This window comes from Nicotiana attenuata, chromosome 10 (genome assembly GCF_001879085.1).
Source record: "Nicotiana attenuata strain UT chromosome 10, NIATTr2, whole genome shotgun sequence".
NCBI lineage: Eukaryota > Viridiplantae > Streptophyta > Magnoliopsida > Solanales > Solanaceae > Nicotiana > Nicotiana attenuata.
The window spans coordinates 31,654,412-31,726,500 of NC_031998.1; the positions used below are offsets into that span (position 1 = coordinate 31,654,412).

Below are 72,089 nucleotides of genomic sequence, written 5' to 3' on the forward strand. Positions count from 1 at the left end.
CGCTATCTCCATCATCTTCAGCGGCTGGATGATTTACCTCAGTACAGCTGGGGTGCTGCTGTTCTCGCATACCTGTATAGGAGCATGTGCCGGGCGAGCATGGGCCCAGCAGTGGACATATGTGGTTTTCTGCCCCTCCTACAGGTGACAACATTTTCGAATACTCTGTTCATTACTCTGAATTCTATATGGTCGAAATGACTCATAAATTTTACATCAACCTTTTATCTTAGGTTTGGGCCTGGCAGCGGATCATGCCGTTGCAGCCACCTCTACCACCACTTGCGCCCGGTGAGGCTTATCCATTTCTCCCTCTAGCTTCTAGGTGGATTCTCCGGCGTGGGAATTACCGAGGGAGCGATGCTCATCATAATCTCCCCCTTGTCAGGGATGTGTTAGATATGCTGGTGGACGGACATGTAAATATGTACCTACACTTGCGAATTAGTAATTGAGTTGTGTTGCGCATACTCACTTTTATGTTATTATTTGGTAGTTCATCTGGACGCCATACAGCGACGAGTTGCTAGCTCAACTGCCCGATATTTGCTCAGTCGACAGACTGCTTGGAGCACCTCGGTCCCGATGATCTTCTTCGATATGGTTGAGTATCATGCCACAGAGCGTGTGCTTCGCCAGTTTCACCGTCCCCAGCCTATACCGGGGGATCCTGGATGGGAGGCTACACACTATCAGCGGGACGACCGTGCCAGGGTGGACGTTATATATATGGGATGGCTAGAGCAGCAGGTCCATACTTGGGAGGAGCGAGGTCACCGTATTCCGCCACCACCTACATTTACCCAGGAGGCCACTATTCATCTGTATACGTCATGGTACCGCCATCACACCCGACTGATGATCGGGAACCCCATTCATGTGCTTAGCGATCGCCACAGACCATACGCCGGGAGGCACGAGGCACTGGTATGTTGTTGTGGCTTATTAATATTTTATAATTGTGATATAGCGTTATTTAATTAATATTTTAAATGTTTCACAGGCTATTGGGCATCATCACCTCTGCCAGATGGGACAGGAGATGCAGCAGCATGCCGACAATCCTGCACTCGTTGACTATGGCCGGCGGGTGAAATAGGTGGCTCGTCGGACCCTGCTTCAGGCGAGAGATACCGCGAGGTTGGACCCGAGGCTCAGTATGCGGCGCCAGAGGACTACCATCGGGGTAGGGGTGTCCCACGAGGCAGGGGTAGGGCACGAGGGAGGGGTGCCCCACGGGGTCGTGGGGGTCGTGGGGGACGGCGAGGAGGTGGTCCCCAGCAAGGGGCTATGAGGCACTTGTTGGCCCACCTGTGGATGGACATGATGGGGATTTTGGAGATGAGGCTCTTGGAGATGATCAGCCGGGTTATGGACCTCAGGTAGATGAGCCGTCTAGCAGTACGCCGTCGTACAACCTTCAGCTATCTCTTCCAGCATCGTAGGTCACCCCGTCAGGAGCATTGTCGATCACGGCTACATTCGACGGGGATGTAGACCAGTACTTTTCATGCCCATCTACCGCAGCTGAGGATCGGCCCACCCGGGACGTGGATGGCGGGCGCAGGTTGAGTTATGCCTCATCCCCAGCGGTTGATGCGGATCTACCACAGGCGCAGGTATGTTTGTATTACTTTAAAATTTCAATTTGTTTTCTTTTCCTTAATGAGCTGACATTAATTAATTTTTAACTTTCTTATGAAGGTTTCGTCCCAGCCCATCTTCGAGGCCACTACATGCTTTGATGAGGACACCACGGATGCATATACTCAGGCGGCGGACGAGACCACGGTGAGAAAATGTTTTTGACTCAACACGTACAATACAAATATACTTTTTCACATGGTAAGATTACTACTTATTTTGTAGGTTGCTGACGGCCCGACGGCCTATTCTTCCGATCCTGCCAGCTGTGGTGTCGATGCTGCTGCACATCCTCACATAAAGAGGCGGCTTGATGATGATGATCCAGATAGTGTACCCGGGCGACAGGGGATGCGACTTAGGCTGGCAGCTGCACTGAAGCACACAGGTTGCGGGACTCACTGATTTAATTGTGTTTTTACTTTGTGTAAATAGTGCATTATGTAAATAATGGTAACAATTATCTTTTAACAACAATTTTATTTTAATTGCGTTTGAACAACAATTTAACTTAAACAGTACAACACAAACACAAAACTTGCAAACCTAACACAAAAACAAATAGTAGAACTAAAAGGAAACATAAAGAAAGCAGTTTTGTTGACATGGATTTCATCTTTTTCAGAACGACAAGACAACTCCAAAAAACGTAGTACTATACTGCGAATTAATTATTACATTTTTCTGCAAGAAATCAACTTTTTTCACATGGGTTTCATCTTTTTCAGAATGAGAAGACAACTCCATAAAACGTAGTACTATACTGCGAATTAATTATTACATTTTTAACGACAAGACAACTCCATAAAATGCAGTACTATACTGCGAATTAATTATTAAAGTTTTCTGCAAGAGAGCAGCTTTTTTCACATGGTTTTTATCTTTTTCAAAACGACAAGACAACTCTATAAAACGCAGTACTATACTGCGAATTAATTATTAAAGTTTTGTGCAAGAGAGCAGCTTTTTTCACGTGGTTTTCATCTTTTTCAGAACGACAAGACAACTCCATAAAACGCAGTACTATACTGCGAATTAATTATTAAATTTTTCTGCAAGACAACAGCTTTTTTCACATGGTTTTCATCTTTTTCAGAACGACAAGACAACTTCACAAAACGCAGTACTATACTGCGAATTAATTATTTTGTCTCGCCTATAAATAACGGGCTCATTGTAGTTATTTTGGTTGCTCAAAATTTACTAAAAGCAGATATTTCATTAAAAGTAAGGTTTTTTTACTAAAAGTAAATATTTCATTATATGGCTCAATCTCTTCATCCACCACAGTGCTACTGTGGAAAATTATGCATGATGCAAAGTTGTTGGGACGGTGGTGAAGCTGGACGCCGCTACTGGCACTGTATGAACCAGTTTTACAAGGTTCCCGGCGAACCTATTTGTGAGTTTGAGGAATGGGTTGATGAACCATGTTATCAGGAATACTACAAAGAAAAACTGCAGTTTCTTCATAATATGTGTTTACGCCAACAGGAAACACAAAGCGAAAGCAATAGAATTATTGCAGAAATGAGGGCGAAACTGAAGGAGGTGGGAGAAGAAAAATGGAAAGCACAATGGAATTGTGAAGCACAAAATGAACGTAAAAAAAAATATAAACGGGAACTTGCGGAGGTGAAGGCGAAACTGAAAGAGGTAGAAGAAGAAAAAGAACAACTGGAAGAACGATTTAAGTGGTTGGAGCGGAGAGTAAATGGCAACCGGGACTAAACATTGGCATGTATGTGTTTAGTGTATTTTCATATTTCATGTATTTTTATTATGTTGGCCTGCTACGTTTGTGTTTGTGCTGTAGTAATGTTTTCCTTGTTTGTTGTACTAAATTTTATTTTAATTGAAGTGTAAGTTAAGTTTAAGTGCTTGTGTTGTTATATGAAACTATCAAACCACGCTTTACATATTACATTTTCCAGCAATTAAACAGCTTTTTCTTCACTCATTCCAGATTGTCGAACATAATTTTATTTGATATATATTGCAACATACACAAGTACAAACACGTATTACAAAAAACAATACCAAAATAAAAGACTAGGGGTATCCTTGATAGTTCGGTATATTCGACGAACTTGCACCAGGAGCCGGATTACCACCGCCACGCACACCACCTGAAGAACATTTACGACGGTCGTGTCTTGTTTGCAAGCATATGCCACATTTACGCGCGTAAACGGTGTCACCAACATCCATTTGGTTCCGTATACGCGTTCTCTTTTGCACTTGCAGCTTGCACAAATAGTCCTTGCTACATACCATCTTAAAAGGTTCCGGCGGCCAATAATGCTCAGCACCTAATGGATGCAACTTCCCACTATACGTGTCTACGTATGCAGCAATACTGTATTGCCTATCAATATAGTTTGTTGCCCCATATCCAACTTGTTGAATGCACTTCAATGCATGTGCGCACGGCATGTGGTAGATGGTCTATTTCCCATATGAACATAACCTTCTATTTTCATTCACCGTCTGTAGATTATTCCCATGGTGTCCGCGGATAGCGGTCTTAACTTCAAAAATACCCCGTTCATGATCGTAATGAAGAAATGAATGCCACTATGCTCGCCTCCTGGACCTTTCAAATCTTCTCATGGGTATTGGCATAAATTCAACACCCGTGTCCATCAATGCCGATGCAGCTGCATGCCTTTCAACAAACCTCTCCGCACTCTGTTTGAATGTCATGCGGACCATGGCAGTGACAGGCAGTCCAGGGGCAGACTTCAACAAGCCGTTGAATGACTCCGACACGTTTGTAGTGAGGGGTCCCCATCGTCTGCTGCCATCAGCATGCAATGTCCACATGTGAAGCTCATGTCGCATCAACCAAGTATAGGCTTGTGGATCTATCTGCCGGATCGCTTCCATGCGCCTCGTGAATTTGCACTGCTGGTGCTCAGTTGCAGCCATCCACATTAAGTTATGCAAGGCCTTGTCAGGAAATTTTTTTCTGGAAATTGGCCTTCAGGTGCCTCACACAGTAACGATGGTATGCATATGGTTCATGCCATTTAGGCAAGTGACGTACAGAACTTAAAATACCACCATGCCGATCAGATATTAGACAAATACCTGAATGCTGTTTGACAACGTGCTGCTTCAAGTGGTTCAAAAAATGCGTCCACGTCTCTTCGCTTTCGTTGGCACAAATGGCAAAAGCTAGTGAAAATATTTGTCCGTTGGCATTTACTGCAACTGCAATCAAAAGCTTAATATCATACTTTCCATAGACATAAGTACTGTCTATGGAAATTACAGGACGACAATGCATAAAACCATCAATTGTTGGTTTAAATGACCAGAACACATAGTTGTAAATATATTCCGGTCTGTCCGGACTCCGCTCACGCCTCCATTCAACAACAGTCCCGGGGTTAAAGTGTTGCAGTGCGGCCATGTACCTGGGCAGATTTGAAAAAGACTTATCCCAGTCGCCATAAATAAGTTCAAAGGCACGTTTGCGACCGAGATATGCCTTTCTTTTGGTTATAGTACAACCATACTCCTGGTGGACGACTGTAATACACTCTTTAATCTTGAACCTAATGGACACTTCCAAATATGGAATCAAGACAAGAGAAATCAAGTCCACATCCAAGTTGAAGTGATTCTCATTGTATGTGTCCATTTCACATCTGTGCTCGCTAATAAATTTACCCACTTTCCACAAACCTGATTTCTTCTTGGTGGCACGCAACATCCAGTGACAACCCATAAACCACCTACGGCATAAGCCTTGTATTTCTCCGTAGTTGACTCACTTACCGTCATCTCACGACACTCTCTTATACTATAGATTTTTACAGCCCTAATTAGGCGAGCTTTATCGGGGAAATACATGCCCTTTGTCAGAACAGCTGGTCTAGACTCATCCCACATCGCTGACCGAAATTCATCATCATCCCTTGTGAGGGCATCCACGTTCGGCATGCTTGGCAAATTATCAAGGTAGGGAATATTCCGCTCATGAAATGGCACGTGGGACTCGTACACTCTTGGTCTAGCGGGAGGTGGAGGAACATGCTCCCTCGTCAGCTCAGGTTCAACATTCACTTCCTCCTCCTCATCATCACCCTCATCATCACCCTCATCATGGAAGGGTGTGTCATCCCCAGACTCATCCGCATTGTTGTCATAATCACTATCATCTTCCTGACTCTGCGCATCTGCCAAATCACGAGTAAATACGTCGTCTATGGGCAACTGTGTGAGGTCAGGAGCTTCAAGAAGATTGTTTTCACTGCACAAAAAGAACAAAAAGATAAGTTACCCAAAACTCCGGAAAAATACTTTAGATATAGCTATATCACTTTACTTACAAATCGTACTGTCTTGACGTTTCATGATGGATATTTTCTTGTTGGTGATGACTCCCGGATGGACCACCGTGGTCCAATACTCCAGAACTACGCATATTCCAACTAGGGGCGGGGTCATAACTTGTAAAACTCATATCCGGACGGTACCCCATGTGAAAAATATGAGTGCTAATACAAATCCAATTAAAACATAAAATAAACATCGCTAAAGCGTAGTAAAATTGAAGTTTACCAGTCGTCTTGTTGATTATATAAAGTCGAAAAATTATTTTGTGGCTGCTCATTCGCCGGTGGTGACAAGTTTAAATCAAGGCAAGCTCTTTCATCAGCAATCTGTCCGGCAAAAACTGCTCCAGAATAACCACCCGATGACTGGGGGTTATCCCTGCTATGCACGCCCTTATTACTGGGAACGTCTTCCACCTTGACGTACATTTTCAATAATTTTATTACAATAAATTCCCTGTATTCATCCGGAATCCGCAAAAAATCTCTAAGAGTTTCATCATCCTCGATGCTAAATTCAGAATAATAAGCAAACCCCTGCGGAGTCACTGAATACGAAAATCTATCGGTTACTTTAAGGTTAACCGAACGCCTCCTCTCACTCATTTTTTACGTAACAGCGATACCAATGTATCGTACTCCATAGTAAGCGGCAATTTAACATGACACTATGGAGGTGAGCTATACCTCACAGAGTTATTCTCCAGCACAACCTCACCCCCCCCCCCAATATAGTGAAACCCTTATTTTTGGCACTTCAGACATTGTAAAAAAATGATTGATAAGAAGAAGAGAGAAGTATGAACGTAAGTTTGAAGTTAAGTATTGAATGAATTTTCATAAAATTGAAACGCCTATAAATAAGGCAAGTCCGAGCTTGGGGTGTAGAATTTTTTTAAGGAATTCGCAGTACAATACTACGTTTTATGTATTTGAATTATTGTTATGTCAGTTAAATTATTGGTGGGGCCAAAAATCAGAGTAAAAGGCAGCAAAATAATACGTTTCAGTCTACTTCGCAGTATAATACTGCGTTTTACCGGAGTCCTTCAGAACTGGGCCCAATTAATATGTAATTCGCAGTATAGTACTGCGAATTGCTTAAAGAAAATTAATTTTTTAATAAAACGCAAATTCGCAGTATAGTACTGCGAAATGCCTATTTGTGTATCCTTTTTTTTTTAGCATTAAAAAGGTGCTTTTTATCCAAAAAATCATCAAAAAAGTTTCGGACTCCTAATTTTAATGTCCTTACTCGTCAGGAGGTACTATTTCCTTGAAATGAGATTTGTAAAATAAGACAGAGTAACCGCTATAAGAAAAAAGTGACATGATGATGTAAAACTTCATGACGTGTATATAACTTTAATATCAACTACCTAACTATATTGGGTGAAGATCATGCTAGTGCTGGTGTTACTGATGCCTTTGAGACAATTGTTTCCTTAGGATCAATAGATTGTTTTTGCTCTCTAAACTTCTTATAAATATCACCTTTGTAGAATTCCCTTGTTCTAATTGTGGAGTCCATTACTCAGACACACCAATAAAATTTCATAGGTAAGGGGTCTGGGGAAGGTAGTGTATAAGCAAACCTTATCCCTACTTCGATGGAGTAGAGAGGTTGTTTTCTGATAGACCTGTTTATCTCGAAAATACGAGTAACAATTAAACTTGATTTATGATTTTAAAGATATGTGATTTACTAATTAATAACCAAGAAATCTAACATATAAATGAAAGAAATAAGTAAAATCAAATCAGCGTGCAAGCCAGTCTCTACCTCGAGCTAAAATGGCTTCGAGGTAGGTCAAGAACAATAAAGTAAAAACAATAAAGTTAAAGGACAATTCTGGTGAGCAATGAGCAAGAAAGTAAGAGAGTATATTCTTTTGCCAATGATTGATGATGGTTACAAATGATTGGGGTTCCCTTTACATAATAGGGGAACCCTAAATAAGGTACACTTCTATTTACAGTAAAGAATCTTATTGGGACAGATGTCTAACCGCTTAGTACTAACTCGTACAAATCTATCCCGGAATTTATGCCATGATCTTGTGGATGTGCAAAAATCTTGCTCATTCTGTTACAAATCCATAACGACATTATCTCGGGATTAGTCACATTGGGCTCCGACGTTCCTTGAACACTTAGATCTTCGAGCCTCGTGTTCTGCCCTCGGGCTCGAACTCAGTTCATAGTGAGCCTATTCCTCGACTTGAGCCTTCTATTCCTCGATGTGAGCCTTCGAGCCTAAAAAATCGGGGGCACATGATTTCACCGTATACAGATAGTCTCCGCGTTTCTTAGAGTAAAACGATAAGAAACGATTTGAACCTCGATCTTTCGGAGTCCCTGATGATGATGTCATTCCTATGACGTAGGCACTTGAAGTGACTGAAACAACCCTTCGGTTCACTTTCCCAAAATATTAAATGCTTCTCCAGTGGTGGTCGGCCACTAGCGCCGTTGAACCCCGCCGCTCGCCTATAAATATAAGGTTTAAATTCAGAGAAAGCTTTACTTCAATCTTTAAACCATCTCTAAGCATTTTCTATATCTCCTTCTTTCCATCTTTTTTCTCTCATTTTCTGCTACTCCCGTTCTTTTTAGTGTCAGAAAATACCAAACTCCATCTATTTCTACTTCCTCTAACTCGAATCAATGGTGAAAACCTCAAAGACAGTTCCCCAAAAGGAGAAAGCTTCCTCCTCCTCCTCCCAGCCGGCTGCCAAACTTGTGGCGCCGGCCCTTCACGAGATTATTCCCGGCCCCTACGTTATAAAGAAGACTTCAGCATTGAAATTCCCCCGGCAATCCCAGCCCGATGCGAACATGTATCTCGATATATTAGTTCGATAACGAAGAAGCATCTCAAGGCCATGAAGAAAGATTGTGGAAGGGGAGACGAGGTCGTGGTACAAATCCCCGACCCCGAGGAGAGCATCACTACTCATGTGGAGGGGTTCTTAAGTGTTTACACTTACCCCTTCGCACTGGGTCCCCTTCATCCAGTAATGATTGACTTTTACAAAACATATCCATCCCTTTTTATGGCGTATCGTGCTTATGGTGCGCTACTTCTCTAGCAAAGCCGAGGGAGTAGAATTTACCCTCAATCACCTCATTCGGCTAAATCGGCCTCAACTCTTTTGAGGGTTGATCAAGCTTCAACGTCGATCAAGCAAAGCCTTCTTTCCCAGTAATGATGAGGATAAGGACCGAGGCTGGTTGAGCCGGTTTGTCCGAGTGAGGACCTCAGACGTCATTCCTAAGGGAAAAATGTCGTTCCCGGAAAAGTTGAATCCCAATCGTAAGTGAAGTCCCTTTCCCAATATCTTCTTATACTTCATTCATGCTTTTTGTAACGCCTTTACCTTTTTTGCAGTTGTTGCTTGGATGCCCCATGCGATCCTTGACCTCGAGGACTGGGTCCGAAATCTGACCGCGACCTCCTCGTATGACGGGCGCAAATAGCGTGACTTATCGAAGAGCAAATGGGAGGCCAAACACCATGGTAAGTTCTTCTCCCAGATTTTTTGATGCTTTCCTTTTATTGGAGATGTTATCTCACTCATGCCTATTTATGTAGGTATTGGAGATGTCTCCGAAATGAGGCCGGTCCCGCCCGGGAAAGAGACCGAGTCCTCGGTTCCCAAATCAGGGAAAGATAACAAGAGGAAAAGGCCCCAGGATAAGGGGGGCCCTACTCGAAGGCCAAGGAGGAAACTTATTCACGTGGACGTAGATTTGGCCCACCAGTTTCTGGATGGTGAAGAAAATGAGGGTGAAGAATCGGCGCTGGTGGCCCGAACTAGGAAACCGGTAAAGGCCACCAAGCCCTCCAAATCGGAGACCTCGCCTCGTGGTGAGGAAACTCCGAAGAAAGACTCGGGCAAAGCCCCCGAGTCCCCTAAGATCGAGATTATTCCCCCGCCTTCAACAAGTACACCGGAGGGGGCAAGTGCCGAGAATCCCGAGGCTAATCAGAGCGCCCCGAGTGAGGAGCTTGGGTCCATGATGATAGTCACTCCCCTCTTCTACCATCTTATTCCGAGGAGGAAATAAAGGACGCTCAAGCTCTGCAAACGCCTGACCCGAGCAAGGTCCTCGAAGAAGATCCTTTTCAGAATTGTTTTACTGGGGTCGATGATGCCGTCGACCTCAATGACGCATCTATCCTCTTTGAAGAGGCTCATCGTCTCTTCCCTCGGGTAAGCACTAACTTTTATTGTTGCAAAACTTTTTGTTTTCTCTCCTTCTGCGTTAATTGATATCTCCTTTTTTCTGTGTAGGCCATTACTAAGTTTAGAGCCGAGTTGAGCTAATGTGAGGCCAATCTCAAGAGATCCTCGGATGAAGGGAAGGCCTTGAGGCTCATTTGCAATAAAAAGGAGGAGGAGCTCAAGGACTTACGAGCAGATTTGAACAAAGCTCATCAAAATGAGGCTGAGATGGACAAGCAGGTAACCCTCATTTTGCAAGAGTATGGCCTAATTGACCCATCTGTGGAAGCTAACACTTCAGTGTCTCAGCTGCAGCAAAAATTGGACATGATAGGGCAGCTTCGAAGGGAGGTCGATCAAGTTAAGGCCGATTGCAACCAGTGGAAGGAAAACATGGATTGGCTTGCTAGTGAGAAAGAGCCTAAAAATCTGGCCTTGGCTGAGGCCCAGCTCCAGGGATTCAAAGTAAAAGATCCGGCCCAGGCCAAGAAGATCGATGAGCTCGAGGCTAAACTTACCGCAGCCGGAGCTGAGGTTGCCGAAGCCAGGGCCGAGGTCGAGAGGACGAAGGCCACGGCTGACAAGACCATTGCTGTGTATTTAAAGGATGCCGAGGCTTCTCAAAATGAACTAAGGGAAGACTCCAACCGGGAGAAACGGGTCACCGATTTGGCCAAGTGTCAATCCCGGAGGGAGACCCTTGAAGAGATCCACGCTCGAGGTTTCGACCTCACTGATGAGATAGCCCAAGCAAAAGCACTCGAGGCAGATGCCAAGTTCCTCATCTCCTTCGACAACGATGACGATGATGAAGGCAGCTAGAGCGGGTCCGATGATGAAGCTGGGCCCGAAAGGTAAGCTGCTCCCGAAGGAGAGACCAGCCCTGGGCATAGATAGGATTTTTCTTTCTTACTGTATCATTTTTTTTGTAAGACCTTTTATCAGTCCCTTGTATATATCCTTTTCTACATATATAAAAGAAGAATTTCGATATTTCTTGCCTTGTACATTTCTTGCAATGACTTTATCCTTTTTAGCTGTTTGTTAGAGATTTTATCTCAGATGTTTTCTTCGAAACTGCCATAGTCGAGCTCGAATAAGTTCGAGATTTTGGGTGTAGACCTTTACAGGCTCATACCGGGTAATGGTAGTCCCCGAGCCACGGTCGAACCATGACTTGTTTAGGTTTGGGGTAATCGAACCCTTGGGTTCGAATTGAGTGAGAGCGAGGTCTCGAACTCTAATTGTATTGACCTTTTAGGCTTACCAAATCGGCACTTAGGCTCTTTTATATCGGCCCTTAGGCTCTTTAAGTTGGGCCAATTCGGCCTCTATGGGGGCTATAATTTTTCCCTCTTTTCGGCTAAGAGACTTGGTGAAAATTTCTTTATGCCTTAGCATGTGTTTTTGTTCCCGTTGGGTTTTTCGAGGGTTCAATCAATCAGGACCCCATTTGTAATCCGTTTGTGTTACGATAATTTAATACCTCTTGAGGCTTTTTCGAAGGCTGATATTATAAAAGCCTTTAAACTATTCGAGGGGCTGATTTTATCGAAGCCCTTCTTTGTTTGCTTTGCTGAGGGTAGCCTTATTTAAACGGTTTTTCAAAGTATTAGAAGGCCTTTAACTTATGGCGGAAGTCGGATGTCTCTGAGCCGTATTATTTCGGCCGTAGCCTTTTTATATGACTGTAGTCTTTAATATGGCCGTAGCCTTCGGTATGTCTCTTGGACTTGTTTCCCGATAACCTTTCGAACTTGTTCGAAAGGTTTAGTCCCCGAGTATGATGGCCTTGGCCTCTAAGTCTAGGGGATGCCTCTTTGAGGTCTTATGGATTTGAGTTTAGATGACTCGAATATGTTGATTGTCGATGACAGTCCCCGAGTATTCGAGATGTATTTGTGTTTTGGCCCTTGAGCCGTTTCTCACAGAATTAAAAATATGTAGCTCGTATGATAGTAGACTTCTTTGAGACACAAAGTGTTTTGATATAGAGAGAATGCTTCTTTGAATAATTTGATACAAGCGTACATGTTTTGCCATCGGGGCTCGACTATTCTATATGGACACGATTCATCCGACCGTTTGGCCCATTACAAAGTTTTCTATCGAGGCCCTCTTTGGCATGAAGTATTTTCCTCGAAAATATAACCTCTGAGGGTGATGCCCCCCAGTATTCGAGGTTGATTGAGAAGAAGCCTTGGATACTGTTGAATTCTCCTTAGGAAGCACATAGTTGTTGCCTCGTTAAAAACCTCGCCAGGAAAACCCATTTGAACAAAATCCGATCTAAGGGAAAAATAGTGCACCGCGTGCTTTAAAACTTAAGGTCTTCATGTAGAAAGGTACCATCGACATCTTTGATCGAACACCTGCAATGAGTTAGTCTTAAACTCAAATGGAAAAGGGAGAAGGTCATACCTTAGAAGTAATATCGTTTGAGTAGTGATACATTCCAATTGTTTGACAATTATTCGCCCCCATCGTGCCAAGTTTGTAAGATCCTTTACCGACAACTCCGATAACTTGGTATGGTCCTTCCTAATTCGGGCCTAGTTTCCCTTCATTCAGGTCTTGAGTATTGAGGGTGACTTTCCGTAGAACTAAGTCCCCAATTTCGAATTGTCGAAGGTTAGTCCTTCTATTATAATATCTCTCGATTCTTTATTTTTGCGCCGCCATCCGAACAAGTGCAGTTTCTCGTTTTTCATCTAGTAGTTCGAGGCTGGTATTCATAGCCTCGTGATTTGACTCCTCCGATGTATGTCAAAATCTGGCGTTGGGTTCCCCGACCTCGACCGAAATCAAGGCCTCGAAGCCGTATACTAACGAGAACGGGGTCGCCCCCGTGCTAGACTTCGATGTTGTTCGATACGCCCAAAGAACCTCGGGTAGAACTTCTCTCCATTTTCCTTTTGCATCGTCCAACCTCTTCTTTAAGTTTTGAATGATAGTTTTGTTTGTTGACTCGGCTTGTCCGTTCCCGCTCGGGTGGTACGGTGTTGATAAGATTCTCTGTATTTTGTGTGCTTCGAGGAACTCTATTACCTTGTTGCCGACGAATTGCTTCCCGTTGTCACATACGATTTTGGCAGGTATCCTGAATCGACACACAATGTGATCCCAGATAAAGTTTCTTTGACCTTCTCGAAGGCCTGTGCTTCCACCCATTTAGAAAAGTAATCAGTCATAAATAAAATGAATTTAGCTTTACCTGGGGCCGTTGGTAGAGGGCAACGATGTCCATTCCCCATTTCATGAAAGGCCACAGGGACAGGACTGAGTGGAGCTGCTCTCCGGGTTGGTGAATCATCGGTGCAAACCGTTAGCACTTATCACACTTTTTAACAAACTCCTTAGTGTCTTTTTCCATGCTATCCCAGTAATACCCTGCTCTAATAATTTTGTGAATCAAAGACTCGGCGCTAGAGTGATTCCCACAAGTACCTTCGTGGATTTCTCGTAGAACATAATTGGTGTCCCCCGGCCCTAAACAACCCGCCAATGGTCTATCGAACGTCCTCCTGTACAACGTTCCATCTTCCAATGTGAACCTAGCAGCCTTGATTTGTAGAGCCCTCGACTCTTTATGATCCGGAGGGAGCTTTCCATTTTTCAAATATTCGATATACTTATTCCTCCAATCCCAAGTTAAACCGGCAGAATTTATCTCGGCATGGCCCTCTTCGACCACAAATCTCGATAATTGGACGACATTCCCCGGGACGATATCATCTTCTTCAACAGAGGACCCCAAGTTAGCAAGTGCACCCGCCTTACTGTTTTGCTCTCGGGGAGCATGATCTAGAGTCTACTCCTTGAAGTGGTGCAAAGTTACCTGCAGCTTGTCCAAATATCTTTGTATCCTATCCTCTCGAACTTCGAAGCTTTTGTTTACTTGGTTTACGACCAACAGGGAATCCCACTTGGCTTCAATGACTTCTGCCCCCAGGTTTTTAGCTAGCTCGAGACCTGCAATCATGGCCTCAAACTCGACCTCATTATTAGTCAACCTAGAAGTTTTGATAGATTGTCTAATAGTACTACCTGTTGTTGGCTTCAAAACAATGCCGAGCCCGGACCCTTTCACATTCGAGGCACCGTCCTTAAAAAGGGTCACATACCCCCGATGATGTACCTGATTTTAGCAGAAGTTCTTTCTCTATTTCGGGATACGAGGGTCGGCGTAAAATCGGCCGCAAAGTCAGCTAAGATTTGAGACTTGACGGCCGTTCGGGGTTGATATTCGATATCATACCCGCCAAGTTCGACTGCCCATTTGGCCAATCGGCCTGACAGCTCGGGCTTATGTAAACTGTTTCGGAGAGGATAAGTGGTTAACACACATATCGGGTGACACTGGAAATATGGCTTTAGCTTTCTAGATGCGCTTATTAATGCAAGTGCTTATTTTTCTAAGTGAGGGTATCTAGTTTCAGCATCTCCTAGAGTTCGACTTACATAATAAACAGGGAATTGGTACCTTGCTCTTCTCGAACTAGTACCCCACTTACCGCTATCTCGGACACTGCCAAATATAATTAAAGTTTTTCATCTACCTTCAGAGTGTGAAGGAGAGGCAGGCTCGATAAATATCGCTTCAATTCCTCTAATGCTTGTTGGCATTCCGCTGTCCAAGCAAAATCTTTTTTTCTTTTTGAGCAAGGAAAAGAACCTGTAGCTTCGACCTGATGACCTCGAAATGAATCGACCCAAGGCGACTATTCGTCCTGTTAGCCTTTGCACAGCTTTCACACTATCTACAATAGTGATATCTTCGATGGCCTTGATCTTGTCGGGGTTGATTTCAATCCCCCGATTTGATACCATGAATCCGAGGAACTTGCCCGACCCGACCCCGAAGGCACATTTTTCTGGGTAAGCTTCATGTTGTACTTCCTCAAGATTTTGAATGTTTCCTGCAAATGAGTTAAATGGTCCTCTGCGCGCAGGGACTTAACCAACATATCGTCAATATAAACTTTCATTGATTTACCTATCCGTTCCTCGAACATTTTGTTAACTAGGCGTTGGGGCGTGGCTCCAACATTTTTTAGCCTGAAGGAAATTACATTGTAACAGTATGTTCCAAACTTAGTGATAAACGAGGTCTTCTCCTGGTCCTCCGGGTTCATCTGAATTTAATTGTACCCAGAGTAGGTATCGAGAAAGGTAAGGATCTCGTGGCCGGTTGTGGCATCGATCATGCGATCAATGTTAGGCAGTGGAAAGGAGTCTTTGGGGCATGCCTTGTTCAAATCCTTATAATCTGCGCACATTCCAAGTTTGTTCCCTTTTTAGGGACTACAACTACGTTGGCTAACCATTCGGGGTATTTTACCTCCTGAATAGACCCTATTTTAAGAAGTTTAGTTACCTCATCCTTTATGAACGTATGCTTCACCTCGGACTGGGCCTCCTTTTTTGCTTTACCGGTTTGAACCTGGGGTCGAGGCTTAGCTGGTGTGTTGTTATTTATGGTGGGATCCCTGTCATGTCTAAATGGGACCAAGCAAAACAATCCATATTATCGATAAGAAAATGAATGAGTTTTTTCCTGAGTTTGGGGGTTAACCCCATTCCTAGGTATACCTTTTTCTCGGGCATGTACTTGATCAGTATGACCTGTTCCAGTTCCTCGACCATTGACTTGGTTGCATCCGAATCTTCGGGAACAACAAAAGTTCGAGGAGTAAGAAAATCCTCTTCTTCTTCTTCTTCGATTACCTGTTCCTCCGATTCAGCCGAGGCTGGGGACGGTGATTGCTATTTGAAGTCTGCTTATCTTTGGTGCTTGATTTTTCCGAGGTCGAAGGCACTGGTATCGGTGTCACCTCATCGACTACAAACATTTCCTTTGCAGCGTGTTGTTCTTCGTAAACTGTTTTCACACCATCATTCTTTGGGAATTTCATCATCTGATGAAGGGTTGAAGGTACTGCCCTCATGTTGTGGATCCATGGCCTCCTGAGAAGTGCATTATATCTCATGTCACCTTCGTTGACATGGAATTTTGTATCTTGGATGGTCCCGACCACGTTCACTGGTAGGATTATCTCCCCCTTTGTTGTTTCCTTGCCATCTTGAAGCTATTTAGGACTCGAGATGCAGGTACAATTTAGTCCTGTAGGCCGAGCTGCTCTACGACCCTTGATCTGATTACGCTTGCTGAGCTACCTGGATCCACTAGAACACGTTTAACTTGAATTTTATTTAACAAAATAGAAATTACCAGGGCGTCATTGTGCGGCTGAAATATGCCTTCCGCTTCTCGTCATTGAATGATAGGCGCCCTCGAGCACATAGCTCCGAGTCCGTTTTTCTCTGGTGATCGACAACTTGGTGTGTTTGAATATAGGTCCTAGTAGAACATCGACACCGCCAGCGATCATATGAATTACATGTTGCGGTTCTTCCTGCTCTTTTTTTCTGTTTGCATCTCTTTCCCTGAAGTGGTTCTTAGCTCGATCACTGAGAAACTCTCGTAGATGACCCTCGTTGAACAATCGAGCTACTTCCTCCCTCAGCTGCCTGCAATCTTCGGTCCTATGGTCATGTGTGCCATGATATTTACACATCAAGTTTGGATTCCTTTGAGAAGGATCGATTTGTATAGGCCTGGGCCACCTGGTGTCTTTGATTCTTCCAATAGCTGACATGATCCCCATTGCATCTACACTGAAATTATATTCTGAAAACCGAGGTGCTTCCGTGGGGTCGGTATGTTTAACCATGTTTACTTATAATTCCCCGAGGATTTGTCCTCGATTATTTCTCCGATCGTTCCGAGGAGGATTGCACCCCGAACCGCTGTTTCTTCATTCCGAGACATATGGCTGATACCGTTCCCTATTTGATGAGGTAATATGTTCATTAGGATCAATTTTCCCATTGTATTTAGGTATATCGAGCATACAGAACTTTTTAGGAATGGGCTTCGGATCCACACTCGGAGGGAATGTCTTCTGTATGAATTTCTTGGCATCCAAACCTTTCAAGACCGGGGGTGCCCCCGGTATTTGATCGACACGAGAGTTACAAGTCTCCACTTTTTGTCATTATCCTTAATCTTTTTCTACCCGGACTCGATTCTCTTGGTGAGTTCCTCGAGCATCCTCATAATTGTGGGATCAGTCCCCAAGCCATTACCATTTGATCTTTCTGGCACTGGCTCAGTACGTCGAGTGTTTTCTGGTTTGACTATACTTGGAGTTTTGTGCTGACTTTGAAGCTGAGCGATAGCAACCTGTTGTGCTTGTAACATCTCTAATATTACTTGGAGGCTGGCTCCCCCATCTCCTATACCCTGTGTTCCTTGGCCACCAGACCGGGCTTCCCTACGTACACTTTCCCCAGGGTCTGCGCCTAAATCCGCATTCAAAGCAATGTGTGAACTGACATCAACTAGTTCCACATTTGGCACTTCCCCGGGGTTAATCGGTGGCACACCACTCCTACATTGTTGTTTTCCCAATGGAATCCAAGACCATCGTCGCTGTGTACGGGTGCGTTTTGCGAGTTTGACATGTTTTAACCTGAGAACAAAAATTCTTGACAAGAAAAAGTGAGAAAATAACGTGCATTATCAGAATCAGTACTGAAACAACCACTATTATCTTTAGCCCCACAGTGGGTGCCAAACTATTTACCTAAAAAATACGAGTAACAATTAAACTTGATTTATGATTTTAAAGATATGTGATTTACTAATTAATAACCAAGAAATCTAACGTATAAATGGAAGAAATAAGTAAAATCAAACCAGTGCGCAAGCCAGTCTCGACCTCGAGCTAAGATGGCCTCGAGGTAGGTCAAGAACAATAAAGTAAGAACAATAAAGGCAAAGGACAATTTTGGTGAGCAATGAGCAAGAAAGTAAGAGTGTATATTCTTTTGCCAATGGTTGATAATTGTTACAAATGATTGGGGTCCTCTTTATATAATAGGGGAACCCTAAATAAGGTACACTTCTATTTACAGTAAAGAATCTTATTGGGACATCTGTCTACCCGCCTAGTACGGATTAGTACTAACTCGTACAAATCTATCCCGGAATTTATGCCATGATCTTGGGGACGTGGCAGGAATCTTGCTCACTCTGTTATAAACCCATAACGGAATTGTCTCGGGGTTGGTTACATTGGGCTCCGACGTTCCTTGAACACGTAGATCTTCGAGCCTCGTGTTCTGCCCTCGGGGAACTCGGTTCATAGTGAGCCTATTCCTCGACATGAGCCTTCTGTTCCTCGATGTGAGCCTTCGAGCCCAAAAAATTGGTGGGGCACATGATTTTACCGTATACAAGACCCTCGGCTCAAGAACATGAAAAGGAAGAAAAAGACAATATATTAGTACCATTAATAGAAACCATAAAAATGATAACAACATTATAAGAACCAGAAAATAGTTGAAACGCAATAACAATAACTAGTAAATAAGGCTCGATGCTAAGGAAAAAGGGAGAATAGTGTGAACACAATATTAACCACTATCAGTCTAAGACAAACCCTAACATCTGGGACGAAGTAGAAAAATGCTCAACTACCTGCTAACCTATAACCCTAATGCTCGATCTCCACACCTTTCTATCAAGGGCCATGTATTCAAAAATCTGAAGCCACATCATGTCCTGCTGATCATCTGAGTCCGTTACTCAGATGATTACTCAATTAACCAAAATTATGAACTAAAGTCACTTTTCTTTTCTTAGCAGCTTTTTCAACCTACCCGAGGTAAGGAAGTAAAGCAACCAACCTAATAAGACTCATTCTAATACTTGAGTTCAATCTCATTTTTAACAGGAAGGCCACACGACTATTCCTATTGCAAACAAATGGTCACTCAATCAGAATTATCAAATTTTCTGATGGAAAAATGTGTTGTGGCAATCCATATGAATTTTTCATATTTTTGGACAAAATAAAATAATAAACACCCAAACAAAACATAGAAATCCCACTCATACACCTAACCTAACCCGCTAAAAATAAAATTCCAGGGTAAAGCTAGGTACAATAGACCTTTGTGGTCCGTCTCTTCATCGGACCTCGCGCATAACAGGAGCTTAGTGCACCGGGCTGCCCACCCGCTAAATAAAATCGAACGCTAAAACGCATCCCTATTGCAAATGCATCTTTCTTCTTCATATAAAAAATTGAGTCATTTAACGTGACTACCTGATGTTCCTAAAATTGAACTGAAAAATTGAAATTCAGGACATGTTAGACTAATTCCTAAATAACATCTCTTTAACATGGCTACGTGGTGTCATTTCTACGGCGTTCATTTACAAATTTTGCTCCTTAAAAAATCATTGTAAAAGTTATGTATCTTATAGACTTTCTAAGTACACAAATTCCTAAAACTGTTGTATACCTTCTGAGTATACAAAATTCTAAAACTGTTGTATACCAGTAAGGTATACAAAAAAATGACTTATATATCTTGAAGCTGTACAAAGTTATTGTATTTTGTAATAATTTTTTCCTAAATAGTATGAAGCTGTTATGAAATACTTGATTATGATGAATGTCCATAACTCCTAAGGGAGTAACACCCACTACTCTTCTCCATTAACCTCCCACTACTTCTTACCAATATGGATGTAACTCCCATACCTCCATGATCTTCCCCCATGTTCTCAATAGTTAATACCATGTTTATGCATCCCTTTGTATTACCTATATCATCCTATAAATAGAGGGTTTGGGCATCACATTGTACATACTTGAATACATGGAAGAAATAAGAATCTCTCCTCTCTTTTTCTCTATATCTCTTATCTATTTTCTTGTTTTATATATATTATTACTTTGAGCTAAGTTTCGTAATACGTTATCAGCACGAATCGCTCATTCTTGGTAAAGAACAAATTGTATGTGCTTCTTTACTTCCACGCCTTGGCTTACTCATACCTTTTAGGCCATTAGGTAACTCTTTGTTAAACTTTCTTCACATATAAGGTAAGAGTCTTTATGCGTTTTTACTAATCCACAAATATCTAATTTTATATTCTGCTAAAAAGACATGAATTCGGTGGGGTGATTTATCACTTCCAAGCTAGAGATCATTCTTTAATATCTAGTTTACTATATCACAATTTATTATCAAAGTCCGACTGATCAAATAGGACTACTATGCTTAACATAATAACAGAATGCTAAAATTAATATATACGTAGACTATATGATGTATTCTACAGCAACTTGGTCGGTGTTTTATCATCATTAATGTATAGTCTGTACATGCATGTTTGTATATGTTAATTTGTTACATTAACATAGCACATCATGCTGCTTATATTGTGTGTATATTTATTTAAATTGTTTAATGTAGTGTGCATTATTTTCAATCATTGTATACAATTGTTTTACTATTATTATTATTTTATCAACAAATTTTACGTCATTTGTTGCATATCCACTATTTATTTGCCAAATTTAAAGGCTCGAGGGTGAGTCCCGAAGCACTTTGGCCTATTATGCAATTGGTCGTGTTAAGACATCAGGTTCAAGTCCTGGTGCACTATGATGATAAGAGTTAGATTTGAGTTCCACTTCATTAAAGCTAACATGCATTTATATGGGTAAGGCATTGGGTTTGAGTCCCCAATGCACCATATTGATGATATAATAATGACTAATGAAAAATAATGTATTTTTCATGAAAAAGTATGAAGCTTGTCCCACTTGATTTGCTCCATTTTTGAAGTGAATGTGATAGCGGTGCATAATAAGTCTAAATGAAGACAAGTGGTTGACCAATGAGCGTGCGCGTGCCAAAGGCAATAACAACAGTCATCATTATGGTAAATGTAAAAAAGGAGAGCAATAAGGGTTCTCAAAATAATCCTTCAACGGTGAAGGAATTGTGTATCAATATGGTCTGTAAATATGAGACACGCTCAGACGATTATAGTCCATTTTTGTGAAAGTATGCGACTTGTGATAAGCATTGTAAATGCAGACTCATTCCTGAAGTGAGTGTGGAAATATATATGTGATACAAATTATGCACAAGAATGTATTTATGCATGGTTGAATAAATACTACAACTCACCTCTACGGGAGGTTTAAGAGAAATAAAGATCATGAACATTACTATGTGGTTACACAAATATGTCATTGGTCGTGTACATGTGGTACGCCGAAAATATTTTGCCATGCCTTAAAAAGTTATTAAAGGCAAAAGTAAAGCAAGAAATGAGTCTTGTCTATAATATTTTTTATCGTGACAATGATAAGATAATTTTTTGTGTGGAGGAAAAATTCACCACTGGATGGTGGTATAAAAGATCTTGTAGTACAAAATTATTGAGAGCTCCGAAAGAGCGAATTTGTTACTACCCGAATAAATAAAATTATTTATGGTATTGATGGTAGTAAGTCTCAAAAAGGAACTTTTTGAGTTCCAAATATATTAGCCAAAGTGGTTAGCATATTGAGACTATAAATGAAAGGAAGATTGAATATCTTCATATTACTATAATCATACCGGATAAATATGAAAGGTTACCCGATTTTTCTTCTATTTGTATTACAGATGTATAAGCATGGTGATGGAATCACATGCCATAGTAAATTAAATATTTACTGAAACAAATATTAGTTGGCACGACCGGTTGGCCATCCCGGTTCAATTATGATGCAAAAATTAATTGAGAATTCACATTGGTATATATTGAAGAAATAGAAGATTATTCAAGAATTCTCTTGTGCTACTTAAGGTTGGGATTCAATCCCTTAATCTAAAACGAATAAAAGGTGATATATATATATATATATATATATATATATATATATATATATATATATATATATATATATATATATATATATGGCCCCAGTCACCTGCCATGTGGACCGTTTACTATTATATGATTTTAAAAGATGCAGTTATTGTATGGTCACATGTGCGTTTGTTGTCAACTTGCAGTTTGGCTTTTGCAAGGTTGCTTGCTCAAGTTATTAGAGCACAGTTCCAGAATATAAATTATGATAATTTATTTTGATAATGCTGGTTTAAATCAAAGTTGGTTTAGCAGAAATTGTATGCCTCTAATTAAGCTAAACCATTGGTTATGAGAATAAAACTCCCAAATCGAAATTTGGTATGAGGTATATTATTTAATATACAACATCACTTGTACGCATCTTGCCAACAAGTTATGATAAATTCTCCCTGTTACAATTGGTTCAGGGTCAGGAACCAAATAACTTCCATCTAGAAATATGGATGTGCGATATGATTTAATATCCCATTACAACGCACAAATATGGGTTCCCAAAGAAGGTTGAAAAATGTGTTGGTGATCCCAACATTAGGGGGAGAAAATAGGCAGCTGAAAAAGTAATACATGGAATGAATTATTATGAGTACATGTAGATCCTCTTACAATAAAATGTGAACTTGAAGTTCAAGTGATAATTCAGTTGCAAAATATTGCCAGGGCATCTGCTGACCCAAAGCTAAATGTCATATTTCAGCTGCTAATGCTCCAACTAAAATAAAGTCTAAGATGGACAGAGTCTATGACACGTTGGTTCCAAAGATAAAACTCCTTGAAGAAGGAGTGGAGCAAATGATCAAGATGGTCATTATAAAGAGCAAGTGCTCTAGAAGAGCACCACGACATAAAACTCTATAAGACCTCATGGAAGAGGCTCATGTACCTGAAAATAATGAGATCTCGATAAGTTATGTCTTTATTGACTGATGATGGAACCGACGTTAAATGATCGTCGACAATGTTGTTGATATAATGTGGCGCTCAATACTATTAATGTTGACGAGGATCTTGAGCTCAAATCTGTCATGGAATTTGGACAAATAAATGATTGGCCAAATGAAAAATATGCAATGAAAATTGACTTCATCTGAAAAATATGAAGTTGGACGAATAGTCCCAACAGCTGAAAGTATAAAGACTATATGGAGATATTGAAATATGATCAGTATTATATCGCAAAAAAAATCCTTGATATAGATTTGTTTATTCTAACAAATATTGTTAAGGTTTTGTTGTTTATGCAAATGCAGGCATTTATTGAAGTCTGTTCTTCAAACAATCTATTTGTATGTGAGGAATTGTCATATTATCATTTCACAAGATGTGTGACTTTTCTTTGAAGAGAAGATTCCAATAATAGTGAAGACGCTGATGTTTGCTTATCTCAATTGAAAGAAGAATATATTGAAGGAGACAGAATAAATCATATATTTCATCAAAGTTCTTTGTCAGACACGATCTTCAACAGAATGATGAAATAGATGTTCAAGAAATTCGTTCAAGTGATTTGGCGGAATAATTCACCAAGGCGTTGCCGATCTCAATATTAGAGAAGTTGTTAGACAAGCTTGGAATTCGTCGTCTCCGAGAAATAAAGTGATATTTTCATCGGGGGGAGGCAAATATGTGCTGTACTTATCCCACTGGGTTTTCCTGGCAAGGTTTTTAATGAGGCAGCAAGTAATGCGTATTACAAGATATGTGTACTCTTTTTCCTTCACTAGGATTATTTCCCATAGAGTTTTTTCCTAGTAAGGTTTTAACGAGGCACATTATCTTTGGACATCCAAGGGGGAGTGTTATGAAATACTTGATTATGGTGGATGTCCATAACTCCTAAGGGAGTAACACCCACTACTCTTCTCCATTAACCTCCCACTACTTCTTACCATTATGGATGTAACTCCCACACCTCCATGATCTTCCCCCATGTTTTCAATAGTTAATACCATGTTTATGGCATCCTTTTGTATTACCTATATCATCCTATAAATAGAGGGTTTGGGCATCACATTGTAGATACTTGAATACATGGAAGAAATAAGAAACTCTCCTTTCTTTTTCTCTATATCTCTTATCTATTTTCTTGTTTTATATTATTACTTTGAGCTAAATTTCGTAATAGAAGCATAATAATTTTCAAAATGAAACGTTTTTGACTCACTCTTTTTTGTAACCCGAGCACCCGCGTATATGTCCCAATTTAGAACTCAATGGACTTCAAATAGTACTAACTTGTAATTCATTAAACCTTGGGGGTTTGAAATGCATACTTAAAAGAATGGGTTGAAAATTATACCAACTGCCTTCTTGGTTCTTTCTCCTAATCCCACGCAGGATACAGTAACGAAGAAAAGCAATCAATCCAACGTAGGCAATTCAATCTAGCGCAGACGATTCAGGTATATTATTTAAATTGTTCTAACTTTGAATTTTATCTCACTGTCTGAAAATTTTGTAATTTCAAGTTTTGAGGTCAAGCATCAGATCGGTTTAAAAAAGGTGTATGAAGTAATTGTTCATTTCTATTTTATAGCTAGAAATACATGCACTTTTTAATCATTTTTACTTGTCTTGTATTTGCAATGAACTATGAGCTTCAAATAAAATTATGCGACGTGAAGGTCATATTCACTTACTTTATTTGGGGCCTAATTATACCGTCTAATTCATATCTAAAGTACGATTTTGTTGCCGAGTCTGAATTGTGTTGTTCTTTTGTTTTTTAATTGAAAAGGTGGGATGATAATTTTGACTTGAATTATGATTAATTTTATGATAATTTCAGAGATTAATACTTACTTGAGGTAATGGCGAGGATAAAACCTCAAGCTCTTCTATTGCAAAGCAAAAAGAAGAAGGGGCCAAGTGGTGTCAGTGTTAATACAATTATAGTATGCATCCTAATTGTTGCTGTGATGGTGTTTTCCCTGTATTCTACCTATAGATACTGGTTTCGAAGGTTAGTCAAAATCTTTTCTTGGATAATTGTTCAGAGCTGCTTGTATTATCTAAGTTTTCTGTTCAATTTGTTTATTATTGCCTATCGTTTGATTGTTTAGCTTTGACTTGGAAAACAATGTAGTTACTTAGATTAAATTTTGACGTATAGCATAAGTATAGAGACGAAACTACATTCTGGGAGTAACAGAGAAAGTTGTTATTTTTCTAATATTTTTGAACTCATGCAATGTTCTTTGCTTCAGAGAGTAAAGCTCTCTTTGGCAGTTGTCAAGATTCTTAACTTGGCATTTTTGGTAATGCTTCTGATTCATACAATTTTTCATTGATGATTTGGAAAAAAAGTGAGGTGACAAAGTGTTTGGATATGGCATGGCCCTAGCTAGTAGTTGAATGGATGTAAAGTGCAAGGTGTGGAATGCCCTAATTTCTGGTTCCATATTTGCACTGTACAGAAAATTAATACCAGAACTTTTTGTATACCACTTCTATATATGTCCAACAGTAACCTAATCATGTCCATTTCATGAGCTTCTTGAGTTTTGATATATCCATTCCAGAAACTCGTTTGCTTTTGTGGGGACCATATTGTCGGAGTGCCAGAAATAAGGACAATAATGATGTTTATAATATAGTGTTTTTGCAACTCTTTCACATTGTTTGATACTAAGAGACTTCTAGTCGTGCGTCTTTTCTTTTTCAGAAGTATTTTGGTACTCCTCAAGTCTAACTTCATGTGAAACTATTTTCTTTTTACTCTGTCCGAGAAAAGATTGACATTTTTATGCACTTGGAAATTATTTAATTTAACATACTATTTTAGAAGTTGATATTTTGTTAGGAGAGAGAAAGACATGAACGTGTGGAACTCTTACCATATAATAGTTAGTAGTAAGGGCAAATTTCTTACTCTTCATATCTATTTAGCTTATATATTAGTAACAGTTTTCCTTTGTTTTAAATTTCATGTCCAGTCAACATAAAAAGTAACGGAGGAAGTGCTACTTTGGATCTTCTTCCAATCATTACTTGATATTAAATGACACGAGTCTTTATGATAGTGGGGAAGTTTCCAAATGAAGTATGTTATTTGTGCCTTTTTGTTACTAGCTTTCCTTTTTTGGGTTAAATTATGTCTATATAGAAAAATAATTATGGACATAAGAATATACCTTTATCATATTCTTGTATCATATGTTCTGCAACTTGCTAACTTCTTTTAATTTGCTTGTCCATGTCTGACACAAAACTAGTGTTAGTGCTAATGCTACTTACCATAGGGTAAATGACAGTCTAATCGAGAAGTAAATGTGCAGTTGATGGCCGGGTGGTGTTGTACTAAGGTGGTAACGGCAGCCAGAGATTAGCTCGGATGCTGTTGCTTGGAGGAGAACTGTGAATTCTATGACTGTTATTCTGTAAGAGAGTATTCGAAAAGTTCTAGACGTGGTTATCTAAGGGCAGTTCATATTTTTAGAGGAAAATCGGACTATTTAGGTCTTGGATTAAGCACATAGAAATACTTGTTTAGATAATGGTAGCAATGAGATTTGAACTCAAGACCTTTGCCTGTGCTTCTTTCATGTTACATTGAGTGACCACCTCATTTAAAGTTTTATCCATACTCTTATTTATTTATTAATTTATCTCGACAGAAAGAGCTCATTTTGAGCCCCTTATTATCGCTGATCCAAGTGTTGCATGAGTCCATCATAATATGTGTAAACTTAGTAATTTTCTGGTGTGAAGAACTCCAAATAATGTATGATTGCTGAGGAAGGATGATATGGGATGAATATTTGTTTCATCAACAATGCCTCACTTGTACATTTATTGAATATTTTATAACAAGATGCATTTGAATAGATGTTTTTTCCTCATACTTGGACCTTCTTATTTTCTGGCTAGATCAATTGTTCAGACACAGGATGATCTATCTACCAGCAAGGTATGAATAATTCTACAACACTTAATTTGGTTGGTAGATAATATTTGATCGGGAGTTGCAAATATTCTTTCTTGAGCTCCAGTGACCAATTTATGCAGTTTTTTTCTGGTCTCGACTAAGATACATCATTTTTTTTACAATAGTGTGGTGTTTGGATTAATTTGCTCGCACCTCAATTATTCCACCGGGTACCTGTAAACTTCTACTAGCACATGCACTGGGTATTTTTGCCCACCAAGGTTTAGGCAGATGGAAGAAATCGCCTTGCTTTTTTGTCTCTGCTGGATTTGAACCCTGCACTCCCATGATTTTCACCCACTTTATTTACTGCTAGGCAACACCCTTGGGTGCAAACTTCATATTTAAATCCTAGAAACTGCATTTGCCTTTCTATATATTCCTTTGCACTCATGTATATCTTTACCTTTTTCTTTGCTGCAGGCTATTGAGCGAAAGAAATCTGATATTCCTAAATACGCTGTAAGTTCAGAAAATCCTCTTTCCTGCTTTCTCGCGGAGCTGGTTTTCATGACTGTTTCTATCTCACTTAGCTAGTCAGCAAGCACTGTCATACTACTAGCTTGTTTTTCAAGTCTATTGGTGGTATAATTCAATATTAACTTGTCATTTTCATTCAAGGGGAAAAAAAATTGATAAAGAATTTTTTTTTATATCTTTGCCTATCGTCAAGGGTAAAATTTATCTACTTATCTTCCTTGCATTATAGCATATGATAGGATACCGCTGTTTCTCTTTCAAATGTGAAGTTTTCCTCTATGTTTTTTATTGGCTATAATTGCATATTTCAAGGTTTTTTTGTTTTGTAATCCTTATCTTTCCTAGACTTTGTTAACTTGTTATATCTCTGGTAGCTTATAAGCACCTCGAAAGGCCTGATAACCGTGGAACTTTACAAGGATGGTTCTCCTGACATTGTTGATGAATTCATTGACTTCAGGTGCGTAATTGGTATACCTTCTCATTCATTTTCTTTCCTTTTTTGTTTTTGGTTTGTTCTTTAACAGAGATGGCAATTAAATTTCTCCTAGTTCATATAGATCTAACAAGCAACCTTGTCTAATAAGTTGACAAGTCCAAGCATTCATCTCTTCCCTACCTCACATGCAGCAGCTGGTAACTTGTACACATGCTTCTAGAAGGAGAAATTTTGGGATGGTGCTTATATGAGATCCTAGAAAACATTCAAAACAACCTGCGATTGAAATAATAAGGGGCGAAAGGATGTTTTTTGGGACATATTTTTAAGAAACATTTACCTAGGTTTCAATTTTTGGAAAATAGGGTCGGGATAAAAAGCTTTTGAACATGTTAAATCCACTTTTTTCTGTTCTTTCTATTTTCTCCCTGATTTTGAGAGGAAAAAAGAGAAAAGAGAGAGGGATTCATCTGTTTGATTGGATCTCTAGTCTTCTCCATTCCTTCCCGTGACAATTATAAGAGCACAGGAAAGATGGATTTTGAGAGGAAAAAAGAGAAAAGAGAGAGAGAGGGATTCATATGTTTGATTGGATCTATAGTCTTCTTCATTCCTTCCCATGACAATTATAAGAGCACAGGAAAGATGGATTTTGAATCTCACCATCGTTACCTTTTTCTTTTCTCCTTTAAGGAGGGGTCGGGGGGTTGATAATTTGACAATTTGTGGTTGTGGCAGTTCACGGTTTCAAGCTGATGAAAGGTTAGTGTTGATTTCATGAATCTCCACCACTTAATCCATGCTCAGGCTATATGCTTCTCTTTGGAACCCCAAATTTTCAACGTTCCCATTCTTATTGAACTGAAATTTAATATTTGATTCGGAACTTTGAGAACAATCTGCAGATTCATGGGTGTTCTAACGTTTGCTATGGACAGCTTGTCACAAATTCCTCATTAGGAACTCATCTTCTGCTTTATCCTAAAATCAGAATCTTTAAGGACATTACAATGTGTATTTAGTTTCTTCACAATCAATGGATGCAAAATAAAACGCTGCCTCAACTAGATGCCTAGAACAAGAGCGATAAAAATCTTGGCATGCTGGTCCATTTGCTGATGATTCACATGGATACTTAAGTATGATATTGTTGTTATGTGTTTGCAGTCAGAAGGGTCACTTTAAAGAGATGCAATTTATTCGTGTAATCAAGGACTCTGTCATCCACGGTAGTAAAGTTGAAAGACCTGAAGCTACAGAAGAATGGACTTTGAGGGGAAAACATTATAGCCAACTGGATCCAAGGTCTTCCTTGCACATCATTTGCTGTTATTGTGTCTTTTACAGTTGCCTTGGGATCCCCTTGCTTCATTCTCATCGCTGAATTGGCTATCATAATGTTCAGTCTTAAGCACGAAGCATTTATGCTTGGTACTTCCAAGGTGAAACATGAAGGTGGAGGATTTGATCTATTTGTTACAACAGCACCAATCCCGGATCTGAATGACAAGATTAATGTCTTTGGACGTGTCATCAAGGGAGAAGAGGTTGTCCAGGTATAGATCCTTTTCCTTTTCCTATCAGTTTTTGCATGAAGAGGTTAAAGGACAGAGTTAGAGATTCGATATTTCACCGGATTTCCACACTATTTAATATTTAGTGAAAATTCAAGTCCATACTGGGAGTATATTTGGAAAATTATTTCATTATGGTTCATGAAGGAATGATAAGTCATCGGGAAACTGGCCAAAACCCCATTGTCAAGCCTAGCGATGAGAATTTTAGTATTCTCTGTTCTTTTCTCTCCCCACCTTAATGCTGATGGTTGGTTATGGCTATTCAGGAAATCGAAGAAGTAGATACAGATGACCACCATCGACCCAAAACTCGTGTGCAGATCAATGAAGTTACTCTTAAGCAGAGAACCTGAACTATGCTCTGTCCATAAGATGCAGTTACTTGACGTCAATGGACAAAAGCAGGCAGCAGCATATGATTTCAAATATCTTTCGAAGATTTTGATTCCTTGGAGTTGACACGATGCAGCTTGCTATCAGTGCTTTTGGTGTAAGATCTGGATACAGGTATCTCGTTGTGTAATTTGGTTAGACAGTTTTTCCCTTAGGGTAAACAATCTGGCTATTCCTTTATGTCTTATAATATGGTATGTTCAGAGGAAATTTTCATGACACAGTTCAAATGTTCAAAAGACAGTAATTCAAGAGTTTTCATCCAAGATCCCGCCTAGACATTTCTGATCACAGATCAACATTTCAGGAGGAGTTGCAGGATTAATTTAATTTCCAAAACTATAAGTCCTAGACTAGAAAAGAAATTTGTTTGGTGTTAAGTCAGCTCTACTAGATGCAGTTGCTCCGGTATCCAAGAACTAATGTTTGGATTTAGATGATATGTGTGGATGTATCATGTTGAGATGTTGATTTGTTTTTTGTGTTAATGAAGTGAGGATATTTTTACGGGTCGGATGAAATGGGGGTAATTATAACCCCCTGTTTAGACCTTTGGATAAACAATCTGGCAGTTCTTATAAGACAATATGTTCAGAGGAAACCTTCTACTCAAAAACACTTTTTCTTTCTTCCTAAAAGCTTGGCCAAACACCTCAACTTTGAAAAAAAACACTTGAAAAAAAAAAGTGCTTTTGGAGAAGCTTGGCCAAACAGACAATATGTCCACTATATAATTCAATTATTGTTTAATCTCCAATTATAATCTCCACATTATTATCCCAATATAGCTTGTTCGAAAATCAGATGAGGGGACATCAATAATTGGAATATGGATTTATGTTTCTCATTCAATCATTTATGCACAGTTCAGAAAGCAGCCTTTGTTTTCGGTAAGTGAAAAGTTTGAATCCAACCTCTCCCCTGTTCTTGGAAGCATAAGAAGAGAGGGTCTTCAAATTCATGGACCACAAGTAGAAAAAAGTAGTTTCTCCCCAAAAGCACTTTTTTGAAAAGCACTTTTCAAAATAAGTTAATTTTAGAAGCTTGGCCAAACAGGCTAATACCCTCTCTACCTCCCAGGGTAGGAGTAAGGTTTGCGTACACTAGGGGTGTTATCCTGCGGAGTATTACGCTTAACGGTTCGGCTTATCGGTTATCGGATTATGAATGAAGTAATCCGCTAGCTATCCTATAAGACAACGGGCGGATTGGTATCGGATTAACGATTATCGGACGGTTTATTGGCTAATCAAAGATAAAAAACTGAACGTTAGTTCTTTTGGTTGCATAGTTAAGAATAAACACTTGAACTTCTGAAGTCCAATTTGGAGAGCCAAGGGTCATCATGATACAAACTGGCATAATATATTATCTTGATCACCATGTATTCTTTGATAATAGGAGAAAAACGCGAGAAATTCAAAAATAGCCAGATTTACAAGTGGTAATTGAAAAATAACCATAGTTTTGAAGGTAATCGAAATTTAGCACTTTTCATGTAAAGATAAATCTGAACGAAAACACTGTTCAAAATCCGAAAAATATTCCAGCATAATATACTAGAGTTCGAATTTTTTATATGTAAACTTCCAGCATAATATACTGGAGTTCCAGCATAATATATTGGTCCAGCATAATATGCTGGAAGTTCATACACAGGTGGTCCAATCTCCAGTATATTATGCTGGAACTTTCTGTGTTTTCCAACATAATATGCTAGAAGTTCATACACAGGTGCACCAATCTCCAGTATATTATGCTGGAACTTTTCGTGTTGCAGCAAAATAGTGATTATTTTCCAATGACTTTGCAAACGCTGGCTATTTTTTAATTGTCAGTTCGAAAACTGGCTAGTCCGTGTTATTTTCACAATGAAAACCAAATTGAAAGCCCAATTCTTGCACCTAAAGCTCTACTATTATGGGCAGCTCTTTGCAATCACTTGTAAAAGGATTGTACGCTAAAGTGCATTTCTAAACAGAGGATCACATATGCACGGTAGTCAGTGACACAGGCCGAATCCAATAGTACTTTATATACATAAGTGTAAAAGTGTAAATATAAAAATTCTTAACGGGTTAACGGTTTATCCGATATGAAAATTGAGTAATCCGCCTCCAAACCGTTAAGCCGTTAATTATAAAATCTCAATCCGTTTACCAACCATTACCCGAATAACCCGATACCAATAAGTCATCAGTTCGGTTCGACTAACGGTTATGGTTCAATTTTCAACCGCTCTGGCGTACACACTATCCTCCCCATACCCTACTTGTGTGATTTTACTGTTTGTTTGTTGTTGTTGTTGTTATAGTGGGTTATTGTACTAATAGATGGTTGGTCTATTGGATTAACAATGAGACCATATATGTTAGGCTTTCTACCTGATATGTTTGGATAAATATTTATTTCTTTAATTTTAATATTGGCCTTCTTAAAGGACTTTGAGAGAAGTGCTTATTTGGTTGGTTTATCCCTGGATTAGCTAACCTCGAGATTGGTATCCCACGTACGTTAAATATGGTATAAGACAACAATAACAACAAGAACAACAATTATCCCCCTAGTACCAAACAAATTAGGGTCGATTATTGAATCACCAATTGCCAGTGTTACTCCATTTAGTGTCATCTCATGTCTGAATGTGGTATAAAAACAATATCAAATTTCGGTATAAATAATTCTGGTATTACTTATATTTTATCTCGGATTGTTAGATACAAGTCCAAATCTGGCATCAACTTGTCTGGTGGGCGGTAACTAGTTAGCTTCTTCATTGACCTGATTATAGTCTGGAATATTTTTGCTTAGATTTAGATGAAGATTAGAAAAAGATGAAGATTAAATGTTGTTCTCCCCTTCTCTGTAATTAGAAAAACGTAACCAGGAGTAAAGAAATCTTATGAAGGCATAGAGTAGGCGATTTCAAATACTTCATATGAACAGAAATCTCACTTGTTGTTAAACCGCTATACTCCATGTCCTATATTGCTGGATAATAGATGTACAAATAATGAGATATTTGTAGTAAACATAAATACATACAAATGACTAAGCTACCGTCGAATACAATACCTAAGAGTAAGAGATAATTGTATTTAAGCGAAAAAACAAATTCAATGAAAAAAAATATATAAAAAAAATTAAACAAAGATGGGTGTATTCTCGATTTAGTGGGCTCGAGGAACCACTTCAAGAATCGGTCCGAAGTACACTGGGTTCGAGGCCGATGTCAGAGTTCGAAGATCGAAGATCAAAGTGACCGATGAATATCGGGGCCGAACGTGGCCGGCCTCGAGATAATGCCGTTGTGGCTTTGTAACAAAATGAGCAAGATTCCTGTCACGTCCCCAAGATGTGGCGTAAATGGCGGAATATATTTGCACGAGTTAGTACTAATCCGTACGAGGCGGTTAGACAGCCGTCCCAATAAGATTCTTTATTGTAAATAGAAATATACCTTAATTAGGGTTCCCCTATTATATAAAGGGGTTTTGACACAGTTACCCACAAAAATAAAACTATTTACCCTGGTCTACCCATTTGTTTTTCTACCCATAAACTAATTACATTTCCTACCCATAGTAGTTTTTGTGGGGAATTTTTTCTTTATTCTCTAATTTTTTTTTATTTCTATGCTTCTTTTCTTTCTTTTTTTCTTTTTTTTTTCTTTTCTCCTTTTCTTTTTTCTCGGGTTCTTCTTATTTTTTTATTTTTTCCTTTTCTAATTTCATTTAACTTCTTTTTTTTATATTCTTTTTCTCTTCATAATCTAATTTCATTTACTGTTTTCACTATTTTTTATTATTCGTGTTTTATACTATTACTAAAGAAAAATCAAATTGTGTACCAATTAAATGTAGCTAATACAAGCAAAAAATTTTAACTAACATATGATACCAGTATAGTATATTGCTATACCAACAGGGTATACAATTATACACAAAGAGTTAAAAAGAATTTAATCCAATTATTAAACTGAAATAATATCAGTTCTCAATAAAAATTTCAAAAAATTCTAAAAGGATCTAATTGTAAGAGTATACCGTTATGTTATATATCATACTATAATAATTTTTATTTTATTTTTTTGCATTTTAATTTGCCCCTCACGCTGGGTAAAAGCTTAAAGCCAATTAAAAGGGAAAAGGCAAGTGAATTTACGTGTAATAAGTATACTATTATAGTATATTGTATACTTTACAGCATACTGTTACAGTATATTACATATTATTACAGTATACTATAACAATATATTATATACTATAATAATATACTGTTGCAGTATAACTATATACTCCTATAGTATATTGTATACTGTAGCAGTATACTGTTAGGTAACTGTGTTCTTCTTCGATTATTACAATATACCGTTGCAGTATATTGTAAACTATAATAGTATACTATTGCAGTATAGCTATATACTCCTACAACATATTGTATATCGTAGCGGTATACTGTAGTTGTGTTCTTCTTCGACTTTTAGCTGAAAAATTCGATCTCAATCACCTCAAATCAGCTCCAAATGCTATCAAATTTCAGTATGAACTTCCAGAAGGTACTATAAGCAATATTTAACAACACCCACTTTGAATCAAACAAGAAATCTTCAAAATAAATTTTAAATTCAAGGGTCAAGGCAAGAGCAAGAGCTAGGGAAAGAATAATCAAAAAAGTGGAGCAGCATTGAAACTAGCCAGAGGTCAACTTCTCAGATAATCAGATCTAATTTCTTTTTAAAGAAGGATATAAGGGAAATGGAAGAGTTTGTCCAAGTCTTCTTCATGGAGGCGAACTTTATCCAAGTCATTAACATCTGGGTGTGTCAAAAGGAAGAGTTTGTGTACAAGAACTAGCTAGGGTTGTTGTGTTCCTTCTTCCGCATCCATGGCTACCTTTTTCTTTGCTATTTCTTGGTTTTTTTGTTTCACTGTATTTCAGATTCTTTCTTGTGGAAGAGTTTATACAAAGTTAATAACCGGGTAAATAGTTTGGGCCGCATGGGTAGGAGTAGTAAATAGTTTGGGCCTGGGCATTAAAGGGTAAATAGTTTGGAATTGATGGGTATAAAGTGAGATTTTCTCTTATATAAAGAGGACCCCAATCATTTGTAACCATCATCAATCATTGGCAAAGAATATACTCTCTTACTTTTTGGCTCATATTTCATCAGAATTGTCTCTTTACTTGATTGTTATTGCTTTACTGTTCTTAACCAACCTCGAGGCCACCTTAGCTCGAGGTCGAGATTGTCTTGCACACTGGTTTGATTTTACTTATTTCCTTCATTTATACGTTAGTTTTCTTGGTTATTAATTAGTATTGAACTAAATCACATATCTTTAAAATCATAAATCAAGTTTAATTGTTACTCGTATTTTCGAGGTAAACAGTTTGGCGCCCACAGTGAGGCTAAAGATAATAGTGATTATTTCGGTACTGATTCTGATAACATACGTTATTTTCACACTTGTTCTTGTCAAGAATTTCTGTTCTCGGGTTAAAACATGTCAAACTCGCAAAACGCACCTGTACACGACAACGATGATCTTGGATTTCATGGGAAAAACAACAATGTAGGGGTCGGTATACCACCGATAAACCCTGGGGAAGTGCCAAATGTGGAACCAGTTGATGTTAGCTCACACATTGCTTTGAATGCGGATTTAGGCGTAGACCCCGGAGGAAGTGTACGCGAGGAAGCCCGATCTGGGGGCCAAGGAACACAGGGTATAGGAGAAGGAGGAGTCAGCCTCCAAGTAATATTCGAGATGCTACAAGCTCAACAATTTGTTATCGCTCAACTTCAAAGTCAGCACAAAACTCCAAGTATAGTCGAACCAGAAAACACTTGACGTACTGAGCCGATACCGGAAAGATCAAACGATAATGGCTCGGGGACTGATCCCACAATTATGAGGATGCTCGAGGAACTCACCAAGAGAATCGAGTCCGGGGAGAAGAAGATTGAGGATAATGACAAAAAAGTGGAGACTTATAACTCCCGTGTTGATCAAATACCGGGGGCACCCCCGGTCTTGAAATGTTTGGATGCCAAAAAATTCATACAGAAGCCATTCCCTCCGAGTGCGGCTCCGAAGCCCATTCCTAAAAATTTCGCATGCTCGATATACCTAAATACAACAGGACAACCGATCCCAATTAACATATTACCTCATACACTTGCGGAATTAAAGGAAACGACTTGAATGATGATGAGATCGAATCAGTATTGTTGAAAATTTTGGGGAAACTTTGTCAAAGGGAGCCATGATTTGGTATCACAAGCCCCGAACTCTATCGATTTGTTTGCTATGTTAGCAGACGCCTTCGTGAAAGCACATGCCGGGCCATAAAGGTGGCGACAAGCAAATCGGACGTTTTTAAGATAAAACAGAGAAACGATGAGATGCTAAGGGAGTTTGTATCTCGGTTTCAAATGGAGCGAATGGAATTACCACCGGTCTCGGACGACTGGGCAGTACAAGCTTTTATGCAAGGTTTGAACGAGCGGAGTTCGATCACGTCACGACAATTAAAGAAAAATCTGATCGAGTACCCAGCTGTGACTTGGTCAGACGTACATAATCGTTACCAATCGAAGATCAGGGTCGAGGACGACCAGTTGGGAGCCCCCTCGGGTTTGGTTCGTCCTAATAGATTGGCAGTTAAGCCCCGAGGGATACAGTCAGGGAATTAAGATCAAACAAGGAACAGTATCAGCCATATGTCGATCTGAGAAACAACGGTTCGGAGCGTAACGCTCCTCGAAACGATCGAAGATATGATCGAGGTCAAAGCTCTCGGCGACTTATGAGTATGAATGGTTTTGATAAACATATCGACCCCGAGGAAGCACCTCGGTTGTCGGAGTATAATTTCAGCGTAGATGCTTCGGGGATCGTGTCAGCTATTGGAAGAATCAAAGACACCAGGTGGCCCAGGCCTACACAATCCGGTCCTTCTCAAAGGAATCCAAACTTGATGTGTAAGTATCATGCCATCCATGGCCATAGGATCGAAGACTGCAGACAGCTGAGGGAGGAGGTAGCTCGGTTGTTCGACGAGGGTCATCTTCGAGAGTTTCTCAGTGATCGAGCTAAGAACCACTTCGGGGAAAGAGATGCAAACAGAAAAAATATGCAGGAGGAACCGCAACATGTGATTCATATGATCGTTGGCAGTGTCGATGTTCCATAAGGACCTATATTCAAACGCACCAAAGTGTCGATCACCAGAGAAAAACGGACTCGGAGCTATATGCCCGAGGGCATCCTATCATTCGATGACGAGAAAATAGAAGGCATATCTCAGCCGCTCAATGACGCCCTGGTAATTTCTATTTTGTTAAATAAAATTCAAGTTAAACGTGTTCTAGCGGATCCAGGTAGCTCGGCAAACATAATCAGATCGAGGGTCGTAGAGCAGCTCGGCCTACAGGACCAAATTGTACCTGTGTCTCGAGTCCAAATTGGCTTCAACATGGCAAGTGACACAACGAAGGGGGAGATAATCCTACCAGTGAACGTGGCCGGGACCATCCAAGATACAAAATTCCATGTCATCAAAGGCGACATGAGATATAATGCACTTCTCAGGAGGCCATGGATCCACAACATGAGGGCAGTACCTTCAACCCTTTATCAGATGATGAAGTTCCCAACAGTGGATGGTGTGAAAATGGTTTACGGAGAACAACACGCTGCAAAGGAAATGTTTGCAGTCGATGAGGTAACACCGATACCAGTGCCTTCGACCTCGGAAAAATCGAGCACCAAAGATAAGCAGACGAGCAAATAGCAATCACCGACCCCAGCCTCGACCGAACCGAAGGAACAGGTAATCGATGAAGAAAAAGAGGATTTACTTACTCCTCGAACTTTCGTTGTTCCCGAAGAGTCAGATGCGACCAAGTCAACGGTCGAGGAACTAGAACAGGTCATACTGATCGAGTACATGCCCGAGAAAAAGGTATACCTAGGAACGGGGTTGACCCCCAAACTCAGGAAAAAACTCATTCAATTTCTTATTGATAATATGGATTGTTTTTCTTGGTCCCATTTAGACATGACAGGGATCCCACCAGAAATAACAACACACCGGCTAAGCCTCGACCCCAGGTTCAAACCGGTAAAGCAGAAAAGGAGGCTCCAATCCGAGGTGAAGCATGCATTCATAAAGGATGAGGTAACTAAACTTCTTAAAATAGGGTCTATTCGAGAAGTAAAATACCCCGAATGGTTAGCCAACGTGGTTGTAGTCCCTAAAAAGGGGAAATAAACTTAGAATGTGCGTAGATTATAAGGATTTAAACTAGGCATGCCCTAAAGACTCTTTTCCCCTGCCTAACATCGAACGCATGATCGATGCCACGGCCGGCCACGAGATCCTAACCTTTCTCGATGCCTACTCCGGGTACAATCAAATTTAGATGAACCCGGAGGACCAGGAAAAGACCTCATTTATCACTAAGTTTGGAACATATTGTTACAATGTAATGCCCTTCGGGCTAAAAAATGCTGGAGCAACATACCAATGCTTAGTTAACAGATTGTTCGAGGAACAGATAGGTAAATCAATGGAAGTTTACATTGACGATATGTTGGTTAAGTCCCTGCGTGCAGAGGACCATTTAACTCATTTCCAGGAAACATTCAAAATCTTGAGGAAGTACAACATGAAGCTTAACCCAGAAAAATGTGCCTTCGGGGTCGGATCGGGTAAGTTCCTCGGATTCATGGTATCAAATCGAGGGATCGAAATCAACCCCGACAAGATCAAGGCCATCGAAGATATCACTATCGTAGATAGTGTGAAAGCCGTACAAAGGTTAACAGGACGAATAGCCGCCTTGGGTCGATTTATTTTAAGGTCATCGGATCGAAGCCACAGGTTCTTTTCCTTGCTCAAAAAGAAAAAGGATTTCGCATGGACCCCGAAATACCAGCAAGTATTGGATGAATTGAAGCGATATTTTTTGAGCCCACCTCTGCTTCACACTCCGAAGGTAGATGAAAAGCTTTACTTATATTTGGCAGTGTCCGAGATAGCGGTAAGTGGGGTACTGGTTCGAGAAGAGCAAGGTACGCAATTCCCTGTTTATTATGTAAGTCGAACTCTAGGGGATGCCGAAACTAGATATCCACACTTAGAAAAATTGACATTCGCATTAATAAGCGCATCTAGAAAGTTAAAGCCATATTTTCAAAGTCAGCCCATATATGTGTTGACCAGTTATCCCCTTCGAAATGTTTTGAATAGGCCCGAACTGTTGGGCAGGTTGGCCAAATGGGCCGTCGAACTTGGCGGGTACGATATCGAGTATCAACCCCGAATGGCCATCAAGTCTCAAATCCTAGCTGACTTCGTGGCCGATTTTACGCCAACCCTCGTACCCGAAGTGGAGAGAACTTCTGCTAAAATCGGGTACATCATCGGGGTTATGGACCCTTTTCACGGACGGTGCCTCGAATGTGAAAGGGTCCGGGCTTGGCATTGTTTTGAAGCCACCAACAAGTAGTACTATTAGGCAATCTATCAAAACTTCTAGGTTGACTAATAATGAGGCCGAGTATGAGGCCATGATTGCAGGTCTCGAGCTAGCTAAAAGCTTGGGGGCAGAAGTCATTGAAGCCAAGTGTGATTCACTATTGGTAGTAAACCAAGTAAACAAAAGTTTTGAAGTTCGAGTGGATAGGATGAAAAGGTACTTGGATAAGCTACATGTAACCTTGCACCGCTTCAAGGAGTGGACTCTAGATCATGTGCCTCGAGAACAAAATAGTGAGGCCGATGCACTTGCTAATTTGGGGTCATCGGTTGAAGAAGATGATATCGTCCCGGGGACTGTTGTCCAATTATCGAGATTTGTGGTTGAAGAAGGTCATACCGAGATAAATTCTACAAGTTTGACTTGGGATTGGAGGAATAAGTATATCGAGTATTTGAAAAATGGGAAACTCCCATCGGATCATAAAGAGTCAAGGGCCCTACGAACCAAGGCTGCTAGGTTCACATTAGATGAAGATGGAACATTGTATATGAGGACGTTCGATGGACCATTGGCGGTGTGTTTAGGGCAGGGGGACACCAATTATGTTCTACGAGAGATCCACGAAGGTACTTGTGGGAATCACTCTGGCGCTGAGTCTTTGATTCGCAAAATTATTAGAGCAGGGTATTACTGGGATAGCATGGAAAAAGACACTAACGAATTTGTTAAAAAATGTGATAAGTGCCAACGGTTTGCACCAATGATTCACCAGCCCGGAGAGCAACTTCACTCAGTCCTGTCCCCATAGCCTTTCATGAAATGGGGAATGGACATTGCCGGCCCTCTACCAACGGCCCCTGGTAAAGCTAAATTCATTTTGTTTATGAGGGATTATTTTTCAAAATGGGTGGAAGCACAGGCCTTCGAGAAGGTCAGAGAAAAGGAAGTTATTGACTTCATCTGGGACCACATCATATGTCGATACGGGATACCTGCCGAGATTGTATGTGACAATGGAAAGAAATTCGTCGGAAACAAGGTAACGGAGTTCCTCGAAGCACATAAAATAAAGAGGATCTTATCAACACCGTACCACCCAATCGGGAACGAACAGGCCGGGTCAACAAACAAAACTATCATTCAAAACCTAAAGAAAAGGTTGGACGATGCAAAAGGAAAATGGAGAGAAGTTCTACCCGAGGTCCTTTGGGCATATCGAACGACATCGAAGTCCAGCACAGTGGCTACTCCGTTCTCTTTAGTATATGGCTCCGAGGCCTTAATCCCGGTCGAGATCGGAGAACCCACCGCCAGGTTTCGGCATGCATCGGAGGAGTCAAATTACGAGGCTATGAATACTAGCCTCAAGCTATTAGATGAAAAACGAGAAGCTGCACTTGTTCGGATGGCGGCGCAGAAACAAAGAATCGAGAGATATTATAATAGAAGGACTAACCTTCGACACTTCAGAATCGGGGACTTAGTTCTACGGAAGGTCACCCTCAATACTCGAGACCCGAATGAAGGGAAACTGGGACCGAATTGGGAAGGACCGTACCGAGTCATCGGAGTTGTCGGTAAAGGATCTTACAAACTTGGCACGATGGGAGGCGAACAACTGCTGAACAATTGGAATATATCACTACTCAAACGATACTACTGCTAAGGTATGATTTTCTCCTTTTGTCCATTTGAATTTAAAACTAACTCATTGCAGGTGTTCAATCGAAGACATCGAGGGCGCCTTTTTACACGAAGACCTTAGGTTTTAAAGCACACGTTTCACTCTTTTTTCCTTAGATCGGGTTTTGTCCCAAATGGGTTTTACTTGCGAGGTTTTAACGAGGCAACAACTATGTGCTACCTAAGGAGAATTCAACAGTATCCAAGGCTTCTTTTCAATCAACCTCGAATACTGGGGGGCATCACCCTCGGAGATTATATTTTCGAGGAAAATACTTCACGCCAAAGGGGGCCTCGATAGGAAAACTTTGTAATGGGCCAAACGGTCAGATGAACCGTGTCCATGTAGAATAGTCGAGCCCCGACGGCAAAACATGTATGCATGTATCAATTATTCAAAGAAGCATTCTTTCTATATCAAAACACTTTGTGTCTCAAAGAAATTTGCTACTATACGAACATCATACTTGTGATCTTGCGAGAAATGGCTCAAGGGCCAAAACACGAATACACCTCAAGTACTCGGGGACTGTCATCGACAGTCAACACATTCAAGTCATCCTAACTCGAATTCATAAGACCTCAAAGAGGCATCCCCTCGACATAAAGGCCAACGCCATCATACTTGGGGACTAACCTTTCGAACAAGTTCGGAAGGTTATCGGGAAACATGTCCAAGAGACATACCCGAAGGCTACGGCCATATTAAAGGCTACGGACACATTAAAGACTACGGTCATATAAAAAAGGCGACGGCCGAAATAATGCGGCTCGGAGACGTCTGACTTCCGCCATAAGCTAAAGGCCTTCAAATACTTTGAAAGACCGGTTAAATTAGGCTACCCTCGGCAAAAGAAAATAAAAAAGGGCTTCGATAAAATCATCCCTCGAATAACTTAAAGGCTTCGATAACATCAACCTTCGAAAAAGCCTCAAGAGGTATTCAATAATCGTAACACAAACGGATTACAAATGAGGTTCCGATCGATCGAACCTTCGGAAAACCCAACGGGTACAAAAAACACATGCTAAGGCATAAAGAAATTTTCACTAAGTCTTTTAGCCGAAAAGAGGGAAAAATTATAGCCGCTTTAGAGGGCGAATTGGCCCAACTTAAAGAGCCTAAGGGCCGACCTAAAAGAGCCTAAGGGCCAATATAAAAAAGCCTAAGGGCCGAAGCATGTAGAGTTCAAGACCTTGATCTCACTCAACTCGAACTCAAAAGTCCCATCATCCCGTGCTCACATCAAATCAACTTAAGCATAGCTCGAGGATTAACAAAAACCTTAAGAGGTATTCTATTATAAGTTGAAAAGATCGCCCATTGATCACTAAAAAACCTAAGGGTTTGTTCTATTCTGAGTCCGAGCAGTGCTCACTTGATCATTAAAGTTATAACATCAAAAATTTTCACAAATGAAGACGAAGCATAATGGAGATAAAGCGAAAAGAATGGGAATTCCTTATATTCATAAAGAGTATTTACAATGCCCACAAGGGGACTTATACAAAAACAAAAAACAAAAGAGCCTAATCTACTTTGGGAGCCACGTCCTCGGGAACCACATCTTTGGAAGCCACATCCTCGGGAGCCGCGTCTTCAGAAACCTCCTCCTCAGGGACTTCATCCTCATCTCCTCCGCTCTCAGAGCCACTAGCGGAATCCTCATCATCAAAGAGTAAAGCGGCAGCCTCGTCCTCCAAAGTTTTTGCTTTTTCAATGTCAGCTGAGAGGTCGAAGCCACGAGCGTGCACCTCCTCGAGAGTTTCTCTCCAGGATTGTCGCCTGGCGTGATCAAGAGCACATGATAATTTGACTTCAGCCTCTATAGAGATTTCCTGTGCCCGGATGTTGGCAGCTTCGGCGTCAGCTCGATAAGAGGACACAAACGCCTCTGCATCGGATTTGGCCTTCGCAAGCTTAGCGGCCGATTTAGATTCGAGCTCATCAATCTTTTGGCTCCGGGCCAGGCTTTCCCCTTTTACATTTTGAAGCTGGTGCTCGATCGAGGTCAGCTGATCCCGAAGCGTGTCTTTCTCCAAGGCGAGATGATCCATATGTTGCTTCCACCCCAAGGTTTCGGCCTCTTTCACCTTGAGCTCCTCTCGAAGCTGCTCCACCAGCTCGCCTTTCTGCTGTTTCTGCAAAGTTGAAGTGTTAATCACTAAATCAAATGAGCACATAATAGAGCAAGGGATACATTACCTTTTCAATGATCTTAGTCTGCTCTTGACGAGCTTTCACCAATTCAGCTCGAAGAACTCTGACCTCCTCCTCTTTCTGTATACAGAGGCGCTTGAGGCCATCCCTCTCTTCCACCATCTTCTTGAGTTTGGCTTCGCATCGGGCAAGATCGGCTCGAGATTTGGAAAATACTTGTTGATGAAGCTCCATGGCCTTCACACAAAGAAAATGAGTCAGACTTAGAAAAACGAGAATAAAACTCGTGCGTAATTATGAAGAAAAAAAACTTACTTGTTTGAGAAGCCTTTGGGCCTCATCGAAGATAAACGAGGCGTCAGGATCAGGGCCATATTCGATCCCTGCAAGGCACTCCTGAAAAGTATCACTCCCTTCATGGGTCGTTCCCATATCAGGAGTCCTCATGGCCCGAGCATCTCGGAATTGCCATTCGGAGAACACAGGGCCCGGCGGCGAGTCATCTACATTAATTATCCCAAGTGATTCACTTGGGATATTATCCTCCCTTTGGAGGGCCTCGGAACTAGGCTCCTCGGGCTCGCCCGCCAAATGTCCCCTGGGACAAGATGCATTTTTACCACCTGATGGCTCGGGGACTCTGCTCGAGCTCCCCTTCGAAATTTCTTCGGTTCGATATCGAACCGCATCAGCCACCATCGGTTCAGTGGCATTCGAAGCCTTAGTGCTTCATCTTTTCCGAGTTACCAACAGGTAGTCGTCATCTTCTCCCTCCTCCTCGTCATCCCGAAGGTGTTGGGACGCTCCTGAAGATAGGGCCGCGGGATCGGCCCTAGGCTTTCGAGCCTTGCTTTTCTTTGGCTTCGGGGAACTTGCAGGCGACCCCCTTTTCCTCTTCTTCTCTTTGGTTGATTTTGGGATTTCTTCTTCACCGAGTGGGGGTGGCCGCATAGCAACGATGTCTCTGAGGCTTGCGTAATGGTAAAGTGAGTATTCCATTAAGAAACATCAATATGTAAACAAGAGAACTCACCATGGTTTTTAGCTACCTATCGACCCTTGACAAAATCACGACAACTGCATTCCGCGTAGGAAGAAGTGGAGGCCAGTTGCCGGACCCAACCTGCGAGGTCCGGGACCGCACAAGGAAACTAAGAGACAGTTGCATCATCAGAAAAGAGTTAGATCGAGAAAGAGTAGGGAAAGCAGGATATTAATCACCATCGATAGGTTTGTACTTACTTTTCATGTTCTACTCCTCGGGGAATGGCATCCTCTCAGCGGGAATCAGATAAGAGGTCCTGATTCGGACAAACCGCCTCATCCATCCTCTGTCCTTGTCCTCATCGATGCTGGAGAAAAAGGACTTCGAGGATCAACGCTGAAGTTTTATTAGGCTACCTCGATAAAGGCGAAGGCTGTATAGCCTGATCAGGTGGTCAAGGGTAAAAGGCATTCCCTCAACCAGGCTCGAGAAATATTTGATCAGATTGACGATGCGCCAGAAAGAAGGGTAGATCTGGCCAAGCGTCACTAGGTATTGTTGGCAAAAATCAAGAATCACTGGGGCTATGGAACCCAGAGCTGAATCTACGGGACCCAATGTAAAATGGTAGGTATACACACTTAAGTACCCTACTTTATGGGTGGTAATGTCCTCTTGGGTGGACGGGATCACAACATCCTTATTCTCCCAATTGCAATCCTTTTTCACCTGCTCAAGTTCATCTTGAGTTAAAAAGGAGATGTATCGAGACATGGGATCACACCGGCCTGGTGTCGATGCAAGTTTTTCGATTTTAAAATCGAAAGTTAGCTCGTATGGCCCGGGAATACACTCCTCGATACGAGGTGGCACCACCGTTCTACCTCTGGCCGACCGCGATGATGAAGCTTTTTCTTTCTGAGGAACAGTTTTAGATGTTTTAGCCATTGTGGTTGAGAAATTCAAGAGAAGAGAAGGAGTTGATGCTGTAGTAAGAACAAATTGAGAAAAGGGTGAACTTAGAGAAGTTGAAGAAGCTAGTTAAATTTTAAGGATGATTTGAGAAGTAAAGATTGCAAAAATTGTGAAATTGGCTTATTTATAGAGGCCACCTTAACGGTTTGGGGAAACCAACGGCCGACCATCAGTTGCCTCCAATTAATGACCTTGGGAACTACGCAGAAGCGACCTTTTAATCGCTTCAGTCGCTGACGTCACGAGATTGACACCATGATCGAGGCATCGGAGCATCGAGGATCAAGTCGTTTCTTATCATCTTATTCTAAGAAATGCGGAGACTATCTGAATACGGTCAAAATCAAGTATGCTCGATTTAGTGGGCTCGAGGAACCACTTCAAGAATCGGTCCGAAGTACACTGGGTTCGAGCCCGATGGCAGAGTTCGAAGATCGAAGATCAAAGTGACCGAAGAATATCGAGGCCGAACGTGACCGGACTCGAGATAATGCCGTTGTGGCTTTGTAACAGAATGAGCAAGATTCATGCCACGTCCCCAAGATCGTGACGTAAATTCCGGAATAGATTTGTACGAGTTAGTACTAATCCGTACTAGGCGGTTAGACAGCTGTCCCAATAAGATTCTTTACTGTAAATAGAAATGTACCTTATTTAGGGTTCCCCTATTATATAAAGGGGACCCTAATCATTTGTAACCATCATCAATCATTGGCAAATAATAAAATCTCTTACTTTTTGGCTCATATTTCATCAGAATCGTCTCTTTACTAGATTGTTATTGCTTTATTGTTCTTAACCAACCTCGAGGCCACCTTAGCTCGAGGTCGAGATTGTCTTGCACACTGGTTTGATTTTACTTATTTCCTTCATTTATACGTTAGTTTTCTTGGTTATTAATTAGTATTGAACTAAATCACATTTCTTTAAAACTATAAATCAAGTTTAATTGTTACTCGTATTTTCGAGGTAAACAGGGGGTTAATTTTTCAATCCTAGTGATGATAAGAAGAAAAAAAGGATGGTCATAATGAGATTAACTAAAGTAGGAAAATAGATTAACTAAATAGAAATGGAATAAGTCCCTACAAAAAGAGAATATGTCAAAATCTCACCAGCACAGTAGCACTATTATAATCTTATCCAAATAGTGGGTCCAAGTTAATTACATCAAAGTGTATAAACCCCACAAAAAGAAAATACATAATATAATTAATTTGATAAAAAAAGGCAAAGATGGTCCATTTTACAAATTAATTGGAGTTAGAATTCGAGGAAGGGACAAGGATACATATCTTCTGTTCCAAAAGAAAAAGGAAGAAACGTACCCAAAAAAAAAAAAGAAAAAAAGAAAAAAAGAAAGAGACACTTGAAATTTGAATAGGCAAAACTTGATATGATTGGGGAAACATTGTACTAGTTTGAATTGGCTTTACCTATTAGAGTAATGTTTAAGAACTAATGACAAAACAATATTTTAGTCAGTCAAAAGTCATGCTTGCACCTTTTTGAAGTGACAACCCTTCATTTATGTTCTCCATGGTTTCTAACCAGGCTTTTGAACCATATCTAATCTCCAGTGCTCAAAGTTTTATACGAGTTAACTAATTCCATCATTTTAGTATAAAATTATTCGAAAATTAGCTAATAATCCAAATTAAATATGGGATAAAATTAATTCTAAGCTTTATTCCGAAATTATTATTCTTATCTCCTGTACCAAACCACCCCTAATAGCTTATTTTGACCAAACTTCTAAAATTAACTTATTTCGAGAAATACTTTTTTATAAAAGTATTTTTATAGCCTTTTTGGCCAAGCTTCTCCAACCCTAGAAGCTCTTCTTTAAAAAAAAAATGCTTTTTATTCAAAGTTGAAATGTTTGGCCAACCTTTTGGAAGAAAAAAAAGGTACTTTTTTGAAAAGAACTTTTGAGAAAAATACACTTAGAAGTAGTTTTTAAAAGCTTGGCCAAACACTAATTGTTGCTCAGAAGTGCTTTTCAAATTCATTAGCCAAATACAAACTGCTTCTCAGCAAAAGTACTTTTGAGAAAAGCACTTCTGAGAAAAAATACTTCTCAAAATAAGCTGATTTTTGCAGCTTGTCCAAATAGGCTATTAATGAGAAACAATTTGTGATGACTTAATTAATTTAAAAAATACTTTTGAGCAGCAATTAGTATTTGGCCAAGTTTTTAAAAAGTGTTTCTAAGTGTATTATTTCTCAAAAGGTGCTTTTAAAAAATATAATTTTGAAGAAACTATTTTTTTCTGCTTCTTAAATTTTACTTCTCCTTCTATTCAAAAGCACTTTGTTCCTTCTAAAAGCTTGGCCAAACACTTTAACTTTGGGAGAAAAACACTTTTTGTTAAAACAAGAAAATTTTACCTCCTATAGCAAAGGTATACACCCTTTTTACTATAAACCAAAATTATTTTAAAATATTATTTTCTATAGTTACCTTTTATATTTTTAGCAAAATAAGTATTTATGGTATATACTACCATTGAGGCGTATGCGCTTTTGCCTCTCTCTTTCTTTGAATTAACACACGATTCTCTTTCAGAATTTTTCTTCTTTTTCTCTCTCTTCCTTCTCTTTCTCTTCAAGCAAAATACCTGCTTTTAATCGTGAATTCTCTGGCCGAATCCTCTAGGGTTACTGTAATTGAAAATACTTCCAAAAAGTTGGGAGAAAGAGGGAAAAGACGAACCTTTTCTTCAAAATTAGATTCCTCCATAGCAAGGAGGGGCTCGTCGCTCTGAGGCTAGGGCCACTGTGCGGGGATAAAAAATGATGTCGGAATAATCCGAGTAGAGCATGGGTATTGTAACATGAATGAAAGATACTATATTTTGTACGGATCCGACGAACTTTCTTCTCTTCTTGGCCGGAAAACGCCATCTTCGACGAACTTTCTTCTCTTCTTTGCTTTTTCGTCACATACAATGATACAAATGCATTATATTCTGTACAAAATCACTCAAACACATTGTATTTTTGTATAAATTTTTTTTTGCCTGTATTTATGTATTTCGAATGTCTGTATTTTTTTAATACATCTAAAAACACTTGTATTCATGCATACTGAACATACAATATGCATGAATACATGATATAATTATTGAAATGTACTGAATACAAATTTGAAATAGAACATAGTATAAACAGTGAATGCATTTAATTTTAAAATACAGTAAAATACACATAATAAAAATATAAATACAGTGAATACAACCAATAAAATATACTGAATACAACACTAATATCATGTATTATGAATAACTAAAATACTATTAATACAACTACATTTGAATACTTGAATACAAAATAGCGGATACAGTAAATATAAATATTGAAGCTAATGAATGCAACAGTAAAAAAATAAATATTGAAACACACTAAATACAAAAGTTAAATGCAACAGTTATATACAATTGAAAAATCACTCTAATTGATTGGGTTAATAGTAAGGCATGTTAGAATTGATTTTGTTGAGTTATATTAGGAATGTATCACGCTAATTGATCTTATTTCCGTTATTAGACAGTTAGACAGACCTATTTTTAAGGTGATTGTCGTTACTGTATTCATGAATACACGGCGCGGATACATGTGAATACTGTCGTGTACAGCTGTAACCTCCTATTTTTAGGCGACTTTTGCTACTGTATCATGAATACAGTTGCGCGAATACAGCGAATACACTACCGTAACAACTGAATAGTAACTATAGGAAGTAACTGAAAGTTAATAGCCACTAAAAAATAGTGATTTCTGAAAATAAATCTTGCGAAAAAGAAGCTTGGCCCAACGGGATATAAGTTGGCAAAATCTTCATTAGCACTAATATTAGAATAAAAATAAAGACCCTTTTCGGAGATACTCCGGGTATCATCTGATATCGCTTTGCAAATTTTATATATATATATATATATATATATATATATATATTGACCGGCACTGTCAAAAAATAATATGAAGTAAATATTAATTTGAAATAGGAAATAAAGTCTTAAAATCATTAAAATTTTAGACCTAAGCTCTCTTACAAGCTGAATTCTGTCTATAGGTTAATACTACTTAGTATTTTTTTAATATCAACATGGAGTATTTAACTGGTTTTTTCTCCCATAGTCGACTCTTATTTTGTAATTGCACAATAGGAAGTGAAATGTTTTTTTTTTTTATTAAAGGAAAATATATGTAAATAGAAAAAGCAATGGGATAAGAAGAAGATATATTTCTGTAAATGTCAAAAGAGCGCATTTTCAATCAATCATTTTCATTAGCGTCCCTCAATTTGTAATTATCTCCACATTCGTCACTTTCTCTCTCTTCTCCTGCTTGAATTTTTTTGTAATATCTATAACATTTTCTCTATTTATATTTCTCCCCCTCATTATCTCAACCGATCGCCGGAAAATTCCACTACGTCCGATCACTTTCCCGACCTCCGGCGGTCATGGATCGCCGCTTCTACACACTAATTGAATTTCGCGACGGTACTATTCCTCTTCTCCGGTAAAAAGTTAGGGCTAGGGTTTTCGTATTGATTAGAGGTTAAAATGTTGAATAAAATCATAAAGCGAGGGCACAAAAAGGTGCCAAAATCAGAAGTGTCATCAGATTACGGTCATGCGCCTCCGCCTCCGCTGGGAGGTAGGAATTCCGGCAATGTTTCGACGTCCGATGTGGTCGTGAACCACGCTTCGAGAGGCAACATCGTAACAACAAATTCACCTTCAGTGATGACGTCATCAGCAGTTCCAGCAGCACCTGGAAACATCGAGAACCTTCCCTTGTTCCGTGACGTGCCGATATCCGAACGGCAAGTGTTATTTTTTAAGAAACTACAGATTTGTTGCTTTCAGTTTGATTTTACAGATACGAAGAAATTTGTGAGGGAGAAGGAGATTAAGAGACAAGCACTTGTTGAGCTTGTAGATTACGTTCAATCAGGTGCTGGGAAAATCAGTGAAAATAACCAAGAACAAATGGTAAAATTGATATCAGCGAATATATTCCGTTGTTTACCTCCTGCGTCTCATGAGAATACAGGATCCGAAAATGTGGAACAACAGGAGGAGGACGAGCCGTATCTGGAGCCATCATGGCCTCATTTACAGCTTGTTTATGAATTGCTGTTAAGGTATGTGGTTTCATCAGATACTGATACGAAAGTAGCTAAGCGGTTTATTGATCATTCATTTGTACTGAAGTTACTGGATTTGTTTGATTCTGAGGACCCTAGAGAAAGAGAGTATTTGAAGACGATTCTACATCGTGTGTATGGGAAGTTTATGGTGCATAGACCATTCATAAGGAAGGGAATTAATAATATCTTTTATAGGTTTATATATGAGACTGAGAGGCATAGTGGTATAGGTGAGTTATTGGAGATTCTAGGGAGTATTATAAATGGTTTCGCGTTACCCATGAAAGAGGAACATAAGTTATTCCTTATTCGGGCACTCATACCACTACACAAGCCGAAACCAGTTGCAATGTATCATCAGCAATTATCTTACTGTATTGTTCAGTTTGTTGAAAAGGATTACAAGTTAGCTGATACAGTTATAAGGGGTTTATTGAAGTACTGGCCTGTCACTAATTGTCAAAAGGAAGTGCTCTTTCTTCAGGAGCTTGAAGAAGTGTTGGAGACCACACAGGCGGCAGAATTTCAGCGCTGCATGGTTCCTCTTTTTAGACAGATTGCTCGTTGCCTTAACAGCCCACACTTCCAGGTTAAGGGGAATTTATAGTGTTTCTTGTTATCTCCACCTGCATCCTTTATTTATTGATTTAGTATGCATTAGTAATAGTAATTTCTATGGTAGATTCTTTTTTACTTTGTTTTCTTATTTTTTTTTTTGAAAAAGGTAACAATTATATTCTTCAGCACCCAAAAAACGGGGCTGGTATCTAATATTTACAAGTACAGCCCCTGAAAATCTTACAGAGAATCAAAAAGGTCTAGTAGTGATTCTACATCACCTATCAACTGTTCTTTACACCAAAAATGAAAAAGAGAAATACAAGAACTCTTGATTTTCTGTGTTGAACTGCTCTTGCCTCAAAACATCTTGCATTCCTCTCCTTCCAGACTGTCCACCATATGCAGCTGTATATCCCCTAATACTTTGTTTTCTTATTTGCATTGTCAATTTGATTTTGGTTGAATTGAGGGAAGAAAAGAAAATTGATATGACTGTGTTTTCTCTTGTTTGGTTGGTTAGGTCCAATAATGTTCTTCCTTTACTTTTGTTTGTTTGTTTCTTGAGAATCATTATGGAGAGCACATGTATAACTGTGTTAATGAGTGGAAATGAATTATATGGTGCTTAGATGAGAACATTTGGCATTTCCCCAATGCATCAATAATTTTTTTAGTTTAAGCCAAAGTAACTAACTTTTGCCTTAGGTTGCCAACTTCTGGGCACAAAAGTGTTTAAGTTTCCTTCTAATTCGACATGTGCATTAATTAATCTATGTATTGGGTGTTCCTCTGAAGTTGCTTTATGCAGGCCTGAGAGAGGATCATTGGAAACGTTTTGGATTGGAGGATGTGCTTTTTGTCTCTTTGCAAACTCTCTTATCTTCCATGTGAAAAAACATGAAATTCTTTTCTTATATGTTTAGCTTCTTTTTGGCGATATTCGCCATAATTGCTAGTTTTTTATCCTCATTTTTTTCATTCACTAAAGGACAATTGGAAATATCAAGTTAATGTAGGTTCTTATCAAATTTATTTGTTAATAGTTGCACTTTGCCGTCCAGTCTGTTTTTATCATAAATATCGTTTTTTTATTTTATTTTTTTAAGTACTACTTTTGTCATAACTTTTGAAAGAATGACTAATGGATGTACTAGAAGCAAAATTTAAGTCTCTTTAAAATTATGAGACCATTTTAAGGAGTATGTCACAAATGCTTTATCAAAAATCCAGTATCTAAGATAGGTAGCGTCAATGCTGTTCAGTACATATGAAAGAATCACTAATGGATGTAATATAAGCAATTTTTTTGTCCTTTTAACATTATGAGACCATTGTCACAAATACTTTATCAAAACTCAGTATCTAAGATAGCTTCATGCCAATCATTGTGTGTTCGCAATGACATTAGTAGTACATTTAACATTATTTGGCCCGTTGTCTACTTTATTGTCAAGCCAGAGGCTAGCTTCTTCCAGAGGTCCCATCACCTAGCCGGTTATCTTGGCTTTATAACCAAACTTGTATTTTTCCTTCTTGTAATAATGTCTGTAGCTTTTTCAGATCAACTACTTTACTTCCCTATTTGGGCTGTTAATGTGACTATTACACTTCCCAAAAGAGGAGCTTCCTTGCTGCATTGCTCATACTTGATTTATAGCTTACTATCAAGAAGTTAAGGTGGTGGTTTGATGCTAATAATTTTAAAAATAAATAAAAGCTAAGCTTTATTTTATGCCTGGGGTTAGATGAGAAAATTTGGCATTTTTCCAATCCGCCAATGTTGTATTTATTTAGTTTAAGCCTAAGTAACTAACTTTTGAAGTTAGTTGCTAAATTCTAGGCAAAAGTATATGTTCCTTCTGATTTGTCATATGCAGTTAATTAATCTATTTATTGGGTGTTTCTCTGAAGGCACTTTATGCAGGCCTGAGAGTGGATAGTTGAATAATTTTTGTGTTTGAGGATGTGTTTTGGACGTCTTTGGAAGATCCCCTATTTTCCATGTGAAAAGATGAATTTTCTTTTCTTGTTTTTATTAGCTTGCTGTTTGCTATATTTCCCATAATTGCTAGCTTTTTATCCTCATTTTTTAATTTAACTAAAGGGCAATTGACCTATCAAGTTGATGTAGATTCTTATCCAATTTCTTTGTTAACAATTGCATTTCACTCTCTTTGTCCAGTTCCTTCTTATCACTATCTTTCTTTTTTCGATAAGTACTAATTTGTCATAACAATATGGAGTTGCTTTCCACTATTTTCTTTTGCAAGTCTTTGAAGCTAACTTCATGTGGAAATTGTGTTTGGCTTCTTATAGATCCCTTTGCTACAACTTTTCTTTAAAGCATTTCTATCCTTCACAATACTATCCAATTTAGACCTGCCACATGAACATTAGAAATGCAGACAAATGCAGACAAAATGCTTAGTCTTGTCAGCGCTTCTTCTATGGAATGACTGTTGTCATATCCTTGGCGTCAGTGCTGTTCAATACATATGAAACAATTACTAATGGATGTAGTGTAAGCACTCTCTTTAAAATTATGAGACACTCTAAGGAGAGTGTTACAAATGTTTTGAAACAAAATCAGTATTTAAGATAGCTATACACGAATCATTGTGTCCTCGCAGTTGAATGTCGTTAGTGGTCAGATTAACATTTTTTTTGGCCTGTCTAATTTTGTTTCTCGAGACAGAGGCTACGTTCTCTCAGAGGTCCCATCACCTAGTCGATCATCTTGGCCTTATAACCAAACTTGTGATGTTCTTTCTTGTAATATTATCTCTAGCCATTTCAGATCAACTACTTTACTTTCCTTTTTTCGGCTGTTAATATGGCTTATGCACTCTGAAGAGGAACTTACTGAATACATTGCTCGTACTCGATCTATTACTTACTATCACAAAGTTAATGTGGTGCTTTGATGCTAATAAGTTTATTAAAGAAAACTTTGCTTTATTTCATCGCTGGACCTACTTCTTTTTACCGAAATCAAATTGTGGTTATCTCAATTTTGTTCTTGGTCAATGTATGAGTCCTAGTTGAGGGGAAACTGAAAACAAATCAAGAGCTGGAACTAGTCATTTCTGTTGGCAGAGTTTTAGGGCTGCACTATAACCTCTTGGCTATTAAGAACTTGTTTTTTTATGATGACTTGTCTAACGAGCAAGAAGAAATCCACAAGCTTTTCACAGTTTCTTCCTTGTTTCTTGGTGCATAACCTTCACCTATCCTTGATACGTGATATGAGGTTCACAAGGCTTTCTGTTGTGTTGCTTACTTTATTAGATATATATGTTACTAGACTCTTCACTTTGTGTTGGGCAGCTGTGTTATCAAGATAGCATACAAAAATAGAGGAGGTGAATAAATTTCAAATCAAAAGACTAGTTTTAGGCATGAGAGAGTGTGAACCTGCAATATTTAATGTGACTACTTGATTCTGAATGACCAACCTCAAACTTTAAAGCTCTAGCTACGAAAAGGAGGAGGTTGAGAAGAAGCATATCTTTACTAGTGTATTATTTTTCATAAAAGTTTTGTTTACTGGGAGACAACAGACAACATTTTTCTTTGTTTGATATGGTGAAGAAATTAGTTGTTTGATGCAGACCGACAGGCCAGTTTTTTCCTATTTACATTGAACCATAGGATGTTGTCAATATAGTAATAGACAGAGTGCTCATAGGAGGAAGTACCTGCACCTTGAGGAGGGAGCAGCTAAATCGATGTCTAATAGCTTTAGGGGATTCTTGGTTGTTTTTAAAAATTTGAGGGGAAGAGGAAGAAATGGAGAAACTAATTGTATTATCTTTTCCTTGCTTGATTTTGCATTACAAAATGCACTTGGACGGTGCACTGACCTGGTGCTGTCATGGCATTGACTAGGCAGTGATATAATGATGACTTGGCATTAACATGGTGATGATTTAGGAGGTGTTGACATGGCTGAGTTTTGTGTTATTTCGTACTTCCAAGTCTAAAAGAATTCAGCAAAATCAGACAAACGCCAGCATTTAAAAGTCCTTATCATTACCAAAATCTTTCTTCTTTCTCTTTCTACATTTCTGAAACATGTGGACGCAATGCTCTCCTGTTCCAGCTACAACTAGCAATGTATAGCGAAATTTCCTTCCTTCTTATCCTCCCTTTCTTTAAAAGGAAAATCTTGGCTGCTTAATCTAAAAGTTGTAGCAACATGGAAATATCATGACAGAAAGCACGAAGATTGGAGCAATGGTAAAGTTGTCTCTGTGTGGCCTATAAGTCACGGGTTCGAGCCGTGGAAGCAGCCACTAATGCTTGCATTAGTCTAGGCTGTCCACCACACCTCTTGGGGTGCGGTCCTTTCCCGGCCCCCTGCATGAATGAGGGATGCTTTGTGCACCGGGCTACTCTTTTTTAAAGCACGAAGATTGAGGTTTATAAAAAAATTCCAGAACTTTCTTTGGATTCCAACCTTTTAGTCTTTTACATCTTATGAATCTCACTGTTTTTTCCAGTATTTTGTAGTTTTCCTCTTTTATATATTTGCAGCAGCTTTTATTAAGAAATGTTCTAGTTGTAAGTTAGACTTTATACTAGTTTTATATTGAAATCTTGTGAGAATAATTCTTAGGATTATGAAATGGCAATTAGAACATCCTTCTGGTATTTCTGAAGTAAATTTATATTCCAGGTTGCAGAACGAGCCCTATTTTTATGGAACAATGAGCATGTCGTGGGATTGATTGCCCAGAACCGCAACGTTGTATTGCCAATCATTTTTGATGCTCTTCAAAAGAACATAGATAATCACTGGAATCAAGCTATCCATGGGCTGACTGTAAATGTTCGCAAAATGTTCATGGAAATGGATGCTGATTTGTTCGATGAGTGCCAAAGACAGTATTCTGAGAAAGCAGCTCGAGCCTCTGAACTGGAAGAGCAACGAGAACTAAGATGGCAGAGATTAGCAGCTGCTGCAATACAAGGATGTTAAAGGACACGTTCATCGCTATTCATGATCCATTAAGGTGGAATTAGACCCCATATCCAAAACTGGATACGTGATCCACAACCATGATCATTGTTGTAATTGTATTCTAATTTTCTCTTAGTGTTTGTTCGTTGGTTTTCAGTGTGCCGAATCATTGAAGATGAGAGGGAATGCAGCAGCATGTAATTCATATATGTATTCGACAATTGCGTGTCTCGTGCCGCAGCTCAAGAATGGTTTGTTTAAAGTATTATCTCGTGTAACTTGTTCTGTAATTTTTTTTCCCTTTAGAGACATTTTTTTTCTTTAGTGAACTTTGAAGGCAACAATTTCTGATGTTTACGCCAGTTGCACATAGCTAGTCGTTAGGCAATGCTACCTATTTAATATTTTTGTTCAAACAGTTATCACGTTTGGAAACCTACATGTGATAGTGTATTATCTGTAATTTGGTCAATGGCGGAGAACTCAATTGTTGAATTGACTGTCCTTGTAGCAACTCAAAACTAGCAATCCTAATTTTATAGCGTAGTGTGTTTTTCTTTCTCTAATTCGCCAAACATCCAAAACATTCACACATTTAAGATATGCGATATGGCTTGTACATTTTTTATATGGCTTCTATTAAACTTGGGTTTAAATTGTCTATTTTTTTATTTGCCAAACCACTAATGAAACAATAAACAGTATTCGAATTCTTACTTCGGGTAACTATATAATTATCTAAAATCATTCTGCTCTGTCGAAACGATTTGATTTACTATAGTCATTTTTCTTACATTTATATGTTTTTCCATTAATACTTCAGTAACTCGAGGAGTTCTATCACAAACCGCTTTTTTTAACCTCAAAAAAATCTTAATATGACAAAAACAGATGCCCTCCCATGAAACCCAGTCAGCGCCACTTGTTATAGCTAATCCTTTGCTATATTCATCTTCATTCACACATCATTTTCTTTTTTCTTCACTGCAATTCTCAATTGACTCTGCATTTATACTAATACAGCAAAATAGGAAAAGAATTCAGTAGAAATTTAAGAACTTGGCAGCCAAACCCATAATCATTCAATGGGTGGAGGAGGAGCTGCTGCTTTTTTACAGAAAGATGCGCCGTGGAGAGCAGCTGGTTCTGGTGCAAAACCAATCCCCAAAATTCATTATTCCCCTATTCTTCGTCTTCCTCAAAACCCTTATTCTGATTATGCTCTCTCCATTATGAAGGTTCGCTTCTTTTACCACTCTATCTCTTGCTCACCACTGCCATATATATAATTTTTTGTTTCTGTTTTATTGGCTCTTCAATGGAAAAGTTAAAGTGGAAATGCATATTGGTTAATATTTTCTTCGTTTCAATTTATGTGAACTTTTTTGATTGGGCACAAAGTGTAAGAAATAAAGGGAACTTTTTAAATTTGTAGGTTTTAAACATGTCATCACATTTATGTGGCTATATGAGTTTTGAAACTTGTGGTACTAATTATGATATAACATTAGTGTGACTATAAAAGCTTCTCAGTGCATTGAGGTTAAAATAAGAAGTTCTGAGTTAAATTGTTTTCAAGTTTAGAAATAAATCATTCTTTTTGGAATGGATGAAAAAGGAAATAGTGTCGTGTAAACTGAAATAGAGGAGTATTAGAGTTTATCTAAAAGATACATGTCTATGGACTAAGTTTCTCCCATTTTGCAACTTTCACATTTCTCTGATTTGTATATGGCAGTGCATGCTTTGAGTTGCTGGAGTGGTGGTTTTCTCATTTTTTTCCTTTTTTCCTCTGTGTGTGTGTGTTCGTGGGGGGGGGGGGGGGGGGGAGAGGGATAGAATGGTGAGAGGCTATGTGATTTACTTCAAAAGGTTTAATCTTTGTGGTTTGTTTCGGTGGGGATTGCAGCACCCGGATCCAATTGGAAGCGGATTGGGGACAGAGGCAATAGTAGAAGCAGCAGGGCCTGATTGCATTGTTCCTGGACAGAATCCACCTATCAAACTTCTGGGCTTTAAGGTGCTTCTATCTGTTTCGACAATTTAACTTGTTCTTTTTTCTTTATTTAATGCGTGTATTAGATGACAGTGACAAATTTCAAAGATTTTTCTTGCCATTAGAGCCTATAATGGTTTACTTCTCTTTTAGAACTGTGAATTTGTTGGAGAATGTGATAGAGTTAATAGGCTAAAGATGGTGATTTCTATCTTTACTTTTTCCTTAAAATTTTGATGGATGTTGAGTTTGCTTTTTATTTCTTGTTTTCGCCATTAATATGACTGCTCTGCCATTTGTTCAGTCTGGTGCTGCAATGCTTAGCTATTGTCATGGAAATATAAATAAAATGTGACTGAAGAAACCTAGCTTGTATGTGGGAGTGATCCTTTTAAAGGACTGGTGATTTGTTTAACGTGAGCTTGCGATTGTAATCTAGTTGTTGTTATCGCTAGCTTGTAGGGCATAGGGGTCTCTTCAATTTCATCTTTAAGTGTTAGGAGAAGAAAAAAAAAAAAAAAAAAAAAAGACTGCTTTTGGTGGTGATGTTATTAGCTCATTCAGCAGGTCAAGTGCTTTTCATTGTTAGTTTAATTTAGGTTGTCCGAGTTCAAACATTACTATGTTGCAGTCTGATGGTTGCATCTTTTGAATTACAAAAATACTTTGCTGTGGGGTTTAAGTTGGTCATGCTGAAATCTTCCGAGCAATTGATATTTGAAAGTTCTAGCAGCCGTACTTCCGAGGTATAGTTAAGACTGAACTGATGCTTGGCTCAAAACCACTTTGCACTTTTTAGGGAAAGGGAATTATATGTTGCATATCAGTACATGTAAAGAAGGAAATGAGATTCCTTTTCTTTTATGTGTGGTAAGAGCAGGGAGCTGACATGAAAAGTATTTTTTGAATTGAGTAAATTTTTATTCTTTATGAGAGTTCGCTCTATGTGCTAAATATGTTTTATCTCAATTATCTTTTGGCTTTTCTCTTGTGCCTCTTCATTTAAGTCCTAACGCTCCTTCCCTTCTATACGCCTGCAGGTATGGCCCATTGAAGTTGATTTGAAATTTATTGAACCTGTTGGGCGAGAACTAAAGTCAGTTGGGAAGGTAAAATTTTACTTTGTCTAGTTTGGTGTTCCACTTATCTAAAGAAGAATCTTTTTGAGACGAACTAGTGACTGGTTTAGATCTTGTGAAAGTAAAATAGTTAATTGGTTCTGTTATTGATTGATTGACATTAAAACATATGTATATTCCTTTGCATAACCTTGCACGAGCAGATACTGCACTGTCTTGGAACTGACTTAGCTTTATAAGATATATAACCTGCAAAAGTATCGCATCTTTTGAACTTTAAAGTAATGGATTATGAAATTTATGGAATTTGGATATAGCAAATGAGTAGCCCCTAAACGCTGTAGGAAGTTAGCTTGCTTTCCATGGTCTATTTGCTCTGTTGGACTCGAGACTGGTATTGTTTAAAGTGGGAATATTAACAGAAAGGTTAGTAGGTGCTATCACTCATTTGTAAAGAAGAATGATGGATATTGATGCTCAGTGACATAATACTGAAATCCACATAAACCGAGTGCATGTATATGTACATTTGTTTTGTGGTCAAATAAGATTGTCTGATGGTAACCAGTAAAATTTTTACTAAGTGTGTGACACCTATTTGCCTTTCTTTAATAACTTTTTCTGAAGGATCAACCTTTACATAAGGTGGTAAAAAATATGTTGATGTCTGAAGAAGGTGGAGTTGAAAGTTTCATTTTCTGTGACATGTGAAAACTATAATCAACGTGGTGAATGTAATTATTATAAATGCATTCATTAGAGGATTTGGCTAATTAGCAATCAGACGATGCTGCTCATCCCTTCTTCCTAGCTAGTATAAGTTTCATTAGGCATTCGACAGTATAATCAAGAATGTGCAAATAGACCTTTTATTACAAAGATGCACATTTTTTAGCTGGAGAACTGTGTTACATACATTACAAGTGTCATTTTACCTTTATGACAGTTTGCTATTTTTTCGTGGTTGCAGTTCATGGATTCTGCAGTTGATCTTATGAACAAATCTTTCATCGATCGCTAGTACTTCCCATCAGAGTGGCTGGAATTTCACCAGTTAGTATACCAACTACTTGAGGCTTGTCAAAAAATAGTGAAGCGGGTTGTAGAGATCATCTGTTGGATTTATCCTACATCTAATGTTCCTTATTTGAGGTCCCATTTTGTACTTTACCAAACTTGAAGTATATTGTACATTTGAAAGCTGCATGGAGTTGTGGCTTTTTGAAAATGTTAATTACATCTTAATTTTATATAATTTGGATCTTTTGTGGCAATTCCAGGATCCTATGCTATCTTATTACAGGCTCAATTTTTCAGTCTATTCAGTAGCATCTCCCAAATTTCAGACTTTCATCATGGATACTGAATCAATTGCAGATGCATATACAATGACTTTTTCTTGCTTATATGAAAAAATAAGAATATACAATGAAGGCCTACTATGTACAATGGCCTAGTTTTGTCATGTATTGACTTTCAAATAAGGGTGATGATAGTGGTAGAGCAAGAAGGGGAGTTTTGGAGCAATGATAAAGTTGTCTTCGTGTGACCTATAGGTCACGGATTCAAGCTGTGGAAGCAACCACTAATGCTTACATTAGGATAGGATGTATACATCACACTCGTTGGGGAATAGTTCTCTCTCGGCGCTGCGTGAATACAGGATGCTGTATGCACTGGGTTGCCCTCTATAGTGGCATGTTATTTTGCCAAATCGACATCAGGACTGCTTGACATTGTTTGTCAACATTTGTGCACTGCTTTTGAATGATGAATTCTGCTCTGTCCTTGGCAATTACTAGTAACACCTGTCACGACCATTTTTTGAATAAGCCATGACTGGCACCCGGTCGTTAAATTTGACCGAACGAATCATCTGTGCTTATCAAACTATTATAACCTCAAACTTGATATGCAACAAAGGAAATACTTTAACCAAATACTTTTAATTAATTTGAATATCTAAAATAAACCAACTTCAAAACTTTATTCGTAGTAACTACTGAAATACTGCTAAATTATTATCAAAAAAATCTAAATCTTAACCCACCGACTGTGTCTATGAAGCCTCTACTGATAAACTGACGCACCGCTCAGGACATGAGATTACCTGGCTAGTTCTCCATGTAAACAAAGAAATATAACTACATAAATATGACTCAAAGGAATACTCCATGAACAAAAGCGGAGCTCATCAATAGCACTGGAAGAGAGGGGAGTCCTAAACTGTAGCCTGCTCGTCTGCAAAACCAGTTCCTACGTTGTACCGCAGACCAACGTAGGTTCCCAAAAGAGAACGTCAGTACCATCCATTGTACTTAGTGAGTCTCAACGTCAGGGGACGAAACTTTAATACAATATACATTACGAGCAAAGATTCTGAATGCATAGAAAACATAAAGCTTCTAAGAACAATTCTAAAATAATTGTATAATAGCAGTTTATTAATATTCTAAAAGAAATTCTTTTATTTTTCTTTCTTATAAAAAAAAATACTTCACTTTATACTTCTGGAGTTCCAAATATCCTGACTTATTTCTGTGGTAGTCACCGTGTGATCGGCACGGGCTCGATCCCAACCTGATCGAATCGGCCCAATCCACGAGGTGCCACTCGCTTCATGGTTCTCAGCGCTCATGTATCATACTTTAGCCTGGTTAAGTAAATTCTCAGCAATGAGACTTCGGCTCGTGTGCTCCCTACTTTGGCACAAGTAGTTTCGGGAAGTCAACGCCTTGGTTAGGACCCTCGGCCTGGACGATGACCCCTTCTCAGAATAGAGAATACTCCCAAAAATCTTTTCTTGACTTTTCAAGTTTAAATCTTTCATACATACTCATACTGGTATCCTTAAATGTAAGGCATGACATAAGAATGAAATAAACATTCAAAAGTATTTCTAAAGATTCTTGCTTCTTCATAAATTTTCAACATGAAAATGGCATATAAGAATAACACAAAAATCTGAAAATTTATGCACATATATCATAATAACTCACCTTTAGCTAGAACAATTCTAAGTTAATAGGTACTCACTCGCTCCAATTAAGTACATATTAACTCTTTTAAGCAATTCATCAAACACATTGTATGCATACTTTTGTGAGTTAAGCCACTTTAGTAAAGGGTTATATCAACTCACCTTAAAATTTTTCGAGCCAATACATAGGCCCTAGTCCAATTGACACCAGTCAAACAATCGATTTTACCACAACCAGTGCATTTTAGTTAATTTCAAAGTTTCACACCTAAACACGGGACTTTACTGTTGATACAGAAAAAGAAGGGAATTAACTATCCAATTCTTACCTACTACTACTGTAGGATAATTGAGAATAAGAAATTGTATATACCCGAGTTCAAGACCTAGTAATTTGTAAAAAAACCTAGAATTTTTCGTTGCCTGCGCGAGTATTTCGCTGAAACACTGCTTCTGTTTCTTGTTCGTATTTTATTCTGTTGCTTTGCTTTCTTTGGAACTCTTTTTCGTCCAAGGCAAGGCTTTAAGGCTTTAAGGCTTGTTCCTCCATTTGTTTTGTTATTTTTTTACTTAACTAATAATTAATGATACCCACTTTTAATAATTAATAATATTAAAATTATTAATATTCTCCTAATTGTATATTTAATTATTTATAAATAGAGAAGTAACTCAAAAGTCGATCACAAGGGTTTTAGTCCGTAATAGGAGTATAATTTAAGGGAAAAAAATTAAATTCTATATTTAGCGTGTCTTGAAATTTTTATAAATTTGAGGAGTGTTACAATTTCCCTCCTTAAAAACGTTCGTCCTTGAATGTTGCTAGGGCCTTATTCTTAAGCTAACAATCATTCCTTAAGTTCTTGAACTTCTTAAGTTTTCTTAGCACTACTCACTTTCCCAAGGGACTCTAATTTTTTGGCAAACTCCCTAAATTTTCAAAAATTTTGGCAGTCTCCCTATAAATTAGACTATTCAAAAAAAAAATATCCTGCCACGAATAACATAATTACACCAACTACACCATAACAAGCCATTCCTAGGCACCATACCTATCTCATAAACTAATTACTCACACTCCGGCAAGGAGGTACCATAATTACCAACCAAAAATCTAAAGCACAACACTTCAGCAAAAGTAAATCACTTTAATGAATTAAATGTACTCTGGCATAGTACTAAATTATTTAATAACTAAATATACTCTGACAGAAACTAAATTATTTAAACAACTAAGTATAATCTAGCAAGGACATAAACACATGCTAACTTGTATTTAATAAATGAAATATAAATGCCAAGCTGGACCTAGGTTTACATACTTTGTTCCTCAAATAAATAAGGATACTTCTTCCTCATATCTTCCTCGACCTCCCACGTAGCCTCTTTTGAATCATGATTACTCCACAAAACTTTTATCGATGCTATATCTTTTGTTCTCAACTTTCTTACTTGCCTATCGAGAATTTCTATAGGTACCTCTTCATAAGTCAAGCCTTCTTTACTTTCTATGGTATTATATGCGACTCATCATGAATGTACTTTCTAAGCATAGACACATGAAGGACAGGATGAACAGAGGACAACTCAACGGGCAACACTAGCTCATAAGCTACGGTTCCCTTCTTTTCTATAATTTCATAAGGTCCGATAAATCTAGGACTAAGTTTACCTTTCTTACCAAACCTCATAACTTCTTTCATTGGTGAAACTTTCAAAAACACCTTGTCACCAACCATGAACTCTAAGTCACGATGCCTCTTGTCAGAATAGAACTTCTGACGACTCTGAGCCGTTTTCAGCCTTTCTCTGATTAGCTGAACTTTCTCTAAGGCCTCACAAACAAACTCTGGATCGATCAACGACACCTCTACCGCTTCAAACCTATTACGCCCCGCAGTATTAAGTCGATATTATGCCCGCAGTATTATATTATGATGATGTTACGCCCTGAAGTATTATATTACGATGATCTTACGCCCTGCAGTATTGCGTCGATGTTACGCTCCACAATATTATATTATGATGATGTTATACCCTGTAGTATTGTACGTTGAATTTGTCGTAAGATAACTGACATCAGTTCAAGGACAAGATTATTTGGAGATTATAAGTATTATTCTATTTCAAACAAGTGATAAACAAATTTGTGAAGGTGAGAGGGTAAGCGGATCAAAGAAAATGAGTTCCGTTGAAGGTTGTCGATTTGGGATAAAATACGGTTCGAGCCATAATACCCGATATTTATGGACTAGTACCATACAAGGTACTACCTGACCATGATAGTAAGGTGTATGAGGTATGTTAAAAGTGAGTACTATTTTAAGTAAGTTGAGATAATTCTTAATTATATGGGTAATTGGTTAATTATTGAATTAATGGAGGATTAATAAGTTAATTAAGGAAATGGGTGAATTATTTTGGATAAATTTGAGAAGCTCCTAAGGTGGAGCCAAGGAGTCTTAATTAAAGCTCAAATGTGACTCTTAAATTCACATAAGAGGTGGCAAAATTTGGAGAAGCCTTTGGCCAACTAAGCCACATAAGTGGGGCCCACAGCCAAAGACTTGAAAATCCTCTCTAAATTCATTTTTAATCTCTACAAACATAATTTGCTACAAAGTTCATACAAGACTACTTACCAACGTGAGAATTGCGATTCAGGGAGTACAATGCAATCTTTCTCAAGAATATCATACGGATTTTCCCCTACTTCGATCCTCCTATACGTGATTTGTCGCAATTGACGTGTGTTAGAGGGATTGTCAAGAGAATCGGCTCAGGTATGTTAAGGCTATCACTTCTTTCCTTTTGGCATGATCTATGCGACACGAACGAAACGAGTAAATGCACAACTTCCATAAATGACTCTATTCATAGAAGTATTAGAGGTGCCTATGTTCTTGAATTCCCATGTGTCTTATTATTACATCTTCTGTTCATGGGTTTCAGGAAAATACGTAAGTTGAGAAAGTTTGCTTCATGATATTACTCAAAGGCGTAATGGTCCAAGAGATTTTATTGACGTACTTCTCATGCATTGCATTCATTTATACATGTACACTGACCCATGACCAGATGGCGTTATATACACATTGATATGTATATTATATGTATATAGGATATGGGAAAAGGTAACGGCGTTATATACGCACCACCACCTGATCAGCTGGTATACATTGATGATTTTGCCTACAGTGGCCGAGTTGATATGATGGGATGCCCTCAGAGGCTTGATGATGCTATGAACACATGTACCTATGCACGACATGACATTCATACACATATGCATGACACTATAAGTATTTCATGATTTACAGAGTTATCCAGACTTACAGTTAAGTCATTTACTTCATGTTTCTTCCATGTCTTTTATATACTTATTTATGTGCCTTACATACTCGGTACATTATTCGTACTGACGTTCTTTTGTTAGGGACGCTGCATTCATGCCTGCAGGTATAGACAATCAGTTTGACGAGCCCTCATAGTATACGAGGTTAGCATTCAGCGAAGGATCGGTAAGACTCCACCTCATTCGGAGTGCAGCCGAGTCTATGAGTCATCGTGTCAGAATTTTGCTACATACTTATGGGTAGGTTGGTACCCTGTCCCATTTGATGTCAAATACTCTTAGAGGCTTTGTAGACAGAGGTTCACTTTGTACAGTATGTCAGAGGCCTTGACGGCCCATATATATTCATGTTTTAAAAAAGATGGTTCATTGATACAGTGCTTTCCCACTTATAGTTATACATTACAAGTTGTGGCCATGTTGGCCCAGTTACCAATGATAGTACGATAAGAAAGATATGTTACGTTGGTACTTGGTTGAGTAAGGCACCGGGTGCCCGTCGTGACCCTTCGATTTGGGTCGTGACAATACCAACCCATTGGAGACCTACATCTTCGCCCATACAACGCTTCATAAGGAGCCATACCAGTGCTGGACTGATAGTTGTTATTGTAAGCAAACTCTATAAGTGGCAAGTGATCATCCCAATTACCTCTAAAATCTATAACACATGCTCGCAACATATCTTCGAGAGTCTAAATGGTACTTTCTGCCTGACCATCAGTTTGTGGATGGAAAGCGGTGCTCAAATTGACCTTGGTACCTAATCTTTTCTAAAATGCCTGCCAAGAATACACTGTGAATTGAGGGCCTCTATCAGATATGATTGAAACTTGAGTACCATGCAATTGGACTATTTCTTTGATGTACAACTGTGCATATTGCTCTGCGGAATCTGTCGTCTTTACTGGTGGGAAATGAGCGGACTTTGTGAGTCGGTCTAGGATAACCCAAATTGAATCATGCTTACGGTATGTGCGAGGCAGACCTACTACGAAATCCATATTAATCATCTTCCATTTCCACTGTGGTATCTCTATATCTTGAGCTAGGCCACCAGGCCTCTGATGCTCTGCTTTGACTTGCTGGCAATTCAAACATTTGGCCACATGATCTGCTACTTGCTTCTTCATGCCTTTGCACCAATTCAACTCTTTAAAGTCCAGATACATTTTGGTAGCACCTGGGTGGATAGAGTACCTCGAGCTGTGAGCTTCTTCCATTATGGCCTTTCTAAGACCATCTACATCAGACACACATAACCGATCATTCAACTTCAAAACTCCTTCATTTCCTAGAGTGAAAGCAGTGATTTCTTTGTTTCTAACTCCTTCTTTTAACTTAACTAAGTACGGATCTTTGTCTTGCTTAGCCTTAACATGCGCAACAAGAGAGGATTGCACTAAGGCATAAGCAGTTATACCTCCTTCTTCGGTCTCATCCAATCTAATTCCATCATTTGCTAGTTTTTGAATTTCTCAACCCAAAGTTCACCTTTGTACCGCAAGATGGGCCAGGACACCCATTGACTTCCTGCTAAGTGCATCTGCTACCACATTAGCTTTGCCCGGGTGATAAAGGATATTGATGTCATAATCCTTCAATAGCTCGAGCCACCTTCTTTGTCTCAAATTTATTTCTTTTTGCTTGAAAATGTACTGGAGGCTTTTGTGATCTGTAAACACTTCAGAATGCTCGCCATAAAGGTAGTTTCACCATATCTTTAATGCAAACACCTGCTGCAAGCTCCAAGTCGTGTGTGTGGTAGTTCTTTTCATGATTCGTTAACTGCCCGGAAGCATAAGCAATAACTTTTCCATTTTGCATAAGAACACAACCGAGACCAACTGTAGAGGCATCACAATACACTGTGAACCCACCCGAACCTGTCGGCAAGCACTACTAGAAATTCGGCAAAAACCGACCAACTTTGGTCGGTTTTTCAAAAAATATATTTTTTTTCACAAAACCGACCAACTTTGGTCGGTTTTCTTTGGCGCAAAAATGCAGGAAACTATTTCTGAGTCCCACGAAATTTATTTTTCAAGAAACCGACCAACTTTGGTTGTTGTTTCAATTAAAATAAATAAAAATTAATATTAAAAAAGCCGACCAACTTTGGTCGGTATTCTTAAGCCGGTCATTTTAAAAAACCGACCAACTTTGGTCGGTTATTTTCATGAAAAAAATACAATTAAAGAGTATAAATAAATAAAAGGACAATCTTAAAACAAAATGCACCAATGGTCTAGTGGTAGAATAGTATCCTGCCACAGTACACACCTCGATTCGATTCCCAGATGGTGAATCTTTTGACTACATAATTAAAATATCGACCAACTTTGGTCGGTTTTTTTTTGCAATATTTTTTTTTGAATTTAATTGACCGACCAACGTTGGTTGGTAATTTCCGACCAACTTTGGTCGGTATTCTTAACCGATCGTCAAAATATCGTCCACACGTAAATGGTCCTGTTTTGGTCGGTAATTGGCCCTAACCGACCAACTTTGGTCGATTTTTTTGGTCGGTTTTTGGCGAATTCCTGGTAGTGAAGGTTAACACTGATGCAGTGGTCAACCTCTTTTTTAACTCTTGAAAACTCTGCTCACAAGCGTCTGACTACTGAACTTAACTACTTTCTGAGTCAACTTAGTTAATAGAGCTGCAAGTGAGGAAAATCCCTCTGCAAACCTTCTATAGTAGCCAGCTAACCCCAAGAAACTCCTGATTTCGGTTGGCGTTGTCGGCCTTGGCCAGTTTTTGACTGCTTCTATATTTTGAGGGTCTACTTTTATGCCTTCAATAGATACCACGTGGCCTAAGAATGCCACTGACTGCAAACAGAACTTGCATTTTGAAAATTTGGCATAAAACTCATTCTTCTTCGGGGTCTGCAAGGCTATCCCGAGGTGTTCAGCATGCTTATCCTTGCTCTTAGAGTATACCAAAATATCGTCTATAAACACGATAATAAAGGTATCAAGTAATGGCTTGAAAACTCTATTCATGAGGTCCATGGATGCAGCTAGAGCATTTGTCAACCCGAAGGTCATTACTAGAAATTCATAGTGCCCGTAGCGAGTTCTAAAGGCTGTTTTAGATATATCCTCTTCTCTGATTCTCAACTGATGGTACCCCGGCCTTAAGTCTATCTTTGAAAAGTACTTTGCACCCTGAAGTTGATCAAATAAATCATCAATTCTTGGCAGTGGGTACTTGTTCTTAATGGTAACTTTATTCAACTGCCGATAGTCGACGCACATTCTGAGAGACCCATCTTTCTTCTTGACAAATAGGACCGGGGCACCCCATGGTGAAACAATCGGCCTGATGAAGCCCTTGTCAAGAAATTCTTTCAACTGTTCCCTCAAATCATTTAGTTCTGCTGAAGCAATCCTATAAGGAGGTATAGATATGGGCTGAGTGCCTGGCATTAGATCAATGCCAAAGTTTATGATTCTTTTAGGAGGAAGTCCGGGAAGGTCATATGGGAAAACTTCTAGAAATTCTCTAACAACTGGCACAAACTGAAGAGCTGGTGGTTCTGATTCTGGATTAATGATGTGACCAAATAGGCGAGACACCCCTTACCGATCATTCGTTGTGCCTTAAGATAAGAAATAAACTTACCTACAAGCGATGCTGAACTACCCTTCCACTCTAAGAATTCTTTATTTGGAAATTGGAACCTGACTATCTTGACACGACAATCTAACATGGCATAGCAGGAAGACAACCAATCCATACCCATAATCACATTGAAATCCACCATTTCTAACTCTATGAGATCGGCCTCGGTGCTGCGACCTTGGACTGAAACTATACAACCTCTGTAGACTCTTGTGACTTTCACTGACTCGCCAAATGGAGTAGATACTAAGAATGGTTCACTAAGCTGTTCCGGTTCTAGCTCGAGGTTAATTGCAAAGTATGGAGTCACATACGAAAACGTTGAACCTGGATTAATTATGGCATAAGAATTATGTGAGCAGACTAGAAGTATACCTCTAATAACTTCTGCAGATGCCTCTGCACTCTGACGATCAAGTGTAGCAAACAAATGGGGTTGTCCCCCTCCCTGAGTAACTCGATCTGCACCTCTGCCTGCTCCATGCCCTGCCTGATTATGATAACCACAAGCCTGAGGTGTTGCAATTGTAGTAGCTGAGGAACTAGAAGGACGAGTTGATCCCCCACTGAAATTACGTTGCAACTTTGGGCAGTTGGCCTTTATATGACCAATGTCTCCACAATGATAACAACCATGAAACCCGAGCTTGCACTGACCTGAATGTTGCCGCTTACATGTTCCATAAAGACCTTGTTGTTGTGAATGTTGCTCAGCATGACTCTGGCTATGTGAGAATGATGTCCTAAAATTCTGATTCCGGCGAGACTGGTTTCCATAACTCTGAGTACGTCTGAAGGAAGACCCACCACCTGACTAATGACTGGATTGATCTGGTGCTAATGACTCCTTATTAGAGGAAACCCTTCCACCTCCGTTGGATGTACCATTAAACCTTCCCGCTGTCCGGGCTTTCTTGTTATGCTCTTTTTCTTCTCTCCTTTGTTGTCTGTCTTTTTCTAAGTGCTTGGTGAATCCCACAACAAAGGAGAAAGCTGTCATTCCTACCGCTGCAGTTGATGTCGTATCCTTAATGTGGTAAGTCAAACCTCCAACAAACCTGCGAATCTTTGCTTTTATGTCTTAACCATGTGAGGAGCACGCTTAGCCAACCTTATGAATTCCATGTAGTACTCTTGCACACTTCTATTCCCTTGCTTGAGCTGTTCTAACTCTGTAGCCTTAGATTCCCTATCCTCTTCCGGGATAAAGTTAGCCATGAAGGCCTCTTCAAATTGTTCCCAAGTAGGCAGACCATCATATTCATCTCTTTCCTTTTCCCACATCTCAAACCAAGCGCCAACCACATCTCTAAGCTGGTAAGCAGCCAGCTCCACAACTTAGTCATCAGATGCCTTCATCGCTCGGAGGGCTTTCTTGACACCCTCCAGCCATAACATTGGATCTTCATAAGCTATAGAACCATGGAACAATAGAGGACTCAACTTTAAATATTCGTTACTCTTGAGGACTTAGAATTGTTCTGTCTATTTGATTGAGGTGGAATTCCATCTCTTCTCTCGTTCTGGTTGGCCATGAAGGCTTTAAACATCTCCATAGCACCGTTAACAGCATTAAACATCTGACCCACTTCTGGATATATAGCCGTCTAAGCTGGAGCTATTGTTGGGGGCGGCACTGGATCCTGAGATACTGGTTCATCATGCTCCACCCCTTCTTCATGTTCAACCCTAGGTACTTGAACCTCCTTTCTGGATTTACCCTTCCTTTTCTAAGTTGAAGCCTTCTTAGTTCTACCTTGAGCCACAATAGTAGCAATAGTTTCTTGAACAACATCCTGAGTGTCGGTGTCAGAGTTGCTAGTACGAGCCATTTTTGCGAGTTTTGGAGAAACGAATACATTAGATATTTTCTTAGAGGTAGGCTCTACTGCACGATCTTAAGTATGAAAAAGATGAGACTTTTCCTAAATGCTAGTAGCCTCCTATTTATAAGTATGACGCGCTTCATACCCATAAATAAGACTCTACTGGCACGACTTCATAGACCCTAGGACTCCATAAACCCGAGGCTCTGATACCAAGTTTGTCATGACCCATTTTCTGAATAAGCCGTGACTGGCACCCGATCGCTAAATTTGACCGAGCGAACCATTAATGCTTATCAAAACCATTATAACCTCAAACTTTATATGCAACAAAGTAAATACTTTAACCAAATACTTTTAATTAATTTGAATATCTAAAATAAACCAACTACAAAACTTTATTCGTAGTAACTACCGAAATACTGCTAAGTTATTATCAAAAAACATCTGAATCTTAACCCGCCGACTGTGTCTGTGAAGCCTCTACTAATAAACTGACGCACTGCTTAGGACATGGGATTGCCTGGCTAGTTCTCCAAGTAAACAAAGAAATATAACTACATAAATTTGACTCAAAGGAATACTCCACGAACAAAAGCGGAGCTCACCAATAGCACTGGAAGAGAGGGCCTAAACTGTAGCCTGCTCGCCTGCAAAACCGATTCCTACGTTGTACCTCAGACCAATGTAGGTTCCCAAAAGAGAACGTCAGTACCATCCATTGTACTCAGTGAGTCTCAATGACAGGGGACGAAACTTTAATACAATATACATTACGAGCAAAGATTCCGAATGCATAAAAAACATAAAGCTTCTAAGAACAATTCTAAAATAATTGTATAATAGCAGTTTATGAATATTCTAAAAAAAATTCTTTTATTTTCTTTCTTACAAAAAAAATACTTCACTTTATACTTCGGGAGTTCGAACTATCCTGACTTATTTCTGTCTAAGTCACCGTGTGATCGGCACGGGCTCGATCCCAACCTGATCGAATAAGCTCAATCCACGAGGTGCCACTCGTTTCATGGTTCTAGCGCTCGTGTATCATACTTTAACCTGGCTAAGTAAATTCTCAGCAACGAGACCCTTGGCTCGTGTGCTCCCTTCTTTGGCACAAATAGTTTCAGGAAGTCAACGCATTGGTTAGGACCCTCGGCCTAGACGATGATCCATTCTCAGAATAGAGGATACTCCCAAAAATCTTTTCTTGGCTTTTCAAGTCTAAATCTTTCATACATACTCATACAGTATCCTTAAACGTAAGGTATGTCATACGGATGAAATAAACATTCAAAAATATTTCTAATGATTGTTGCTTCTTCATAAATTTTTAACATGAAAATGGCATATAAGAATAACACAAAAATCTAAAAATTTATGCACGTATATCATAATAACTCATCTAAAGTTTAGC

General features: G+C 39.1%; 3 protein-coding genes and 1 long non-coding RNA gene across 6 annotated transcripts; all 4 read left to right on the forward strand.

Moving 5' to 3' along the window:
• Positions 1,518–1,957, forward strand: LOC109233895. Its single transcript, XR_002069103.1, has 3 exons — positions 1,518–1,619; positions 1,705–1,791; positions 1,870–1,957. It is a non-coding gene; the product is annotated as an uncharacterized LOC109233895 (long non-coding RNA).
• On the forward strand, positions 24,296–30,330 carry LOC109233246 (peptidyl-prolyl cis-trans isomerase CYP21-4-like). 2 transcript variants are annotated; one of them, XM_019399052.1, is made up of 8 exons: positions 24,296–24,409; positions 24,796–24,969; positions 26,877–26,916; positions 27,358–27,396; positions 27,789–27,874; positions 29,021–29,158; positions 29,259–29,409; positions 29,697–30,330. In XM_019399052.1, exons 2-8 carry the CDS (start codon positions 24,818–24,820, stop codon positions 29,781–29,783), a joined length of 693 nt encoding a protein of 230 aa, XP_019254597.1. In that variant the 5' UTR covers positions 24,296–24,409; positions 24,796–24,817; the 3' UTR covers positions 29,784–30,330. The 2 variants fall into 2 exon arrangements, with proteins under 2 accessions (XP_019254597.1, XP_019254598.1); XM_019399053.1 differs by lacking the exon at positions 24,296–24,409 and adding an exon at positions 24,456–24,509.
• On the forward strand, positions 49,410–56,304 carry LOC109233247 (serine/threonine protein phosphatase 2A 57 kDa regulatory subunit B' beta isoform-like). 2 transcript variants are annotated; one of them, XM_019399055.1, is made up of 3 exons: positions 49,410–50,870; positions 55,521–55,857; positions 55,963–56,304. In XM_019399055.1, the coding sequence occupies exons 1-2, from the start codon at positions 49,692–49,694 to the stop codon at positions 55,821–55,823; spliced, it is 1,482 nt and encodes a 493-aa protein (XP_019254600.1). In that variant the 5' UTR covers positions 49,410–49,691; the 3' UTR covers positions 55,824–55,857; positions 55,963–56,304. The 2 variants fall into 2 exon arrangements, with proteins under 2 accessions (XP_019254600.1, XP_019254599.1); XM_019399054.1 differs by having other exon boundaries at positions 55,521–56,304.
• LOC109233248 lies at positions 56,646–60,177 on the forward strand. The gene is made up of 4 exons (XM_019399056.1): positions 56,646–57,043; positions 57,715–57,825; positions 58,842–58,910; positions 59,851–60,177. The coding sequence occupies exons 1-4, from the start codon at positions 56,891–56,893 to the stop codon at positions 59,899–59,901; spliced, it is 384 nt and encodes a 127-aa protein (XP_019254601.1). The 5' UTR covers positions 56,646–56,890; the 3' UTR covers positions 59,902–60,177.

Coding starts and splice junctions, on each gene's coding strand:
- LOC109233247 (XM_019399054.1), top strand. CDS start 49,692: ATGTTGAATAAAATCATAAAGCGAGGGCACAAAAAGGTGCCAAAATCA. Junction 50,871..55,520: donor TTAACAGCCCACACTTCCAG/GTTAAGGGGAAT, acceptor TTTATATTCCAG/GTTGCAGAACGAGCCCTATT.
- LOC109233248 (XM_019399056.1), top strand. CDS start 56,891: ATGGGTGGAGGAGGAGCTGCTGCTTTTTTACAGAAAGATGCGCCGTGG. Junction 57,044..57,714: donor ATGCTCTCTCCATTATGAAG/GTTCGCTTCTTT, acceptor TGGGGATTGCAG/CACCCGGATCCAATTGGAAG. Junction 57,826..58,841: donor TCAAACTTCTGGGCTTTAAG/GTGCTTCTATCT, acceptor ATACGCCTGCAG/GTATGGCCCATTGAAGTTGA.
- LOC109233246 (XM_019399052.1), top strand. CDS start 24,818: ATGGCGAGGATAAAACCTCAAGCTCTTCTATTGCAAAGCAAAAAGAAG. Junction 26,917..27,357: donor ATGATCTATCTACCAGCAAG/GTATGAATAATT, acceptor TCTTTGCTGCAG/GCTATTGAGCGAAAGAAATC. Junction 29,410..29,696: donor AGGGAGAAGAGGTTGTCCAG/GTATAGATCCTT, acceptor ATGGCTATTCAG/GAAATCGAAGAAGTAGATAC.